The 60948-nt window shown below is 41.4% G+C and overlaps 1 long non-coding RNA gene across 1 annotated transcript; it reads right to left on the reverse strand.

The window, feature by feature from the left end:
* Window positions 1–32312: 32312 nt before the first annotated feature.
* Window positions 32313–59976, reverse strand: LOC118355204 (uncharacterized). Its single transcript, XR_004817214.2, has 2 exons — window positions 59855–59976; window positions 32313–34447 (listed from the first exon to the last, which is right to left on the reverse strand). It is a non-coding gene; the product is annotated as an uncharacterized LOC118355204 (long non-coding RNA).
* Window positions 59977–60948: the final 972 nt, after the last annotated feature.

Raw genomic sequence — 60948 nt, forward strand, 5'->3', positions numbered from 1 at the left:
TCATTCATGGAGGAAGAAGGTGAGGCTTAGGAAAGCTGATCAACATCCCGGTCGGGGTACAACAGGGAAGAGGCGAAGGGACACTCAAGCGGCAGGGCTCAAGAGGCGGAGGGACCTCAACGGCAGGGCTCACATGACTTTGCGAGAAAAAGAGAAATAAGGAAAGACTGAGATACATAGAGGAATAGAAGTTAAGAGAGGAGACTAAAATCAAGAAAAAAAATGGGGGTGAAGGAGAGACCAAAGAGAAAAGAACTCCCATTCATTCTTTTTTTTTTTTTAAGATTTTATTTATTTATTCACGAGAAACACAGATTGAGAGAGAGAGAGAGAGAGAGAAGGAGGCTCCATGCAGGGAGCCTGATGTGGGACTCGATCCTGGGACCCCAGAATCATGCCCTGGGCCAAAGGCAGACACTCAACCACTGAGCCACTCAGGGATCCCCCAAGAACCCCTATTTATTCTGAGGAGAGGCTACAAAACCTTCGGCCAAAGTTTTGGCAGGAAGATCCCCAGATCTGATATATAGGAAGCAGAAAGTTGTTCCTCAGGTGAATGTTCTCCCTGAAAAAGGTGCTAGGGAATGTGAGAGTACTCCGAGGGCCACACCAAATCTCGGAGGTACTGCTGCTGTTACTCGGGCACATGCACAGGGTTGAGGAGAGCAAAGAGACGGGGTACCCAGCACAGTTCTCCAGACACTGATTGTGCAAAGCTGCCTGCAGGGACTAACTCCAGTGAGGGAAAGGTGTGCTTTACTGAATGCCTCCAGTGCACTGGGTATTATTCTGGTTGTAGGAGTGTGTGGAGATGACACAACCTCTCTCTGCCCTCACGCTCGTGGAGTGAATGCATTCATACCAAATGTAGGTACACAACCCCCTCCTCACTGACTGTGCATACCATTTGAGACACCAGGGCTACAAGGTGCTCTACGTGAAATACAGTCCGTGCGCAAGTCTGCCTGGGAAACAGTACTGTCAGCTTAAGACAACGGTAAGAAGAAAGTTCTCTTCCCTACCTGGCAGGAGGACCTTGGATGCATATTTTAATACTGACTCTTCTGTTGATTTGCCGTATGAGCTTGGACTTCACATGGTCAACTTTATGCTTTCATTTCCAGAGAGCTCTGTTAGCAAGCTTGCGTGTCTGGAACAAACAAGGAACTGCAAATCAGGATTCCCCAAACTTTCGGGGTGCATCAGTATCATCTAGGGAGCTTAAAAAATGTGTATTTCTGAAATAGATGCAACCAGTCCTGCTGGATCCTGGGATCTTTATTGTTCGTGAGCCTGACCAAGGATTCTCATGAGTTGGTCCATAGACACATAGCCACAAAACCTTCCCTAACTTCTCCCACCTTTCCAGAGCCCCCTTTCTTCTGAAATCACTCAGCACTACTAGTCTGTGCTGTATAGGAAGAAGAACTTTCTTAGGCTGGTTTTGGTGTTTTTGTTTTTGTTTTAGGTTTCCAGAACGTCTCTCTCTAGCCTCCTGTGAGCGACCTCAACCAAAACCCAGTCTCATTTCTCTGAACCTCTACACCTTGTGTCTGTGCTTCTTCTTAGACATGTGTACTTGGGAGTTTAGCAGGGTTCATACTCACGCCTCATCACCTCCATTGAGCCATAGACATCTTGAATTATATAGAAGAGTGAAGGGAGCTCGAATTTATGGAGCATCTTGAGTGGATGCTGTGGTGCTCCGCCAAAATCCCACCTTCAGGCAGACGGCTCACACATCCCCCCAGCTGCTGGGGGTACTGCCTGCCAACAGCCTGCAGCTGTGTCCCTCCCCAGGACTTGCCCTTAGCAGATGGAAGCTGCCTCGCCCACACTTACACCTCCTCCCTGGAGACAGGAAGTCAGTTCAAGGCAAAAAAGGACAAAGGCCTGGCACCCGGGACTCAGGATGTCTCCAAAGGGCCATCAGTTCTGGAGCTTCCTATGGGATGGGATGGGCCCTTTGTTGCAGGTCAGCTGCTCCCTCAAGCAACCCTGCCTCCCCCGTAGGACTTCCTCTGAGAGCATTCCCCAGCACAACTCTGCATGCCAATCGCAGAATCTTAGAGTCTGTTTCCTGGAGAGTCTGAGCTCTATACACCTTCTACCTGCCAGGCACCACGCTAGGTACTTGGTATGCATAGACTCATCTAATCCTCACCAAATTCAAAAGGTGAGCCTACTTCTTGAGTATAGATGAAGCTCCTAAGACTCACAGAAGGTGGCTAATATACCAAAAACCACCCAGATGCTAAGTGCAGTGACACAATTAAAATCCAGGCCTGTCTGACCCCAAAGTTCTTTCCATCACACTATGAAAGCAGGACCACAAATCCTTCTTTTTCATTGAGGTGCAACTGATATATAACATTATATTTATTCCACGTATACAATGTAACAATTCAATATTTGTATCACTGCAAAGTGATTAGCATGGCAAGTTTATTTAACATTCCCATATTTACATTTTTTTTTCTTGTGATGAGATCTGTTCTCATAGTAACTGTCAAATATACAATACGATGTTGTTAACCCTAGTTACCAGACTGTTACACTACATCCTCCCCAGGACTTACTTATTCTATAATGGGAATTTTATACCTTTTGAATATGACTTATCTTTCTTTATCATTTCTGCATCTATTATGATACCAAATAAATATTTGCCAAGGAAATAGTTAAAATGGAGATTTGAAAATTCTGGAGGGTAGGAACTATTACTTAAGTATGTGTAACATCTCCCCTATAGCTCAGTGCCATGCTGGGTATCTGGCTCACCCAACACTGCCAAATGCACTGATGACTTCTATAGATCAAAGAAGCATGGGATAGAGTCCTAGAATAGTATTTTAGTCTTTTTTTAAAATACTAACTGTCCTACAGTCTAGTTTCCTTTTATATTTGCTCATTTTATTTTAAGTCAGGGGTCTGTGCTGTAGGCTTTTATCTGGATACCAAGTTAACATGTACTCCTCACCCTTTTCTGTGCTTTAGGGCCAGAGAGCACTTGTTCAAATGTGGACAGCTTGCCAAGATGCTCCACTGTCTTCATCCGTACCCTCCTCCACAGCTCTAAGACCTGTTTTGTTCCTACACACAAGTGCCTTATATACAGAGTTTAAGCACATCTCAGAAGGCAGTATTCAGGAGCACACCTATGGCTGTACCTACTTCTGATTTTCATCCTTGTAGATCAGTTAGCTCATCCTTCCAATTCTCACAGAGGAAGAATCTACACCAAACCTGGATTCTGCTTTCTATATCAAGTTTTATTAGATCACGACTCAATGTGCATGGTGTACACATGTGCAGTGCCTTAAATTATGAAGTGATGTTGGGAGAACATCTTCAATGAAGCTCTGTCTGGGGCCACCTCTACCCCAGGATACTATTAGGTCTGAGGCAGTCTTACCTATATATGTGGGCAATATTAAGTGGCTCTCTAACATGGATGTGTGCATCCACTTTGCCAGCTAATGAGGCAGACAAGAAACTGAAGAATACCTGATAACTCCCAAGGAAGGGACTCATGTACTGCTGACCCCAGGAGTGATAATATGTGATGTGCTGATGTGTTTATTCAAAATAATTCCCCACTAATGTGGGTTCTGCATAACATGAACAGAAAGACAGAGTTTCTCTGGAATCTCAGGTTGTGAGATTTTTTTTTTTTCATCTATCTACAAAATGAACCACACTCCTGTCTTAATGAAAATGCTACTCAATTACTATGATTTTATTAACAAGACAAGTGTAGCTATTTAGTGTGTAACAATGCAAGAGTTATAATTCCAAGGGGATTGTCAGATGCTAATTCTAAATTCAGAATGCAATGCAAAAGTTTTATTCGCCTCTTCCCTGAAAAGAATACTTCTACTCTGTGCTGGAAAAATATTTGGATTTGGTGCCTGGGTGATTAGTCTTAAAGGTTGCTGTAGTCATCAGCACATTATAAACCTCTGAAGAATTCAACAACTGAAGATATTGAAAACTAAACCTTGATCTTGGTTTTTGCCCACATGAAGCAAGTAGATCCAAAAACAGTACATTATGTGCCCGAGACGTTCCTCCCTTCTCCACTTGGGTCATCATATATTAGGATGTAGGATGGGACTTCAACTGTCTCAGAATCTAGGCTTAATTCCCAAAGACGCATTGCAGGTTCCCCCAAACACAGGTTAGGCCTGAGCCAAGGCAAGAGGAGAAATTTTTAACTGGATGTGAAATTAAAATTTCCAACATAACCGAACTGGACTGTTTAATAACTGAAAGTGAATCTTAGTTATCTAAATAGGACTCTTTCTAAACGTGAAAGTGACTTGAGGACACAAGATCTCTCAGAGAACCTACAAAGAAGCAGTGAAAGGGATATTCGCCCAAAGATATCAGGAGGTGAGGTTGAGAAAAAAGCAAGCTATTTCCTGCATGTACCCTGTTAAGTTTAGTGCATATAATGTACAAGTTACAGAAATAAACCAGATCCAGGTCAATATTATAGAAATTTCCTAAGTAAGAAATGTGTGTAGAGCAGAGAGCTAGGCACACAGGGAGGGAATAAAAGGTGAGAAATTCTATCAGTTATAATTAAAAGTGGAAACATATGGAAATATTTAAAAATATAGATTATAGACTCTAGATAGAAAGTCTAGATAAGAAGGGCCACTCACCTGTCCATGTCTCTCAGGGCCCTGGATCTGTCCCTCTTTGCCCCAGGACCAGCATGACCCCACTTGTGCTGGGCACCCATGTGAGGGGGTCATAGTGACCTGAGAGATCTGAACACCAGCCCTGTTCAAAGCCCCTGCTGGCTGGAGCCAGAGACTTGGAGTTCCCAGCTCATGAGTGGATGGATTCACTTGGAGTCACCTCTTCTTTCCACCTTGGTTTGTTTGGAATCTAAGTGACACAGTTTTAAGAGAAGAAAGAAGAAAGAAAAGAAAGAAAGAAGAAAGAAAGAAAGAAAGAAAGAAAGAAAGAAAGAAAGAAAGAAAGAAAGAAAGAATTAAAAGAAAAGAAGAACGGTTTCTTTTGACAAAGTTTTGTTATATTTCTGGCTGAAAGAGGCAGTCTGAGAAGTGTAGATGCCAGAAAACATTGAAATTTTTGTAGGATTCAGTGATTTACAAGACAGTAATAAACATCTTAATCTGTCTAGTTCCTGAAAATCTAGGATGAAACACAAGATAGGAAGAAATAACTGTCATAATAAAAAGACAAAGCAATGTGGGTTCCCAGAAAAGAATTTCAGAAACTTTCAGGAGGGAAAGGCATTTGATCTTGACCTTGAAGGATTTTAGCAAATAGAATAGAGTAGATAGAACAATGAGAAAACTAAGTTTGTAATGGGCTCATTTGTCTTCATAATGACCCGGTTGAATGAAATCCTTATTGTTTATAGCACACAGTCCACGGGATCTATTGACATGTGACTACTCAGTAAATCTCTCTAATACATAGAAAATATCAGTTAAAACTAAAGTCATTGCTGGTATATTTCAGTTTCCCCATTAGATGTTCACTGTGTCTGGGAATTCAGCTTGTTTCCTCCCTGCCACAGAACATTCTGGAATAGGTGTAGCCAAGGATCAGAGCAGCTGGATCTAGGCTCTCAATAGATCTTGGAGAAATTAGATTTGTTTCATCTCATATTTCAAGCCACCACCAAGTCATTTTGCAGTCACTCCTCCCTTCTCTATTCTAATCCTCTGACTTAGATTCCCGCCATTCTTTCCCGAATTCTGCTGTCTTTTTTGGAGACCTTTCTCCTGAAATCTGTGAAACTTATCTGCAGTTACGATGAGTGCCACGAAGGATTTGACAGAGAAATCTAATAAGATTGTAAACTCCTAGAGACAGAGGCCTTTCCTATTTAACTCCAATGCAGAGTTCCTAGTGCGTTGCTGGAACATGTGTTTAACAAAGGTTTTCAAATTAATTAAGATTAAAACTCCACTGCCGAATGGAAATGATTAATTGTGGTAACTAAGAAAAGACTATACAGGATGTATTTCAGCAAAAAGAGCTTGGTACATGCCGAATAATTATTAGGATGATACGAAGTAAGCAGAGACTGTTTTAGGGTCTGCAAAGTTGTGTTGGCCATCCCACAAGGTCAGAGCACCTCATAAAAATGATTGATGCTTTCTGCCTTCCGCTGTGCTGACAGCCCTCATCTCACACTGCAGTTTATGGTTCCTGACCCTGCATTCCGCCGCCGACCTGGAAGGGCCGTGTTTCTGCGAGCCAGCTCCGATAAGCCACCTGAAATCTTCCCTGGGAGGCAGCAGGCAGCGGACAGAAGGGGGCCGCTTGGGCCAGCTGGCCCTCCCCTGCGCCTTCCCCAAACTTCCCCAGATTCGATCATGATGTCTGCGACGGACAACAGCGCTAATCTCTTCAGGAACACCCCAGAACGCAGAGCTCATCTGTGCTTCTAGGCTGGATTTTGCAGAAAATAGGAGATGGCACCCAACCCCCTCTGGCGTGCCAAGAGTGTGGCTGGTCTATGTGATACCCAGGCAGCTGGCACGCACTGGCGCTCTCTGGGGCCACTGCAGAGGCTGTGAATCGGCTTGGTCTCCCCCAGAGTAGCCGGGGGAGTGGAATCTGCATTACAATATGTGCTCTGATGCTGTGGGGAAGGATGTTACACTTTGTACGGGATGCCACTGGGCACGCAGGCCAGCATCTCTAAGATTTGTGGTTCAACATTCACCCCTAGGTCGATAGTCCAGAAACCTGCCTGAAGTCGGGAGCACCAACCACGGGCGGTGCGTCAGAGCTGTGTGATGGTCAGACTTTTCCCTGCCACTAGAGAAGGCCCCAAATGTGCCCAAGGAGTCGTATACCCCATTTGTAAAATGGAAGACACCTTGCTAATTGACAGGCCTGTGATGGTGTGGCACTTTAAATTACCTTGGCATTAATTGCCTGGACAGGTTGTTCACTCAAATTGCCCTGGCTCGCTAATAACCTGAGCGGGCTGGTGTTTTAAATGACCATGGCACTAATGGCCCAGGCTGGCTGCTATTTCACATCGTCCTGGCACTAATGGCCTGGAAAGGGGGCTTGCTTTGCAGATTAACGAGTGTCCTCCAAATGGGAAAGGATTATGGAAAAAGAAAGAAAAACAAGCATTTGCAAGGGAAATAAGAAAGAAGTTTTTACTTCTCCTCTTGCTAAGCATTAGGCATTCTGTGAATAGGTCTGGAGAGCTACGGCTCCTCCGGAAGATTACACCGCCACCTTCCTTTTCACTTCCCAAACCAACCACAGGCCACCATGACTTTAACATTTTAAAATTAAATTTAAAAGATTTATCTACAGTTCACTGAAGAAGAACTAGCACCTCCTCTGCCCTACCCAGAGTTCTCCACTTTAATTTCTGTTCATTCCTACAACCCCTCTCCCACTCATCCCCAAATCACCTGTTCACCAAGCATTGATTGACTAAGCAGTCAGCTTCCATGAACAAGGCCCCTGTGAAGTCTTTGGAGAGAGAAATATGGAACATGGACCCCACTTCTAGGAGCTCCCTTTAAGTCAGGGAAATGGAGAGCTCTTTGCCAATAATTGCATTGCAATGCAATTAGCTCTGTGACAGTGGTGCCTTGGATGCTAAGGGAGCATGGCACTGAGACTGAGAGTCTGCAGCTGAGATGAGCTGGAGAAGCTTCACACAGAGGTGAGTCTGAAGAAGACAATAGGAGATATTCCTCAAGACAAGAAGTGAGGGGAGACATGCCTTGTGAGAAAAGAGAGACAGGCACAAATGCAAAATTCATGAAAAAGCCTAGCTCAAATTGTACGTAGGGCAGGGGCAAGGCTGGAAAGGTGTAGGCTGGAGCAAGCATGCAGAAGCCTCAGGAAAAAAGGGAGGGGTTTGAGAAATATTCCCGAGATGGAGTCTTTTGAAACTGAGCAGTGGCTGCAAATGGGCTTTGAGGAGAAGGAGAGGTGGGAGAGGGCTTCTGGCTCCCAGCATTGATAACTGGGCACGTGATGCTACCCTTCACAGACACGGGTTTGTGGAAAGGAACTGGCTGGGGTGCAGGAGGAGGGATGTTGGAATGAGTTCTTTTTGAAAGATACTGATTCTCTGTTCCTCTCTGTCAACTGCATCTAACCCAACCCACTACTTACAGGTGCAGGAAGTAAACACAATATTGGAGGGGCTGGGAGAGATGCTCTTGTCACAGAGCCTCTCCTTGGGTGTCATCTAGAGGAACTCTCCATTCAGTGGGAGTGGGTCTTCAGGTGAATCAGTTCAGAAGGGTTGGTCCCCACAGTTAACAAGAATCAGACAACATATCCAACAGCAATCCCCTCCCGTCCCCTTTGTGTTCCATTCTAGCTCATTTTCATGGCAATCCGAACTTGCAGTGGCTCTCAGGGGATGGTTTAATGATAGGATTTTTTTCTCTTTCTCTTTTCCCCACAATCAGGTGAGTAATAGAAAGAGGAGTGGTTTTAAGAAGGACAGGGTATCTGTGCAAGATTAACTGTTACTGAAAATCTAAATGCTGCCAATGTGTTTTGACAAGTGAAGCAGAAGTTTAGAAATTCTTTTGCACATCTGCAAGATTGACTGAATAAGTGGAGAGAGTGATTGGATGAAAACAAGTAGCTCCTACAGAGTCAACTGAATTGAATGGAATCGATCTGAATTGAGAACCGACCATTTGCAAAGCCCTATTCTAGGGGCTGGGGGGGGGGTGTACAGAAATGAACAAAGTGTGGCCCCCGCTGTCAAGGAATTTAATGTCCCAGGCTGGGTTACAAGCTCTACGCATTGTATTTAAAGCTGCTTCTAACAGGAGAAAGAGCCCTTCACAATGACCAGCCTCTCCAAAGTGTGACACAAACGTTTCCCTTTGTAGAAAACACAGCTCCTTTTGGAAGAAAAGTTGTTCTTTCATCTGACCATCAATAGACATGGCGTTTGCTAAGTACAGGGTGCCTTGCTGGGCACAGAGGGGGGTTTAAGATGGTCAGCCATGGGTCCTGCCCTCCAAGGTTTTACTTGTGAACATCTAAAGCCCCTTAATGTCAGAGGAAAGGCATAGCAACTTCAATATTTTTGTTAAAATAAACTCTCCTAGGATGACTTTTAATCCAGATAATGATTCTTAACAACAACTTATGTAGTTTAGGAGCTGGCACGGAGCCTAGAAGTCTCCCCTAATCTCACATCCATTTATTAAGAGCAGATCCAGAGAGATTGGTCTGCCCAACAACACACAGGTGGTCAGTGGCAGATCCAGAACCTTGACCTCATCTAGCCCTTGTTCTCTGTAGTTTATCTCTTGTATCGACAGATGCAACAATACAGAAGCAAAATTTAAACACAGACAGAGAGAGACCCAAGAGCACCCTAGGTAATGAGAAATTCTTGGCATCTCTAGGTAGGCTCCTTCCTTCAGGAAAAGAGATTTGCAACACTCTCACTTAAGGACATGTCTTTGCCAAGTTCATTAATAACATTCATAGATACGAAAAGAGAAAGTCTTCCAGCAAAGGTAAGAAGTATGAGACCCTATAAAGTTGCATTAGTGTCAAAACCAAGGAGAAGGCAAATAATTACAACTAGCAGCCACAGATTTTTCTTCCAACACAACTTGGAGATGAAGAATGGATGTGTTTTTCCTTATGAAATCTATAAGGCATGAGCTTTCATTTTACCCCCTTTCACTTTCCCAGCCCTGATGGTCCTTCCAGACCCTGCTCACCTTCAGCTCCTTCAGGACACCTTCCCTGACCCCTCTGGACCTTATCAATGGGCTTAAGAGATGATACAGTTAGATCAGGAAGGAAAAGATTATGATAACGAAGCAAGTTTTCTACTTAAAAAAATTCTCTCACATTTCTTTGAGTCCTTACTGTAGTCCTGAGGTCATTAGAGTAGTGTTATTGTCCCATTTTACAGACAAAGACATTGAGGCTCCATGATAGAGATGGAGTTAAGCCTCAAACCCAGGCATTCTATCTCTAAGTCTGGTGTTCTTTCCTTTGTGTTGCTCTGTCCTCTCCTTCACTCAATTTCTGTGACTTCAGGCATGTCTTCTGCATTGCCTTTTTTTTTCAGTTCTTTGTATTGCTGTAAAATACATATAAAATTTACCATCCTAACCATTTTTAAGTGTATAATTCGATGGTATTAAATACACTCATGATGTGCAACCACCACCACTATCCATCTCCGGAACTCTTTTCATCTTATGAAACTGAAACCCTGTCCCCTTGAAACACTAACTCCTCTTGCCCCAAACCCCTGGCAACCACCATCCTACTTTCTACTTCTGCAATTTTGACTACTCTAAAGTACCTCATAGAAACAGAAATATACAGTATTTGTCTTTTTGTCACTAGCTTTTTTCATTTAGCGTAATGTCCTCAAGCTTCATCCATGTTGTAGCCCATTCAAAATCACCTTCCCATTTAAGGCAGGATAATATTCCAATGTTTGTATGTACCACATTTTGTTTCTAGGAATTTGTGCATTTCTTATCCATTCATCCACCAATGGACTTTTGAGTTGTCTTCACGTTTTAGCTATTATGACTAATGTTTCTATGAACATGGCTATACAATTATCTCTTCAAGACCCTGCTTTCAATCCTTTTAAATATATACCCAGAAGTGGGATTGCTGGATCATATGATAATTCTATTTTTAACTGTTCAAGGAACCTCCATATTGTTTTCCACAGTGTCTGTACCTTTTTTACATTCCCAATAGCACTGCACGAGGGTTCCAGTTTCTCCACATCCTCGCTAATACGTATTTTGTTTGTTTGTTTGTTTTTAATAGTGGCCCTCCAGAAGGGAGGCCTCAGCTCATAGTTTTACTTTGCATTTCCCTGATGATTAGTGATGTAGAGCACCTTTTCATGTATTCATTGCCCATCCCCATATCTTCTTTGGAGAAATGTCCATCCAAATCTTTTACCCATTTTTAAAATCAAGTTGAATGCTTTGCTGCTTTTGAGTTTTAGGACTTTTCTGATAGTCTGGATATTAAGCATTTATTAGACCTGAGATTTGCAAATATTTTCTCCCATTCTGATGGTTGCCTTTTTATTCTGTTGATAATGTCTTTTAAGACACAAAATATTTTGATTTTTATAAAGTGCAGTGTGTCTATTTTTTTCTTTTGTTCCTGTGCTTTGGTGTCATATTTAAAAATATCATTACCAGACCCAATGTTGTGATGCTTTTGCCCCATGTTGACTTCTAAAAGTTCTATTAAGTCTCACATTTAGGTCTCTGACAGATTTTGAGTTAATTTTGGTATATCATGTTAGACAAGGTCCAACTTAATTCTTTTGCATGTGAGTGCAAGAATGAAGGTCCAAATTCATTCTTTTGCATCCCACTATCATTTGTTGAAAAAACTATCCTTTACCCATTGAAGAGTCTTAGCATCCTTGTCAAAAATCATTTGGCCATATACACAAGCATTTATTCTTAGATTCTCTATTCTATTCCATTGGTCTCTATATCAGTTTATGCCAGTACTATACTGTTTGGTTTGTTGTAGCTTTGCAGTAAGTTTTAAAATCTAGAAGTGTGAGTTCTCCAGCTTTTCAGGATCATTTTGGCTGTTCAGGGTCCCTTGAGATTCCAAATGAATTTTGAGATTTTTTTTTTCTATTTCTTGACAAAAAAAAAATCATTGAGATTTTGATAGAGATAGCATTGAATCTGTAGACTGCTTGGGATAGTATTGGCATTTTAACAATATTAAGCTTTATAATCCTTAATGAACATGGGATACATTTATATTTACTTATATCTTCTTTAATTGCTTTCAGCAGTATTTTGAAATTTTCATTGCACAAATCTTTTACCCCCTTGATTAATTTCTAATTATTCTATTCCTTTTAATGCTATTGTAAATGAAATTGTTTTCATAATTTCATTTTCAGATTGTTCATGGTTAATGCTTAGAAATACAACTGATTTTATGGGGTGCCTGGGTGGCTCAATGGGTTAAGCATCTAACTCTTGGTTTTGGCTCAGGTCATGATCTCAGGGTCTTGAGATTGAGCCTGGCACCAAGCTCCATGCTTAGCAGGGAGTCTGCTTGAATTTCTCTCTCTCCCTCTCCCTCCCCCTGTATCCCTCTTCCTACTTGTGCTCACATGTGCTCTCTCTTAACTAAAGAATAAATAAAAATATTTGAAAAAAAAAGAAATACAACTGGTTTTTACTTATTGTCTTTGTATCCTGTTACTTTGCTTGATTTAGTTATTCATTAAAACTTTTTTGTGGACTCTAAGAATTTTTACATATAAGATCATATTATCTGCAAACAGAGGTAATTTTACTCATTTTCTGATTTGGATTTGTTTTATTTTTCTTTCTTGCTTAATTGCTCTGGCTAAAACTTTCAGTGCTCTGTTGAATAAAAGTGACAAAGCAGACATCCTTGCCCTGTTCCCGATCATAGGAAAAACTCCGTCTTTTATCACTGACTGTGAGGTTTACTGTGGGATTTTCATACATGGCTTTCAATATGTTGAGGTAGTTTCCTTTTATTCTTTGTTTTTATCACAGAAAAGTGTAGAATTTTCTCAAATTCTTTTTCTGCATCAGTTAAGATGATCTTTTTATCCCCTTCCATAATGTGGTGTATTATATTGATTGGTTTTTGTATGTTAAATTGTCCTTGCATTCCAGGAATAAATCACACTTGGTCATGGTTTAGAATCCTTTGAATATTCTGCTGAATTCAGTTTGCTAGTATTTTGTTGAGGATTTTTGCATCTGTGCTCATAAGGGATATTAGCCTGTGGTTTTCCTTCCCTGCAGTCTCTTTGTCTGGCTTTAGTATAGGGGTAATGCTGGTCTCATAGAATGAGTTAGAAAGCGTTCCTTTCTCTTCATTTTGTGGAAAATGATTGGTATTAGTTCTTCTTTGAATGTTTAGCAGAATTCACCAGTGAAGTCTTCAAGTCCTTTATTTGCTCTGAGATTTTGGATTCCTTCTTCTTCATTCTCCTATAGGTCTATTCAGATTTCCTATTTCTTCATGATTCCGTCTTGGTAGGTTTTGTTTCTAGGAATTTGTCCATTTCATAAGGTTATTCTTTGTTAGCATATAGTTAGTTGTTCATAGAACACTCCTATAATCATTTTATTCCTATAAAATCTATAGTAATGTCCTACTTTCATTCTTGATTTTAGTTATTTGTGTCTTCTTTCTTTCTTTTTCTTAGTTCATCTGGCTAAAGATTTGTCAATGCTATTAATCTTTTCAAAGAACCAACTTATGGCTCATTGATTTTTTCTATTGTTTTTCATTCTCTATTTAATTTACCTTTTCTCTAATCTTTGTCTTTCCCTTTCTTCTGCTAGCTTTGGATTTAATTTGTTCTTCTCTTTCTAGTTCCTTAAATTATAAAATTAGGCTGTTTATTTGAGATCTTTCTTGCTTTTAATGTAAGCACTTAGAGCTATAAATTTCCCCCTTGGCACTGCTTTTGCCATGTCTCATAAGTTGTGGTATATTACATTTTCATTTTAATTCTTCTATAAGTATTTTCTAACTTCACTGTGATTTCTTCTTTGATCCATTGGGTTTCTTTAAGTGCTCATTGTCCAATTTGTACAATTTTGTGAATTTTCCAGTTTTATTTCTGTTACTGATTCTGAGCTATCTCATTGTGGTTGGAGAAGTTACTTTGTATGATATTTTAATTTATTGAAACTTGTGGCCTAACATATGGTCTATTATGGAAAATGTTCTATATGCATTTGAGAAGAATGTGTATACTGTTCTTAGGTAGAGTGTTTTGTAGATGTCTCTCAGCTCTAGTTGGTGTATTGTAAGTCCCCTATTTTCTTATTTATCATCTGCCTGATTGTTTTATCCATTGTTCAGAGTGGAATAGTGAAGTCTCCAACTATTACTGTGGGACTGTCTGTTTCTCCCTTCAAAGGCTGTCAGTTTTTGCTTCATATATGGTCTATAGTTAGGTGTACAAGTATTTGTAATTCTTATATCTTCTTGCTATATTGAAACTTACTGATACATAATTTCCTCCTTTGTCTCTTGTAACTTTTTTTGACTTAGTCTATTTTGTTTGAATGCATTTTAATTTATTATTATTCTCATGCATCTTCTCTCCAAAATTAAATATGATCTATGAAATGCAGTTTTTTTGTATCACCAATATTTGTCATTGAATGAATAAGTGAACAAAGTACAAATGCAAACAGCTTTACATATAGAAGGCAACAATACATGAAAAAGCAATAGTGGGAAAACATAAGAGTCAGCAAATAGCTCAGAGATCTTGAAATTTAGGACTTGTGATCCTATTTGAATATATCAGTATATCATTTGTGTGAGTAAGCTATTTAACCGCTTTTAAAAATAATCAGTTCTTCAAGACACACAAACAGGCATACTCAATTGAATTTTCCATGTATGACTGTTTGAAGCATCTTCTTCTAAGTAGAAAAGAATGCTTTTGAAACAAAGTATTTCAGAAATTATATAGGCCAGATGGAAGCCATTGAGATGTCAGGCTATCCTTGTCTATTGTGTTCCCCAGTTGGTATTGGTTTGTTAGTGAAATAGTTGTATAACTTTAAAAAGAAAAAAAAAACTTTATAATACTTCTTAGTAATGGGCTCAGCCAGCCCCCAAAGTGACTTCTGGAACATCAAATTAGCTTTTGTGATAAATATTGCCGTGAAACCAGTAATTAGTTTCTAATGATCCTGCATTTTTCATCGGCTGTAAAGCCATAAACAGATGAAGATTTTGGCTCCTTGGCAAACTCTTTTTGACACAGATACCTGGGAAAAGAAAAAAGAAAGATCTTTTGTGGTGCCCCAGGCCATAGAAATCTGGCAAGGAGCTCCTGTGCTTCCCCTCTGGAATGCACAGCAATTTATCCACCAATATTTTTAACTCCCTCCAAAATTGTGACTGTAAGCATTGCAGGTCAAGCTAATGAGTGAGTTTTTTTTTTCTAACTCAGTCCTAAGGAAAAATAAAAAGGAGTGTCAGGCCTGTAGATGATTCTTTGGCCTGCAAAAAAAAAAAAAAAGCTAAAGTGATAAACAGTAAACAGTAAGCCCTATGAAAGCAAGAGAAGAAAGTCTTGTTCCTTACTTAGATTTCATTTGATAAATTGGGATTTATCATAAGGACTTATTTGCTCATCTCATTCAAAAAAAAATTGGAGGATATTTTATATCCTAAACACCAGCCTAGTTGCTAGTATGCAAGCCTGAATCACATACTGTCCTGGCTCTTGCAAAGCTTATAATTTAGTTTTTGAGTGATGAGGTAGGAGAGAGGGATAAATAAAGCAATTGATGCAATATGTCCTGCATCATTATAGAAATTTCTCCAAGCACAGAGACAGAAGGAAAGAGCTACAATCTTTGCTATGAATGTTAGGAAAATTATAATGAGAAAGTGAATTTACCATTGAAATCACCTTAATGGATGAATAGGAATATTTAGGCAACAGAAATTAAGGTGAACAAAAATAAGATTGAAGGACACATTGTGAAACGGAATAGAAGTGCTTCTGGTGGCACGAGCAGGGGATGTCCATAAAAGTGACAGCAGGTAAGTTGCATAATGGGTTTCTGTAGTATCCATCCAGCATAAAGACTGACCAGTTGGTATTCCAGGATAAATATTAATGAGAACTCTATAAGCAGTCTGAGAACCAGTCACTAAGAACAGAGTCAACTCGGGCTTTGCTTTTAACAAGTAGGATATTCCAAATTCCTACTAACATCCCACTCAGAAATCTCTTTTTAGCTTTACATTCTCACCAGCATAAGTCTTGGCAATCCAGGAAAAACCACGAAAAAAAAAAAAAAAACCACTGAATACAAACCAAGGGATGCTAAGTATATTTTTCCTTCTAACCTGTTCTGCTTTTTGACGTGGCATTTAATCTCTCTGAATTGCAAATTCTGCATCTATAATATGAGTGAGACCAACAGTTCTTCTTCTGGATCCCCTGATGAGCTCCAGAGGGTTCGTGGACACCCTGAAATGATATACAAAATCTTATGTGTATATACAGGTGCACGTCTTCCTGGGAGAAAACATGTAGTCTTTATGAGTTTTTCAAAGGCTTGATGACCACAAAAAACAAAACAAACAAACAAAAGACACTGAATTAAATGACCTTTAACTTCAGCTCAAAAGTTCCCTAGTTCTCTGAGCCTGTGTTCCATAGAAACTTAGTTGTAGGCCAGCATATCATCAACTTCTATAAAACAAGTAAACTAGTCATTTTTTAAAATTGTGCCATAACATATGAGAGCCTATCAATCATTTGTGAGGTAATGGGTTCTTAAACCAAATAACTTGCTGAAAACCACACAAAGATAGGCCGATGCTGCAATTTATCATCTGTACCAGTACATTTTTGAGGCGAAAGAGACACTATATGATTGGATTCCAGAGCAATATGCTTACACGATGGATGTCCGAGGCAAACCAAACTGCTCCTTCCCATGCAAAAAGCAAATACAGGCAACCAACCAAGTACTGATCCAACTCAAAATTTAAGTTAGTTCTAGAGCTTCGGATGACTTCCTTCCCAAGATGAAGTTTACATTGGCTGTAATGCTCCCTGAGATTGATCGATTGTGAAACTTATTCCATTTTTGGAACAACCAGAAATTGAAGACCTTTAACAGAAGGACGTGAAGGTGGCAGATAGGAGCTGGAGAGACATCCCCTGGAGAACACTAGCAGGCCTCCATGCTCTATCTCACAGGATGACAGCACTTTCTCCTGATCACCTCAAGCGTTCAGGATTTATCTGTAAGTTTTGGAAATCAGATTCACTACTGGATCCAGAAGTGACTGGCCTCAAGTGCAAAAGTCAAGATTCACAGAAGAAACTCAAAGGGACGATAAATAATATAAGAAAAATTACCCTCATTTGTGATCAGGAAAATGCACATTAAAGCAAAAAGTGATACCACTTTTGCTAATAAGTAGGCAAAACAAAATATTAGTAATAGTTAACACTGGAAAGAGGAGTATAATGTCTTAAATCCATATACCTCTGTATTTTGAAACTAATTATATTACTGCATTTTGTAATTTTAGAAAACTAAGTTAAAAATAAATGCAATGAAACAGAAATTAAGAATAGAGGAAAGCAAAAGAGAAAATAAAGGAAGAAGTAGGGGAAAACAGAGAGAAGGGGCAGAATCTTTGGAAAATATGAGCAGAGAGAAATTGCCAGTGACACAATAGTCATAGAATCCTTATGAACATGAACATATACAATCCAATTTGAAGTATTTTCATGCCTCTGATATAAACCTCTCCTTCAGGAAAGTCTGACACTCACAAAGATTTTGTGCAGTTGTTCTTGAAGCAGTGGGAGTAGGGGGAAAGGAGAAGCTCCAGACTGGGGACTCCAGCAGGATCAAGATTCAGGGAGAGGCAAAAGCTCAGAGCTAGAGTGACCATGAAAACCCAGGCTCCTGGGGATTTACAGAAATCTTGAGGAAAGCTTTGCAATCACCACAGAACATAGGAGAGGACATTTGTGGCAATTTCAAATCTCAAAAACCCAAATGAACCCAACTGATATCTTAGTGACATAGTGATATAAGAACTTCAGGAGTCCCTGTTTCACATTGTCTCTGTCAGGATTTCATTCATCTCTGTTCTAATCCACTATGTATTGAAGTTCTTTTTAATTCTCGGAGGGTGATTTTATTTCCACGCCCTTGGGCTGTGCTTCCCAATTGTCCCAATGCACCAGTCGTAGGCAGGGAATGCAAACGTTTGCCGTAATTAATAGCTCTTATTATCTTGTTTCCTGTAAGGCCAAAATCAATGGCAAATTAATAAAGTCACTTAAGGTACATATCTCACTGGTACCATCAGTTATTATGTGGATCTTTGAATTTTGCAAATAGAAACAATACCTGATGTTAACATAGCATCTCATGGAAGAGTTTGCCATGCACTTCAACATAGTAATTTGGTATATTTCTAAGTTGATATGTGACAGGATTGTACTCCAAGTACAACACAGGATACTAGAAGTATAAAGAGAATGCACCACTGTGAACCTGCTTGAAAGCAGGCAACAATCCACAGCTGGAGAAATAACATCCACCTAGATCAGGGTGTTACAGCACAGTAGATGATCCAAGGGGCCAGGAACACCGCTTAGCGGGGCCAATCTTATTTAGGCTGGGCTGGCTGATGTTCCTTGTCTTGGATACTCTCCACTAGCTCCCATCAGGCCCACTCCTTTCTCCCCTCTTTACTGTACCCCTCTAGGCTAACCCTTACAAACTGTATCACCCAGGCTCACATAATGTCTGGTTCCTGGTAAGGTTCCTATGAGAGGCACACTCAGGATACTGGTGAGAAAGGGAAGGGGGTACAGAGAGGGGCCTGGGTATTTCTTGTCTGTTCCCTCTCTCCTTTGACAGTACAGCCTTGGCAAGGGCTCTATCTCTTCTCTGTGGCTTCTCTCCATGGCTCGACACCATATATCCTCCTATCCCTTCACACCTCAGGGTGGTAAGGGCTTCCAGCCATCTCTAATCTCTGGTGTCTCCACCTGTAATTGGTTCTTTTTTAACTGTGCACATCTAGGTAGTGTTTATACTAACCCTATTCAATCAAGCATCTGAGTAGAAATCTCGACAGACTTTGCTCATCTATGCTGAGACAAAGATCCATTTCTCACCTGTGCTCTCTATCTGTCATGAGTTAGCAGGAAGTAGTGATCAGGGTCTAAGGCTGATGGACACTCTGACTTCTCTGTATGAGGCCTCCATAAATGAGAGGTGGAGCTGAAAGATCTAAAACACCCTGGCCAGGAAGCAACACATGCAGTTTCTCTTTACAGTCCATTCACTACTAAAAGTCATGTTTCTGGCTCCACCTGACTACAGGTAGCTGGAAAATGTGGGAGTGTATATGGGTATTTGGTAAGCAATAAATGTCCCCCAACCCAAGGCCAAAGAAAGGAGTGGGCATTCCCATTCTGGGGAGGGTGCAGTAGTGATTTAAAGCAAATCTTCAGGGATTTGGAGAAATGCGGTTTCAGAAATCTACAATATTGTAACAGTGTTTGTGAGCACATGTTTTCATGTGCTCATAAGAGATATAAGATAACTCCAGCTGTGATATGTCAATAACTGGTAATGATACCTTCTACAAAACCATTTTCCAGACCTGTGGGTTCTGTAGATTTTGAATTTTTGAAGATGATACTAGAAGTTGCTTAATATTGCAGGGAGGCTTTCCGTCTCAAAAATAAACATCCCTTACTTCATAATTTTGCTTGGGAATAGCCCTGATTATATTCTTCCAGTTATTATTCTCACCAACCACTACAACTCTTTGGGGGGTGATAACCCTGGGTAGAGACAGGTATAGTAGGCCTGAGATGACTTTATGTAATGGAGAAACTATCCCCATAGACTCATATCTTCTCTCTAACCCCCAAGGAACCACCTAAAGGAAAAGAATCGAGTTCACTCTGTTTTCCCCAAAACAAGAGATTTTAGTTCAGTTTAGCAATTACAATTACAGATCTCAAATATTCATGCAGTTGTTCAGTAAATATTTATTGAGCTTCTATTAGATGTCAAATGCCAGGCAAAGCTGTAGATACTGAAAATACAGCAGGAAACAGGCAAACACAGTCCTCCTCAACCTGCTCTCCTGGGAAAAACACGGGCATTAAATAATGAATCACGCAGTAAGTTTTTTGTGTCACAGATGTGACAAAACCTATAAGAAGAATTGCAAGAATGGGGCGAGAAACTTAAGAGGGCCGACCCAAGATCAGGAGTTTAGAAAGAGGTTGTGGAATAGGGTACTTGGTGACTGGTGACTACCAGCCTGGAATGAAACCTTGTTGTTCAGTGAGGCTGGGAAGGGGGGGAAGAGGGAGGAGTTGGGGGTGGTCTCATCTCTCCAGGGTTTCTAATGTAGAAAACACACACCTTTGGCGTGAAAAGCCTTGGCCTTGTCGGTTAGCTACTAGAGTTTCCCAAGCTGGAAAAAACCATTCTAGCAACTTCATGGCCAAAGTCTGACTAATAGACCCCTTGACCAGTGTGGGAAGTGGTCCTGCTTGAACTAAAGGGTCCCATCTCCACTTGGGCAGGCCCACCACGCCGGACCAGCCAGCAGGGTGGCCCACTGGAAATTGATTTGCCTGAGAGACCAGGTCCCCAGGCAGCTGAAGAGCCCCAGATGGAAGAGGGGCTCAGACAGACAAGTCCTTTTTTTCTTTTGGCCTGAGAGTAAATCTTCTATTCTTGTAAGAGAGAGGTGAGTACTTAGCAGACAGGAGAATAAGAAATAAAAAGCGAAAGGTTTACTTTCTACCAAAATCCTTAGGGTCCCCATAGACCCATGTATGGCAAAACATCCTACAAAAAGAGAGAGGCCGCATGCCCTTCTAAGGCAGGGAGAGGACACAGCACAGCCGGGGCATCGCGACGACCTGCGGTGGCAGTGCCCAGCAGTCACGGCGGAGCCCACGGCACCGGGGCTCCACCAGGGCAACTCACCTGCTGCTCGAGTCGTTGACAAGGCAGGTCCATACTCCTTGGCAGGCAGCAGAAGTCTCAGCAGCCGATATCAACGAAGGGGGCCAGAGCAGATGAGAAAAAAAATTGATGGACACCACCTGGTAGCTGACAGTAGTTATTCATGAGCACATGAGCGAAACCCCCTGAGAACTCCCAGGAATAATTTGAAGGGACTTTGTGAGGCACTGGATAACCTGCAATAATAAGCAATAGTAAGGGAAGCGAATGCCAGCAAAACACGGGTAATTAGTAGATAAGAGAGTGGATGACAATTTCTTTTGGTAACTTCACAAAGCACCTCTGGGTCAGAACTGTGGAGTGATAGGGTCTCAGCTATCCAAATTCCTCTTACAAGGACAAATTGGCAAGCCAACACTTTCGAATCAATTTTTGGAGGGTGTCGGGGGAAATTTTCTACTGTAGAGGCAGAAAAAGCCCCATGACAGAGAAACCAGTCAAGAATCTAAAAAGAGTGAGTGTGTTGGGGGCCAGGGGAGACTATAGAATCAACCATAAAAAAGGTCAGATGCCAGAATTTAAGGAAAGGAGAAAAGTCAGGGAATAAAGACAATGAACTCTAGGAGACCCGTTTTCAACCTGCTCCTGGGTTTGGTAGGAAGACTGGAAATGGGAAGAAAGGCTGAAAGACAAAGGAATTGGGAGGAGCTGGATGCTCTTCAAGCAGACAGACCTGCAGGCACTGGGATGAGCCAGACCAAGGTGTGAGGAGACCGGAAGATAGCAAGATGCCAAGTTGGCTGAACACAGATCCCTGCAGAGACCTCAGAGGCAAACGGGGCCAGATTGCTACAGAGGAGCTTAAAGAAATAGCAGGATTATATGGAGACAAGGGTTGGGGGGGTGGGGAGAGAGATTTTAAAGAAAACTTCCCAGGAAAGGAGCTTTCCCTGTAAAAGCTCAGCTGAGACCTTTCAAACCTGGCCTGACCCCGAGGGCACGTGAGATAGGGATCCCGGGCCCCTTCCCACCATCCCCAACCCCCTCAGCCCCTGCCTTGCGCACAGCGCTAGGCTCACTGCCCTTCGAGGGTCAGAGTTCTTGCAGGAAGGCAACAGAAACCAACTCAGGCCCAGTTAAGCACAAAGTTGTGGTTTTCAGACACCGGTTAGTGTTCACAGAAACACCGAAACACCTGAAGTCAAACCAGATTTGGGGGACGATGTCCAAACTCCTACCACGGAACACTTCCAAGGGGAGCTCTGCTGGCGCCACCGGGTCCAGACGCTGGGGCAGGTCCCTCCAAGGCTCCAGGCTGCTGGCCACGAGCACCACTGCCCCGACGTCCCAGAACCAGAGAGAGGGTCTCCAAGGCCCCCCTAACTCCAGACTAGGCCATGTCGGTGTCCAACCCCCCGGGGAACCCGGGAGAACCAGTGTTTGGCACTTTCCACTTCCACTGGCTCCTCTGCCTGCCAGGAAGATCCACGAGGTGGTGGCCCCCCAAACAGAGGAGGATCCTTCAGACAGCGAGGGGCCGACTGAGGAGGGCCTGGCCTGTTAGCACCGGGCCTGACCACGAGCAGCCTCGCCGCGACAGGAAAGATCGTGTCCGTCCTGTCATTTAGGGTGGCCCAGCTCCGCACACCTCCTCCCCACCTATTCAGCCCCTGGTGCTGCGCGCTTCTGCTCCTCTTCCCCGCTGCAGGGCTTCGAGGGAGGCCTGAGTAGCAGCTGAGCAGTGCTGCCCACAGTCGCCAGGAGGAAGCAGGAGAGGGCGAGGGAGGGCAAGGGAGGGCGAGGGAGGGCAGGGGGGAAGAAGCTGTCTCTCCTCTGTGCCCAGGAGGGCCTGTGGCTTCTGCCCTCCCTAGCTTGAAGGGGAGGAAACAGGCTCTGTGAACATTCCCCAAAGTACAACTGTCCATCTGTTACACTTGGATGTAATGGGGGTGTTCTTTTTTTTTTTTTCTTTAATCATTTTGCTACATTTTACTGGTAGCTTCCATGCTGTTTAAGCAGGTAATCATCTATTCCTTAAAAACCCTGGCACGATCTATCAGAGTCTGCTTGGCTTTCTAATGAGTGATCATAATAGCTTGTGCTTGCTGGTGGCTCCTTTTTTGTTTTGTTTTGTTTTGTTTTGTTTTCAGATTTACCAAGGTCTGATTTAATTGCCATAAACAAGGAAAAACAAGATCAAATTAACAGATGAAATCATAGGCTTTGGAGCTGATACATATTAATGAGCTCTTACTTTTGTGATCTGGCTAATAATGACCGCACACCTTGATAAAATTAGCCGAAAGGAAAACAAAGATACCAAGGCACTGCGTACTTGGATGCTTCCAGGCTGGGAAGCCCCCCATGCAGAGAGCAGCTTCCTGGGTGAGCCAGAGGGAGCGGGAGCAGGGCCTGCGGGACCTACGGGCACCCTTGTCCCCTCCTGAGCCCGCCGGAAGCGCCGGCGTTGCCCACTCCCCAGGCCGCCCAAGAAGCCGAGCAGACCCCCTTGGCAGTGCCCCAGTCTGAGAAATCAGACACAATATAAGCCACTCCTCGGTGGAATTCTCCTCAGTCCTTTTAACAGGCTTGCAGTATTTTACATCCGTAGGAAACCCACCTTTGAATTAGTGGTTTTGTTCTCTGAATTGTGCTTTGTATCTGCTCTAATCAAATTCCCTCTCACCCAGATAAGCATTAAATGTGGATCACATCAGAGGCGAACACTTGCAACTCCCTGCCCGCTCCTCCCGGAGAGGAGAACTTGCCTTTGTTATGGAAATGTTTCTCCGGAGCGAGCCTTGGCGGGGAGGCCGCACAGCCGCACGCACCCTTTCCGCCCCTGTCTGGCCGCACCGCTTCCAGCCCCGCCACTGCAGCTACAGAAACACACGCCATCGGATTTGTCAGCTAGCACCTGGGGGGTGGCACTGGGAAGCGGTGAAGGATGCCAGCTTGGAGTCTGAGAATTGGGGTCCCCCTCCCTGTCCTACCACCTACAGCTGGGCATCTCAGCTAAGTCCTGCAACGTCACTAAGCCTCACTTTCTCCATCTGTACAATGGAGGTGATCGATATGTTTGCCTTCAAGGGCCGTTGACAACTGGATGAGTTAACATCCCTAAAGCACAGGGAACGGTTCTTAACACATAATAAGTACTTAAAATTTTCTGATTTTTACTGCACATGGTTTTTCTCCATTTTATCATTATCTCTAAATAAGCATTCTTGACATAGGTTTATACATTCAGGTGACGCCGTACAGTGGTGGTTTGCAAGTGGGGTCCTCATACTAGCATCATTAGTGTCTTATTAGAGAACTGGCTAGAAAAACAAATTCTCAGGATGCCTGGGTGGCTCAGTGGTTGAGCTTCTGCCTTCAGCTCAGGGCGTCCGTCATCCCGGAGTCCAGGGGTAGAGTCTCGAATCCAGCTCCCCACATGGAGCCTGCCAACCTCTCTGCATCTCTCCCTGTGTCATTCATGAATAAATAAATAAAATCTTAAAGAAAGAAAGAAGAAAGAAAGAAAAGAAAGAAAGAAAGAAAGAAAGAAAGAAAGAAAGAAAGAAAGAAAGAAAGAAAGAAGAAAGAAAGAAAGAAAAGAAAGAGAAAGAAAGAAAGAGAAAGAAAAGAAAAGAAAAGAAAAGAAAAGAAAAGAAAAGAAAAGAAAAGAAAAGAAAAGAAAAGAAAAGAAAAGAAAGGCAAATTCTCAGGTTCTCCTACTCCAGGGGTTGGGTCCAGAAACCTACATTTTCACAAACTTGTGGGTCACTGGGGCACATACTCTAGTTTGAGAGCCATTAGTACAAGGAGAGTATGGTACAGGGAACTTCACTTAGAGGAAATGTTACCCTATAAATTTCACCAAAGATCTACTTTTTAATTTGTTGGCTATTTCTATTTCTGTTTCTGTTTCTATTCCTATTTATTGGGTTGGCATTTACAGAACTGACTTCAGTTGGCATATAATGAGAATGATAGCAAGCATGAAAATGAAATGAGCCATATTCTACTTCCCTTACATCTGAGCCTTTCCAAAACCAAGTTTCAGAGACAGTTAAAACTGTGCGTTCCATTTTGGTACCAAAGAAGAGAATCACTGAATCACAGCTCCAGCAGACCAGGGAAGTCTTGGGATAAATCAAAAAGACAGGAATCTATCTTCTCTTGACTCTGTTGGGATTTGGAACAGACAAAGAAGAAAAGGCTATGAAAAATGTAAATCTTTTTGTCCCAAAAGTTCCACAATACTAATGATAAACATGGGAGCAACTGCAATTTTTTTATTTTTATTTTTTTAACTGCAATTTTTTAAAATGATAAAACTACATTCTAAGGTCATAGACCTTTTGTGGGGTCTATGTGCACAAAAGATCGGTATTTATAAATTTGCCAGTCAGGGTTCAAAATACAAAAGTTCATGCTTTCTTATTAGGACCCATAATACTTTAGGTTCAACAGAGGAAAATTTGCAAGTTACAGTCATGAGAACTAGCATTTTGCCCTAAGCCATGATTTTGATCTAAATATGCTCTAATTTTAAGAGTCTTTTGTTTTAGAGATTGTGTTATTATTACTGTTAAGATAATAAGTGAAGATTTGTCTTAATAATTAGGCAAAATTAATGCTTTCTTCTATTCCCAGAAAGTGCCATGGAGCCTGAGGCAGCCGGTGCCACTCTGGGGCTATCCGCAGATTTTACATCTTGAATTACTTGTACCCAACACTTGTAGCAAAAGTTCCTTTCAAGGAAGTTTGGCAACAATTATGTTCCCTGGCCAGGGCCTGACATCTGTCAATTCTATTACACTGTATGAGCTGTGACTGCTTTATGGAAGCAAATTGTGGCAACAGGAATGGGTCACATTACCGCATAGTCCCATCTCTTAGATTTAGAAGCCTTTAAAGATTAGAATTTCTCTGGCTTGCAGAACAATGTGCACGAAAACTAGGTAGGAATTACATAAAAGTCATTTTTCCCTCCACCTATATGTTAGCTGAAAGTTGTTTTTTTGTTTTGTTTTGTTTTGTTTTGTTTCCTACTGGTGGTTTCAGCCTGTACCAGGACTATTGTTTGAAATTTAATTTCTCTCTACGTATTTTGGGATTTCTTTTCATTGCAATTTTTAGTATTCTAACGATATTAGCATAGTTAGGGTCCCCAGACAATATCCTGAATACATAAATTAGTTCATGGCTAGGCTCTTAGTAACTGGGAAATCCTGTTGGTTTGGCTTCAGTTATTAAAATAATGACAACGACAAGAGTCAGTGATGGCATAGCCATGAGTCACTGGGTAGCTAGATTCTCTCCTGTCTCTAGGAGGGCAGGGAAATTAGAACAAGGTTCTAGAAGATTGATAGATAGGTCATTTAGGCCTATTTAGGCCTTGATCAAGGACCCAGTTAGTGAAGAACAGTGGAAAGCAAAGCAAGAGTGAACAGTGATGAGACATTAATGATAAACACCAGAATCTCAGGCAGGGCTATAGACTGTGTCCTTCCACAGGTTGATTTAAGAGGTGGGAAAACATGTCACTGGTCTCACAACCTTCCCCTTCCTCCCCGTGTTAGCTGTTTCCTTCTCTTTATTAGACACAAGAAGCAGAAAATGCTGCAGTTATGTATGGGGATGGTGGAATCAGGGAGACATGGATCAAGATCTTGGTTTGTACTGTCATTTATAGTTATGCCACGTTGGGAAAGTCTCTTAACTTCTCCAGGCTTCCATTTGTCATCAGTCCAGGTAAGAATTTGATGAGTGTCATCTTGGCACAGAGTAGGCACTCGGTACCATGCTTCCTCTTCCACCAAGCCCTGCTCTCAGGTTATGAATAAAGTGGGCAACACTAGCAGAGAGGCTGAGCAGAGAGTTGCTGATCGCTTCTTTGTCTCTACCCATAACCTTCTTGTATGCTTTTCTGATTACTTTTGTTTCTCTTCTTTTCTTTCCTGCATCATGATGGTTGGGTTAGGCAGCATAATGCCCCCCCCCCCCAAAAAAATGTCCATGTCCTAATGCCCAAAAGTCTCGAATATGTTACCTTACATGGTGAAAGAAATTTACAGATGTGACTAAACTGAAGATTTTGAGACTGAGACATTATCCCGGGTTATCTGGGTGGGCCCCATGAAATCACAAGTGTCCTTATAAAAGGGAAACGGGAGCGTCAAGGTCAAGGAAGGAGATGTGATAGCAGAAGCAGAGAGAGATTTGAAGATACTATGCTACTGGCTTTGAAAATGCAGGAAGGGACCACATGTCTAAGAATGTGGGAAACCTCTGGAAGGAGGAAGAGGCAAGGGAGTGGATTCTCCCCCGAGAGCCTCCAAAAGGAAGGCAGCCAGGTCAACATCTCACTTTTATCCAAATGAAACCCATTTTGGACTTTTGGCCTCTAAAACCGTAAGATAATAAACTTGGATTGTTTTGAGCCAAAAAGTGTGCAGTAACTTGTTACAGCAGCAATAGGAAACTAATACGATGTATGCTGTTGTATAATTCGACATTGCAGTAAAAAAAGCTACAAAGAGAAACAACTCTCCACCCAGTATAACTGACAGACTGATTTGTTAATTCCAGCAGTTCTGTACACTGCTCCAGTTTGGCCTTCAAAGAAGATGTATTGAAAGGAAATTTTTATTTAAAAGTGAGTGTGATTCACTTGGGAGAAGTAATCATGTATTAGAGGGGAGAACTAATTGCCTGGGATTCATTTTAAATATGGGGGAGGAGGGTTGAGTTGATCTTACATCTTGGTTTTTAAATCATTTTCAACGATTAGATTGTGGTGTTCATGGAGGAATTTACCAGAACATAGTCAACCCCTATCATTCAGCCTTCACACAGTATGCTGGAATGGGTTGAAAAAAGTCCAACAGAGCAAGCAAGCTGAGGAGAATCCTCTGGATTTCAGGCTACCACTTAGTCCCCAAGTTCCCCTGTGATGCTACAGGGTAGCATCACAATGCAACTGCCTAGTTGCTCTATGTTAAGGTTCAATCTCGCTCTCAAGATGTTTTTGCCTCATTTTGAACTCCTCTTTACTCTTCTGCCTGGCTCAGTCACCTGATCTCCACATATTTTCATTATTTACTGATGCTTTCTTTTTCAGTTTTGTTTTTTTTTTTTTTTTTGTGGAGTGGCAGAGGGGAGCCTTGCCAGAGACAGAATCTAGGACCCTCTGACTAGGTCTAAAATATCAAATCCAAAGATTGAAAACTGAGCCCTGAGTAACAGATTTAATCCCTAAATAACTGGCCAGATTTTGTTCTCACCAAAAAAGGGAAAAAATTAACCCACAAACCTCAGAGTTGGAGACCCATTTTCCTCTACCAGAAACAACTACAAGCTACCAATTTATAGCCCATAAAAATACATTATATAGATTACAACCGATCCCACCTATCAGGGTGCCCACTGCCTGGTGGGATCTTGGCCAAAATGGTCGGAGTTTTTGTAAAATCCCCTGCAAAAGCAGTGACTCACAACTTGGACGAAATGGGCTTAGGTCCACTAGCAAACCTCAAGGAAGGGGATGATGTTACACTCCTTTCTTTAACAAATATGCAGTAAGTGCCCATTATGCCTTGTGGGGAGACATTTTGGGGAACAAGTCACATCTGGAGACTCTGTGTCTTGAAAGTCTTCTCCATTCTTGATCCTCATTCCTCAAACTCCCAAGATAAGCAACCTTCCTCACAGTTCACTCCCCTGGCCAATCTTGTCTTGTGTGAGAGCACCTCCCAGTCATTTCACAAACATGTTCCAAGTCCAGGGAAACCTTTCTTCCTCCCAGAGATGAGGGAGCTGAAAGGGCCCCCAGTCCCTAAAGGGAGTGTGAGGAGCCTGAGCCCTTCCACCTGCCCCCCGGGGAGGGCATCTCTCCCAGCACCCATTCTGCTGGTCGTTGCAGCTCCCCTCCACACCCAGCCCACTGCAGGATTCCAAAAACAGATCCACTCGGAGTCTGTGCAGATTCACCCAGTCCTGGAAGAGGTTCTGGGCACGTGGAAGACAGCCTGGCTTCAGAAATGTCTTGCAGACTGTAGCTGTTAGGGCTTTCACATCAAGAAACAAGGGGGGAAGGGAAATTAAAAAAAAAAAAAGGTTGGGGTAGGTGGGGCCTGGATGGGATTTGTTCAAGACCAGATTTAAAACATTCTGCTCTTTTTGAAACAACTTACTTTGTAATCATTGCCTTGGCGTCTGGCCCTCTCTCATTTAACCTCGTCTGCCTGACTTTAAATTCATGGAACAGATTTTCACTGCCTTGGACTCCAAGCAGTTGGCTGGTAGAGTGTTCTTGGATGTTACCAAAAAAAGGCATTTGATACCATTAATCATATTGCCATATGTAATAAATTGGCCGCCTATGGTACATCGCCTAAAATTGTCACATGGTTCCAATCAGAGCTCTGCCAACTGAAAGGGGTTACTGGAAATTCTGACTCTCCCTTTCAAGCACGCCTGCTCTGGGTTCCACGGCCCCTCCTGCTCGCGCCGCACATTAATGACCTGCTGGCTCATCGCATGCACAAAGGCCAGTCCTTAGGAGGACGCACGTGTCCGGGGGTGCCACTCTATGTGGGCAACAACCTGCGTGGTATCCAAGTCACATCCTGACAGTCTGTCTTTGACAGCCAGATGACTTGAAGGTCAATCCGACATCACTTAATTTGCTGTTTTCAATCTGCCTCTACCCCGATTCTTTGTCAACCTTCTTCCCAGGCCTCTCCCCTAACTTTCTGCATCTATTGGATTTAGGGGAGCAGTGTCCCCCCAGCGGGAATGCTGTTGTCCTCATCTTGGCCCACGGGAGGGGTGCCTGCCCCACTGCGGTGGGGATGCTCTAAATCCACTTGGGAACAATGGTTTCAGCACCCGGGAAGAGGAGGTGGACGGACTGGAAAGTGTTGGGAGTATCCTGCAGCCACCACTCGCGGCCTTAATGAGTTACATTTGCCCATTAGGTTTTCCTTTCTTTGTTTTTGCTCCTCTTTTCCCTCTGGCGTCTTCAGGCTGATTTACGGTAAATAATAAGGAACTAAACATTTTCCCCAAAATCAGACCGTTGTTCCCCTTGGTTTTGAAACTTTGAAAGGCCTTTATGAAATGTTTTGGAATTCAACCCCAATTTGGGGTGGGGGGGGGATGGAAAATCCTGTGCGCATGTTTTAGATAAAATTTGTGTGAGTATACAAGATGTTTTGCCTGTGTGCGAGCATACGTGCACATGTGCCCCTTCTTTGTGCACATCTGTATGTGCAGATTCCAGCTGGGGCCAGGTACTGAAATCCTGAAATACAGTTTTTGTCTCATTTCCAGCAGCTCTAAAGCAGGAAGTACAGGAAATCTTAGTCACCACCACCCCCAACCCCCAACTCCTGAAAAAAAGTTCTGTTCTCGTGAAATTTGCAGGCTGATCTTTGCAGACCCCAGAGGTTCAGGCAGTTTGGGTAAGGTTCATATAAACATCCCTGTCACCATCTGAAACCCATAAATAAGGCCATTGTGGGGGGCGGGGGGTGAACCAAGTTTCCTCCCTTTTTCACACCACATCTACATCTTTTATCTTCAGTAAGACATTGTTCAGCGGAGTAGGAGAGCATTTGGGGAGAGGCTGAGCAAAAAGTTAATAGGTGGCCTTAAAAACAAGAGCTCCAAGTGAAACACAGAGCTAGTAGTGTGCTCCTATTCACAGAAACCCAACCCAGGTTCCAAAGTGCCTGTGAGAAAGGGAAGGTCTGGCATCCCCGCTGCTTTGACCAAGTGCCGGCCAGATCAAGACCAAGGCTCTGTTGATCTTGGTCTTTTCCCATATAGGTGGTACAGTGCACATGTAACAAGTTTGACCTCTGCTTCAGAGGAAAACAAACAATAAAAGGGAACTAAATAGCAATTTCTGAAGAGTTAGTGGTTACTTATATATCCCCTGAATTGGCAATACTCTGGGGACACATGAAAATGCAGCAATACACCCAACTGCACAAAGAATCCCCCCAGTCATTGGCTGTAGCAAAAAGTTTAAGTCTAAATATTCATCACTTATATATTCTGGCCTTTGTTACAGATCTCCGGTTTGAAGATACAAAATGACTGGCTTTCTCTATTAATTGGTTGTGTTTTGGACTGACAAGGAGATTCTTGCACAGCCCTAGATGTACTTACACAGAATTAATCAGATTTGGCACTCTATGGTGTCACACTTTACAAGAACTCAAAGCTCTTGCAGACGCCCTTCCCTTCTCCTCACGTAATCAATATTTATTGAGCATGTGGTGAAACCGGGGGTGGGGGATGGAGATGAAATCTTCTCTGCCCTGGAAAATCACTGATAGAGTTTAGTTCAAACACACACACATAGAGTTGCATCCTGTAATTGAATGTGTTTTGTGTGTTTTTACTTGTCCCAAAATTCATTTGAACGTATATTTTGTTTTTAAGTTTACAGTATTGCAGGAGCCATGCGCTTTCTCTGACCTACTCTACAAGCACCTCTCTTGTTGGGGTCATTTGTATCTATGGCCAGTGGGCTACGGTCATTGCTGATGGGACCATTCAGGCTGAACACTTGATGAGAGGGAACAGGAGTATGCATGGCTGAAAGGGAGATGAAAGAGTAGTCAAGGCAATCCACGAGGAGGACCCTCATGGACATCGGTGTCATACGTGGCTAGTGGCTAGCTCTTACCTTTTTCCTCCAACTGTTTGGTGAAGCAGTTGTCAGGAAGCCAAAGAGAATGACACAGCCTTTTTGCCGATTCAAGTGTTAAGTAAGGAAATTGAGTGGGTCATATTAAGTGGCCTATAGCTGAAGCTGGGTGTGCCAGTCATTTGTTCTGGGATCGGAGCAAAAACTGAAAGCTAAGAAAGGCTTTAACAAACCTTAGTGCTAAAGGATCATATCATGATCCAAGAAGAAACCGTAAGCCAAGACAAATTTCAGGAGGACCTGGAAGGAGCACCCTAATAAAGCAAAGGTCGGGAAATGTTTTCTATAAAAGGCAAGATAGCAAATACCGTAGGCTTTGCGACCACTTATGGTCTCTGTCACATAGTGGGGTGTGCGTGTATGTTTTACAGTCTCTTAAAAATATACAAGTCATCTTCAACTTGAGAGTGCTCCAAAGACAGGACACACACTGCATATGGCTGGTAAGCCAGATTTGCCCAGCAGGTAGTAGTATGCCAACCCTGTAAACTTCTATTTAACAAACATTTGTTGTGCACCTATTATGTGTTAGGCATTGCACCAAGAGTAGAACTATCTAGATAAATGGTTTAGCCCTGTCATCAAGAAGCCTTTAATTTTATATGCTTTAGCAATTCAGCAAAGTGTAGAGTTAGCTTCAACTAAAATTCAACTGGCACCGCCATGTAATTAGTTTCTCATCTTAATCATGGTTTAATCATCTTGGTAGCTCTATCACCTGGCACATAGAAGATGCTCAAAAAACATGTTAAAAGTACACCAAATTTTTACCTATAGAAGCTTGCTCTATGCAGTTTTTAACTATAATGCATGGCAATATTATTTAAGAAAGTTTTGTGTTTTTTTATCGAAGAGTTTACTAAAGCATTGTCTCTTCTAAGTTGTTTCTTCCTTTACGTACCTTTTACTTATCCCAGATCTTAAGTCACTAGAATAAACATGCGTTTCCATACGCAACATACCTACACAGACCTAGGTAATAGAGCTTTCCTAAAGTACAAATTTAATATTTTTTTTACCAGTTCCAAACTTTCAATTCACTATTTAGAAGCCTACAAGAAACAAAATTCAGCACGTGATTATTTTTTATTCAATTGCAAGATTGCAAGAATAGACTGTTTCCTTACAAAATATACTCATCATTCACAGATGTAGATGTGAACTTGTTATGCCAAGATGAGACAGATGTGGTTCTATCCACTTGGGGACAGGTGCTTCATTTATTCCTTCTCTGACGTTCTTCTTTTCTTTATATAGATTTCTGTTTCTGACCTATATCACTTTCCTTCCACTGAGGAACTTCTTTTTAACATTTCTTGTAGGACAGACCTACCGGTGATAAATTCCTTTGGTTTTTGTTTGTCAGAGAACATCTTTATTTCTCCTTCAGTTTGAAGGACAACTTTGTGGGATGCAGAGTTCTAGGCCGGTAGTCTGTTCATTTTAACATCTTAAATATTTTATTCCACTGTCTTCTTGAAGGCATGCATGGTTTCTGATGAGAAGTCCACTGTATTTATTATCCTTCTTCCTCTATATGTACAATGCTTTTTCCCCCCTCTCACTTCTTTCAAGATTTTTCTGCCTTTGATTTTTGGAAATCTGAATGATATGCCTAGGTGTAGATTTTTTGGAAAATACTGATTCTTGCTCTCTGAACTGCCTGGATCTATGGTTTGGTGTCTATCATTAATTTTGGAAAGTTCTCATTATCACTGCATATTCTTTTCTATTCTATTCCCTCATGCTTCTCCTTGATATTTTATACCCTTGAAACTTATCTCACAGTTCGTGGATGGTCCATTTGGGTCCCCTCCCCCCATTCCCTTTTCCATTTGCATTTCTTTATCCCCCTGCTCACTGATTCTTGCCTAGGTTGTGTTGAGTCTCCTGATGAACGCTTTGAAGGCATTCTTTATTTCTTTTATAGTATTTCTGATTTCTAACATTTCTTTTTTATTCTATCTTAGCAATTCCATCTCTTTGCTTACATTACCCATCCTTTCTTGTATGTTGCTTACTTTTTTTCCACTAGTGCCCTTAACATATTAATCACAGCTATTTAAATTCCCTGTCTGATAATTTCAACATCTGTGTCATATCTAAATCCAGTTCTGAGGACTGCTCTGTCTCTTCAGGCTATGTTTCCACTTGCTTTTTGGCATGCCTTGTAATTTTCTGTTGAAAGCAGAAAATGTGGTATTAGGTAATAAGAACTGAGGTTGATAAGCCTTCAGTGTGAGGGTCTATTTTAATCAGGCTGGGAGTTAGACTGTTTAGTGCCATAAATGTCAGAAATTCAGATTTCTCTAGTGTCCTTGTTTTGGTCTTTCTTCCAGACTTTGGGCTTCCCTATGTACTCCTTCTCAGAGAGTCTGTATCTTACAGCTTTCTCAACTGCAGGCCACTGTTATTATATTGGAGTCTGTTGGTATGGTGGCAAGGAGTGGAAAGGGGAAACATTCTATAATCTTACAACCAAATCTAAGTGCTTGTGTTTGTGTCTTGGGGCTATGACCTTCACTAGTGACTTTCCAGTGGTGTAACTTCTTTCCACCTGATCTTTTCTCCCTCTCCTGGATGTGCCATCCTCAATCTACCTCCTTGAAACTCTGACATCTGTTGACTCTATTCCTCACTCCCACTCCCTTCGGTAAAACAGGAAGTCTACAGGATGCTGGAATGGGAGGAATGCCCTTTCCTTGACTGGGATAAAATGTTGCTAAAGTCCTTCCCTCTGAAGTATAGGCCTTTATCATGGAGAAATCTCTTGGTGTATGTCTCAATGATTATTTTTCCTCTCCCCATGCCAAAGCCATGAGGGGATCTTTCTCAGATCTTCACCATGGAAATCTGGTGAGGTCCTTAGAGGTGACATTCACAAAAGTGTGGAGTCCCTTAAGACTGAGTCCTCAGGAATTTGTCACTCTCAGGCTAATCTACACTCAGCCTCCTGCAATTCATCAAAATTACTATTTCAGTGTTCTTGACAGTTCATGGTTCCAGCAACTTTGGGAACAAGTCAACAGATCTCAGCTGTATCTCCCTGGAGCTGTGCGTCTTTCCAGGTTTCAGAATGGAGATTTTCTTGCAACCTCATCTTTCTGTTGAGCACAAGAGATGTCATTGCTTTGCAGTGTGGTCCAGCTTTTTTCTTGGTGTCAGGATGGGATTGGCAAATTCCAGGCTCTTCATGTCGCATCTTAAACCAGAAATAACAAAATGTTTTCATGAATAGATGTATGAGCAAATAAATAAAAGTAAAAACCCCATCTTCAAATCAGTCTCAAGGTTTGACTTTTCTATGACAACTACAGACCAGGACTGAAGTACCAGTGCCAACAAATTGCAGGAAATTGTCTAAGAAGCAAGCAACTATAGTCTCAAAATGGCGTAGAGAAATAACAAACTTTTTATACATTTCTTATACTCATCTTTACATATAAGAGGATTCAGTGGGATGATTGCATTGATGTGTGACTTCAACTCCTACATCTACTTAGTTATAATTTTTCTATACTCAGAAAGTACATCATCCTCATCACCAAGCAATTATGAAGAACCTATGATGTTCTAGAGTTATTGGATATTCACAAAAGATGTGATCAGTGAGTCAGGGACTAGAATGTCAGCTAGAGATGAAGAAGGTATGAATAAAGAGATTAAGTAACAGAAATTTGTATAAAAATAATGGATTTTCATGTATTGCTGGAGGATGCACATTGATTCCATGGCATGTGCAATATTTTAAATACTTATATAGTTAATTTATTGAAGTACGACTTTATAATTAAATATTAATTAAAAATAAATAACTCAAGGCACTATGTGTTAAGTACCAAATGAGTGGTAGAGGAAATTGCAGCACAAGATCGAAGGAGCTGTATATATGCAGTAGGTAGCTGGGTACGAGTCATCATCCCCCGTTTGCAGGACCCAAACATAATTTTGTTACATTAACTGGCACTACTTAATCTCAGTTTCAGCTGAGCTCCTCCCCACCAAATATATGTCATATTATAAAGTGAGGTTTGAGACCATCCAAGCAAGACTTTATGTGATCCTTTGCTGATTGCTACTTACAGTTAAGAAAAGAAATTAAAGAGGCCAAGAAAAAATGTGATTAAAAGAACCCCAAACATCCTTATCTTTCCACCAAGAGGAAGGTATAGAAGGTTATCTGGCTTTTACCTGAATAGGTGTTATAATAGGATCTCCAGCAGCTTAATATGTCCATGCAAAGAGTTCAAGGACCTATTGGGATAATGTCTAATTAATGCCTGGAAAATCTAAAGTCTGAAGACTCACAGTTTAGTGTTCTACCAATATGAGATCGTCATATTTTGCAGATTGCCTGCAAAGTTGTAGTGACATCAAGCAGGGGTTAACATGGGATTCCTAGGGCTTAAGGAAAGAACCATAAGCAACTTAGAAAATATGTGTTCCCTACATGAGAGAAACGGAGATAATTCTTAAGAACACCCTATGAATGTGTTCTGATACAAAGGGCCAACTTGAAACATTACCAATTCCAGGGATTGCCTCTGCCACCTCATAACAAGTACATAACTTTGCACTTATTCCTTCCACCTGGGATGCCTCTCCACCAGGTGTCTATTAGCTAACATCCTCATCCTTTTTGGGTCTTTAATCAAAAGACATCCTATCAGTGAGGACTTATAAGGCGACATTGCCTAAAGGTGCTGATACTTTATGTTCCTTTTCCCTACTAGATTTTTCCTGTTAGCCCTTACTAAATGTTGCACTTAGACATTTGTTTTATTGCTTTTCTTGTCCACTAGATTGTAAGCTCTACAAGTGCAAGAATTTTTGTCTATGTTGTTTACTACTATATCTTCAGGACCTAGAATATCACCTAACACACAGTAAGCATTCAATAAATATTTACTGACTGACTGACTGAATGAATGAATGAATGGAGAAGTAAACAAATTGACAAGGTCTATGAGAGACAAAAGTAAATGACTTTCTGAATATTCTCCATGAGTATTCTTTATTTAATATGCTTGATTATGCTAGCTTCTGATAACCTTGTGGTGCTTAGAATGGTATATTCACATAGATCAAAAAGTGTAGGTAACTGGAAATGTCAGGAACACTTCTTGTGGGAGCTGGAATTCAAACTAGGTCTTAATTGATAGGAACTGAGAGACACAAAAAAAGGTCTTTGAACAAGAGTAAAGAATCAAGAATGTCTATGAACTATGAATAGATTCATTTGTCTAAACAGAGGATTGTGTAGAGGAAATAAGCCTTTGGAAGGATACAGAGGGTATGCAGCCACAGATGACAGAAGGCCCTAATGCTATCCTAAACCTATGTGTGGAGCTAGCCTTTGCACGTAGGTATGAACTGGCTTCAAGTTAACAGAACATGTCAGAGATAAATGAGTCGAGGCTGAGGATCAGACTATGGACCAGAGACATTGAGACCTCTTGTAGGATCCTAGCCAATGTGGGGTTGTCTGGTGACCAATGAAGGCATCTGTGAGGTCCATCATGAGATTGGGTAAGGAATTGGAATAAACACACTATATGGTCCTTGCCTCTCCAATATTTTATGACTGTGGTTTTGCTTTCAAGCAGAATCTTTCAGGGCTTGGAGAAAGGTGTTGTCCTGGGAACCCTGCTGCATTCTAACAGCCTTTGAGACTCCCAGCCTTTGACTGGCCAAGGCCAGGGAAGCCAGTCATTGCATTGTTCATAGGAAGAAGAAGGTAAAAGACCTTACCTTCTTTCTGCTTTGGGCCGGCTTACCACTGTGTCTATTTGCATTTGCTTCTGTGACTTTTGCTTAGATGTCAGCTTTACTGTTGACCAATAAGTTCTTTTACACCCTGACTCAAGACAGTTTTCTCAGTTCCAAAGTTTTCTGTAGTCTTTGACCAAGATCATCATTACATTCTGCTCATGTTAGGGTAGGACCACTTAGCTTGACCTTGCATTTTCTTCTCAATCCTTCCTTGACTCATGCATAAATGGACTTTTTGTCCTCATCTTTAATTGACTGCTGCTTATAGTCAAGCTTACCATCATTTTTTTTTAAGATTTTATTTATTTATTTGAGTGAGAGAGCATGCAAGCACAAGCAGGAGGAGAGGCAGAGGGAGAGAGAAAGAGAGAAACAGACTCTCCACTGATCAGGGAGCCCAATGTGGGGTTGGATTCCAGGCCCTTGGGATTATGACCTGAGCCAAAGGCAGATGCTTAACTGACTAAGCCACCCAGGTGCCCTTACCATCATTTCTGATGAGTCTAGGCCTGTCTGAGAATTTTCACTTGTTAAGTGAGACTCATTGTTTTGTTTTCTAAATCTTTTGGCCAAAATCTACATTGACCAGACCCCGTTTATTCTCTTTTCAACAATTATCCTTTATAGGCCTTGTCACAATTATAGATGTTTGTTATAATACAAATATATTTATCTGTATGTGTATTTAATAGCTATGTGTTCCCTAGTCTATAAGTAACATGAGGTCAGAAGAATGGCTCTTTCGTTTACCACTATGTGCTGAGCACCTAGAACAGTGTCTAGACCCTCAAATATTCAATAAAAAAATGTGTTATTGAATATATTCCCTAAAGGATAAATATCCCTTTTACCTCCTTTACCTAAACAGGTTGTTTATTTTATGGCCCTCTTCCTACCTCTGCCAGCCTATTCCTTGCTTATGTACACTCCCACTTCTTAAAATTTGACTACAACACAAAAGGTAAATAATTATAGCATAAATCATAAATAAATGTTTTTTTTAACAGAAAAGGGAAAAATGTAAAAAGTATCATTTTTAACCACCACAGATCCTTCACCACTTTCCAAATATAGTCCATCAAGAGAAGGACCCAGAACATTCCTTGAATAGTGTTCTGAAGCTCACTGAGCGTGGACTGGGATAGCTGGAAAGAAGAGGGGAGGCTCCTAAATCCAGATCCTCTCAGAAAAAAGGCACTGGGGCATCTGGGCGGCTCAGTGGTTGTGTCTGCCTTTGGCTCAGGTCATGATCCTGGATTCCTGGGATCGAGCCCCACATCGCTTCCCCTTAGGGAGCCTGCTTCTCCCCTGCCTATGTCTCTGCCTCTCTCTGTCTCTCATGAATAAATAAATAAAATCTTTTTAAAAAGGAAAAGAAAAGAAAAAGGCACAGCCCTTGATGGTCTTTCCCTCTGGGATCTTCAGACCACCAAAAAAGAGGGCTCTTCTTTCTGCCTGGAGTTGTTATATATTTAATAATTGTCTTAGGGGTCTGAGGAATTCATAACTCATCTTGAATCTCATGTCCTAGCACATGGTTGGTGTGGAAATTCATTTCTCCTGTGGACACATGAATTACTTCAAGGCCCCTGAAGTTGGCAATCTGTCTATAATCTCTTTAAATCCCTTTCCTGCTTTATCAGAAATGGGTAAGAACTGTATGTGTGTCACCTTCTTTCTGACTGAATAGTTCTTAGTTCCCGCAACTAGCAGTATTTCTCAGCTGCCTGGGCACTAACAGCACATAAACTTGGGCCGAACTAAGACCAGGTCTCCCAGGTTAAGAGATAAACTTCTCACACCTTCGGAATGTCTGATTCTGACTCATGTAGGGGCTCTGTTCATTCTTCTCAGTTTGAGAGCAACATACCTACAGCTCTTTCATGTAACGTTCTGTATTTTTTTTAAAAGATTTTATTTATTCATGAGAGACACAGGCAGAGGCACAGGCAGAGGGAGAAGCAGGCTCACCACGGGGAGCCCAATATGGGACTTGATCCCAGGACCCTGGGATCACAGCCTGAGCCAAAAGCAGGTGCTCAACCACTGAACCAGGCAGGCATCCCTAAAGTTCTGTATTTTTAAGTGCTATTGGATTCCTTCTCATTTCTATGTTGCATGTTTACTGAAAACTTAATAAATTACTGACACAAATTCTAGGGAGGATTTCTTCCTCAGACTGGTGTATGGCAATGACGATTCTGATACCTGTGCCTCTCCACCAGAGTTTCTGATGTAACTGGTGCATAGTCAAGTCCAGGCATCAGAACAGCTTAGAAAGTATCCAGGTGATTCTAACAGAGGAGAGAACTGTTGATCTAGAGAGGGACATCTCAAAATTTAACATATATGAGATTCACCTGGAAATCTTTTGAAACTGCAGCCCCAGTAGGGGTCTTGGGTAGAGCCTGAGGCTCTACATTTCTAACAAGCTTCCAAGTGATGCCAGTATTTCTAATCCACAGACCACATTCAAGTAACATGGTTCATTGAATAAGATATAACTATTTAAATTTAAATATGAAGTTTTATTACTCTATGAAGTAAAATTAAATGAAAGTAAAATTGCAGATCCTCAGTCATATTAGCCACATTTCAAGTGCTCAGCAGCCACATGTAGCTAATGGCTCTTGTCCTGAACAGGGCTGAGTAAAAAAAAAAAAATTCTGTCATAGAAGGGTCTATTGGACAGTGCCACTCTAGCCTCTTCATTTTCTTGTACTTCAGTTTGCAAGAGATTACATTGGCCAAGCCTATGGCTCCTGTGTTTCTGTAGCACCTGAGAGCTTTAGTAGCACATGTATTTTGTATGCATTTTTGCTTTGGACTTTTAAAGGCAAACTTCTTCCCTAAGAGAGTGGGAGGCCCTAGAAAGCTTTGATTTCAAGACCAGCTTTGGGCCTCAGTAGTTGATTTGTAATATGACTGTTTTTGTTGCTGCTGCTGTTTTAGTTAAGGCAAACTTTATTAAAGATTCGAGTGAGTTAATTTACCCTCTCTGGTTATTTTTAAACTCTTTTTAAGGAAGCCTTAAAAAAAGTTTTTTTTTTTTTGACAATTTCTTTTACCAACCTCTTTTACTGACATTGCCTGAAAGCCAACTTTGTCATGGTATCTGTTTATTGTCTGTGCGCTCAGGTATAGCCACCTGCCCACCCTTCCTTTAATCCATTCAACTCTAGCAGGACAGAAGACCTGCAGCCCTGCGCTGCTCAGATGCTTGGGGAGTTACAGAAGAAACAGCCATGGCACTTCCCCCTCACCGAGTTCATAATTGAATAGAGGACCTATGATGAGACAAGTAAAACTCAAAATCTCATTAAGTTGCTAGCAGTGGCTAGCGAGTGGTAACACATTAAAACATTAAACCAGATTAGTTTCTCATATTAGCCACCTATCACTGAGCAAAGGGCAGCGGCCAATAAAATGGTACACGGGAGAGGTAGAATTAATGGAGGGAGAGGAGGCCACAGTAAGGTCAGGGGCAGGCTGAGACAGGAAAGGGCGGCACACCGACTAGGGTGCGGCCCTTCTGGGGAAACAACTTGGGGAAGGCAGGGGGCCTCAGGGGGGGACAGGACACGGTGGGGGGTGGGGGCATGAAAGAAGCAATGAGGCAAAATGGGAAGCCAATGGAAGCGATTGACAGACTTCAGTTGTTTCAGAATTTTTTTTAAGATTTTATTTATTTATTTTAAAGAGAGAGAGACAGCACGTGGGTTGAGGCAGAGGGAGAGAATCTCAAGCAGACTCCACCCTGAGCACGGAGCCGATCTCACCCCTGAGATCATGACCCTGAACCCAAAGCAGTGGCTGGACGCTTAACCACCGGAGCCACCCCAGTGCCCTAACTGGTTCACAATTCTATAGAAAGCCATAGCCCTATGTTTACTGTACCCTCATCAGGGCAATCATACCCTAGGATGGAGAGGATGTGAGTGTGAGGAAGGAGCCAAGGATGCAGATGGGTCTGAAAGAGTGGTCTTTGTCCTGCTGCCTCCTGAGCCCACTCTGAAAGAAGGATCGGCCTGAACAAGGAAAGTAGTAAGAGAGACTTTAAGTCTCTACAGTGCAGGGCCGACAGGACTGGACTGGAAGGACTGGAGAGTCCATTCTATTTCCAGCGTGACCCGGCGGTCTTGCGGTGTTCGTGGTGCCTGGGCACCACCCCTGTGCCTGCTTCCTACAGAGTGGCTCCATTTCTGTCTGTTTACCTATCAGCTTCCAGATACCACTGATCAACACACTGTATTTGTTAGAATCCTCCCAGCCATTGCCTCAGAGCCTCTCCTAACCCTTAAACCCTTACATTCATCTTAGAAATTAAAAAGTGTGAGAGAGGAGGAGGTGGAGGGAGGGAGGTATGCGGGTGGAGAGAGAGAGCACACACACTATGGCCCACCTGGGGCAGAAGAGGAAGAGACTGGACGTCTCCACTACACCAAGCCACAGAGAGCCCTTTCCCAGAACTCATACTTGTTAATGAGACGGGGTCATGAAGATCACCCACCCAGCTTTGCACAGGAAGCTTATAAAGAAAGTTGATGGATCAAAACTTGTACATCCACATTAGCTATCATTCTGGAAAATGGCCCACATACTTGAATGACATTGACTTTGTTCAGCCACTTTGGTTCCTTAAAATTAGTGCCCCATTAGGTTCCAAGCATAGTTGTCCTGAACCTCCATGAAACTTTGGTTTCCTGAGCAATTGGTGCTCTGCGGCACACACCTCTGGAGTTAATGCCCTGCTGTGGGAAAAAGGTGAGGCATGTTGATTTGAAAGGCAGGTGGGAGCCAATTCATAAGGCTTCAGCTTATGTACCCAGGGTCATCACCTCTGGGAAGGACTAGCCCTCCTGACATATGCCCTTGGCCAGAAGGTCAACACAGAAAACTCTTCACTCTGAAAACAGAGCCCTCCGGCTGAGAGAAATAACCCAACCATGATTTAGAGAGAAGCGTATTTCTCTTTTCAAATTTTCCAACTTGACATGTTGCTGTAGTGCACTTCACATCTGATTACATTAGTCACATCACATTATACCGTATCAGATGTGACATGATGCAAAGGGACTGTGAACTGTGTATAAAGATGTACCAGCAGCCAATAACTTCAACCCATTCCTGATGTGGGAGCTGAGCCGCCTACCTTGCCTCTGTTAATTCAGATAAAGCATCTGATTCTTTTGTCAAAGGGCGGGGGCCATAATCCTCACCTGCGTTATCCGTTAGAATAGAAATGCTTCTACATCTCTTGCTTAAATCAGGGCTGTTTTTCCCATCCTAGGACCAAATCTAGAATTTCATCTCTTCTAAAGTTCCCAAAATGATCTCCTATGCATCTCACACATTCCAATTTGCAAGAGACTTTCAAAATCACCATCATCTCACTGATATTCCATATTCTTAGAAGCCAAAATTTAGTAGACTTTTCCACAGTTGGCTAGGTGATTTAGAGTATTCTGACCAGAATCGCAAGGGTGGAGGATGGGGCAAGATATAGCCCACTATCTGAGACTCCCTCTTTCTGGCACAGAAAAACCAGCTGGCTTTTGCCCCATATGGCCTGTGTTGTCATGACAGGCTGCATTTGGTGCTTGCATTTGGTGTTTAAATTCATTTAGTTTTATTTTAATCTAAATATTTATTTAAAGGAAACTACTGGAGACATATTACAACCCTGGTAAACCAACTTCAAGATGAAAATTAAAATATTACCCTGGTTTCCCCAGAAGGAAGAGCAAAGAAAATGACACATAAGTCTGACCAGCCACAGTATGGTGAGAACTAACGTAATCCAAGAGTTGAACTTGACTCTTAGCACAGGTTGTCTTTCTTTCCTCATTCTCAAAGAGGCAAAAGAGAACTCTCTGTTTCAGAAAGGGTGGTTTGGGCTACAAGCATCAGAATCTGTAATAGATAGCCTTAAAAAAAAAAAATAAGGAAATGTAACAAAAGAAGAAGTCCCAGAAGTGGAACAGCTCCAGAATCAATTTCTTCTGTTGGTGAATCTTGTCATAAAGAACCCAATAGTGTGGCTCTAACTTCAGCCTCAGGCCATGGAAACACTGTTACTAGAGCTCCAGACTTGATATCCCGATACAATGACTTCAGAGGAACAATATAGGCTCTGTCTTCCTTTCTTAGAAGGGGGGAAACTTTTCCAAGAACCACTTTACCCTTACCCTAAAAGACAACCCCTCGAACGCATCGGCCAGGATCATGCCACATATACTTGTTTTTAAATCAACTTTTGGCAAGAGGAACAGGATCACTATAACCAGACAAGGGAAGCAACCACAACTGTCACGATGTTGCAGCTGCTGCCTCAGAAGCAAACACTGAGAAACACCACTTAGACATCAGAAGTGGGAAATAGCAGTGGGATGCGGCCAGCTGGGGAAATGCTCTGGGTGAAATTCAGCCTGGATTTATACTCCGACTCATGGTGGGAGAGTCCAGAACCAGGGGTCCACCATGTAATTACCACATGCCACCAACTACGATGGCCTCTCCCTACCACCCTGCTCTGGCCTGCCTCTATGTCTGGGAGACAGTGAGTGTTCAACTTCCAAGAACAGCATACTCTCTCCCCCACAGGGCAGGTCATCACCAATTCTTATTTGTACGATATAGATGTATTCTGACTTTTACACATCAGATACGTATGTATGTTTGAAAACAGCTGCTGTGACTCTCCTAGGATGATTCTTGTCCAAGCAAAATATCTCCGGTTTCTAAAAACATCCCTGCTATGCATAAGGTAGAACTTCCTCTTGGCTCCACTCACTACAACTCAGGCCTAGGCTGGCTAGCTGCCCTGAGTTGCTAGTCATTGGCACTTTGGGGTGCATTAATTTCATCATATTAAATTTTTCCTGAAGTTTCTGAGAGAGAACCAGGAGACAACGAGGAAAGAAAGCACGACTAGAGTAGGCTGACATTTTTAAGAGACTTCAGAGAAGAATGAAGCATTGAAGGCACACCTTGTGATGACACCAACCTCCCTAAGATGCATGATATTTTTGTGGTGTGTGCCAGCGCAAGAGCAGGCCAGGCAGCCTAGGCAAGCTGGGGTGAGCTGAGATAGGTCCATTTCTCAGAAAATGGGGCTTGCCAGAAAACACTGGAAAGAAGTCCTGAGTAGCAGATAAAATGAATTCATTCATTCACCAAAAGTCTGTTGAATGCCTACGATGGTCCAGGCACTCCACTAAATGTTGGATATGTAGTTTGGAAAGTGCCCAACAATAAACATTTGTTTGTCTAAGGGTATTAATGAGAGGAAGTGGGGGCAGGGGCGGAGGAGGGAAAGGTGCACAACTCAAAGGAATGAGGGTATCTCAATATCCATTTGAAGGGTGGCATGAGGAATAGAAACAGGCACTTATCCAGTCCTACAGGATGTAAGTTATAACGAAGGCTATATGCCTCTTGACTTTGGGTAGAGGATGACAACGGAAGACTTCAGTTCTAAAAGAACAAAGTAGTTCGAGAACCACAAGCAGCAAGACAGGGACCCAGCTACCATGATTAGGACACAAAGAGGAGACTGGATCTTCTGCCCTTGAGAGAAGTACCTTTATGTAAACTGGAGTTCAAGGTCACAGCCAAGTGGGTAGCACGATTGACATAGTGCTGATCCTCAGAGTCAGACCATAAAATCCTCCCAGGCTGAGATCAAGATTGGTCCTGGAGCCTAAGGCCTGGAGCAGAAGTGAACCTATATATAAGGGTCACATAAGGGGATCCCTGGGTGGCGCAGCGGTTTAGCGCGGCCTTCAGCCCAAGGCGTGATCCTGGAGACTCAGGATCGAGTCCCACGTCGGGCTCCCTGCATGGAGCCTGCTTCTCCCTCTGCCTATGTCTCTGCCTCTCTCTCTCTCTCTCTCTCTCTCTCTCTGTGACTATCATAAATAAATAAATAAATAAAAATTAAAAAAAAAAATAAGGGTCACATAATTCCAGAGGTCAACATATCCTCATCATAGGCCACCACTTCCCCTCTCAACTACTCCTCTTCCTTGATATGCCAATCTTCGTTTCTTCAATTTGGGAGCTGTTGTGGCCCATTAGATCAAGCAGAATGGAACAATCTGCTTCCTCGGGGCTCCTTCTCAGTAATACTAAGTTACACTTGAATAAAACATTTTGTTTCTCAGCATTATGGGAACTACTAACCAAGGAGAGGTACAATTACTGTAATCCAAAATTTAAGATGCACACACAATGCCTAAATGGACAGCAGATCACTCAAATCTAAGCAGAACTAAGATAGTCATATAATTTAGTTGGACTTACCTCTGAAAGGTGGAAGGCAATATTCACCCCAAGTATAAGATGTTTGATAACAAAATTCTTTCCTCTTTGATCACCATATTTTTCCTCCCTTGTAAGCATGTCAATAGTTGCAAACTTCAGGCAACTGGAAATTTTCTAGCCACACGACATTCTAGAGTGTTGCATAAAATGCTTAATACTAATCAATTTTAATTAACAGCTTTGGCTCATTTGATTATTAGATTCTTGGAATTTCTCATTTAAATACCAGCCCTTCATTTTTAAGATAGAAGGATATGGTTTCTCTTCTAACCAGAGCAAATTGCTCCATGGTATACAAATAAATTCTCTGCTTCCCAGAACCGATGGCAAATTCACAAAGCTCCATAAAACTCATGCATGACTTGCTGCTGCAGCTGCATAATTAAAAGAAAACTAATATATTGACTAGTTCTCCTCAGAATAGCATTCATAAGTCACTGCTGCTTGAGAAAAGCTTGTCGCTAAAAGGATTATGGCCAATATCAGTTTTATGATTAAAGAGAAAGCATGACTGTGGTCTGTCTTGTCCAATCTTCTCCCAGATATCCAAAATGCTCCACTGGCTGATTTTTTATGTAAGTCTTGAACCATCATGACAACCATAAGGAAATAGTTATCCAATGTACAGATTTACCACCAGAGTTATTGCCTTATCCTCGTTACACAGGCCCTCTGCCTCCCAAATCCAATCCATAGAAGGCATATTTTTAGCAGTGACTAAAGGACTCCATGCTCTAATTTATGCACACATATAAAATCAATAATTACTTAGTCGACCTTTTCATTCTTCTAAATTTGGCCTGGCATAATGGAAGCTGCCCACACAGTTCCCATTGAGAATGATAAATAGGAGATAGTGGTGCATCTCTATCTTCTCTCTAAGGGTCAGATGAAATCAGAGGCAGCTCAAACCTCAGGCAGTCCTTGAACGGAGCCACACAAACTTCTGTTTGAAGTAGATTTCATTCTGTTGAGTGTCATGCTACTTTTTGAAGAGGAACTTCCACTACAATCCACTCTGGCTAGATGCAAGACTCATGCCTTAAGTGTGTTGGCCTGATTAATTAATGAGAGCAGCTCTTGCAATGAGTGCCAGTGGATAAGGAGTACAGTGCCCAGAATGGACACAAGGCAAGAGGATGCTCCCACGAAAAGTTAGCTACAGACCCTCTTGTGCAAGATGTGGAATAAAACATCTGTAAGTCCAGATAGACTTCTAGAAACATTTCTCCATACCCAATTCCTTCCAATTCCCCCCTCCCTTGCAGTTTTGGGGGTCTTTTCAATATTGTCCAACACTTCTGTAAGGCTGGCTTCCTACTAAATGAACAGTAATTATACCCTTACTTTGTTTTTAAAGACTGGATTTCTGGCTTAGAGTGTGGCTCTTTTCTTTTTCCTGAACTTGTTCAGAACAAGAAAGTAATTTTCTCATACTAGCATGATTTGGGGCAAAGATTAGGATTACACTCAGTAGCAAGCTTAGATTCTAGATTGGACTTCCCTGTTATCAGGGCAGAGTGGAGACCTCCATGCCTGTGACTGGAACTCCATGCCATTGTTCTCATTGGGTGGAGTATTTGGACATCTTTACCACACAGCTGGACCACACAAAACAAGGAGCTCTCCCTCCACCTCGCCCCCTACAAACTGGACCCCAGTAAGCCTAGAACTTACACTGGGACTTTCAGACTGTTCCCTGTATTTACCAGTTGATGACCTCGTCTAGATCCACTGAAGTAATTAAGTTATAGAGAGGCACTGGTGAATTGGTAAGGTGCCAAATAATTATGATCGTAACAATGTTGGTATTGTGACTACCCTTTAGTTTTATTTATTTATTTATTTATTGATTGATTGATTGATTTTAAGATTTTTTTAAAATTTATTTATTCATCAGAGAGAGAGGCAGAGGCACAGGCAGAGGGAGAAGCAGGCTCCATGCAGGGAGCCCATCGTGGGACTGGAACCCGGGTCTCCAGGATCAGGCCCTGGGCTGGAGGCGGCACTAAACTACTGAGCCACTCCGCAGCCTTATTTATATTTTTTTAGTGTAACTACCCTTTATTGAACATTTATTACGCACTTATCATTTGATAGGCGCTTAAAGTTCTTTATATGTATTGATTCCTTCAATGTTTATCACAACCCGAGTGCAAGAACAAGTAGTGTTTCCATTTTGTTGATGAAACTACTGAGGTACAGAGAGGACAGGTGACCTTGCCTAAAGCCACAGAGATTAGTAAGTGGTAGAACTGGGCTTTAAACCTAAGCAGTCTTATTCCAGGGTTCAAGTTCATCCATGGAGCTCTCACTCGTTTAGAATTCTGCATGAGTTACCTGACCTAAGCCTCATAAGAGACTCTGCTCTCCCATCCCTGTTTTTGAGCCGATACGCTATAGTGCCTCTTTGTATTTTCTGCCTGGTAATATGGGACTTGTTCAGAAGGTTGGAACAAAGGCTCAGCTAGGACGGCCTACTAAGTACCAGACATTCTCTGTCACCACTCCTTGTGTTTATCAACCACTTTTTAGGAAAGTTCAATATTCCTCGGCACGGATGCCTGGCATGGAAAAAGCACAGAGCGCATCCAGCAAATGCCGACACAAGGGAGTGGTGGAGAAAAGATCACACAGCCTAGAAGCCAGGAGGGGAGGGAAAAGAAGGCAGAGAAGAGGCTTTGGAACACAAAAGCCCCAGACTCTCAGGGGCTTGGTGGCCAGCTGCTCACATCTTTGCATAAAACATGGGCACAGGGCTGTCAGGGGACACAGTAAGTATGGCTCCCAGGGGCAGCCAGCAAATCAGAGAATGTGCCTTGGTGAAGAGAGGAGTTCAGGAAAAAGGGTAAAAAGAGGCTTTCCTCTTGCCTATGCCTAAGAAATGTATATTTTGCAGAGCTAAAGGGAAAATCAGAACAATTCAAGTGCTAAGGCACTGCCTATGTTGCTTTAAATTCTCCTGGCAACATCTAACATCCTCACCAACACAGAGGGGAATCTAGCCACCTGTCAACCCCAAGACGCACTACCGACTGTTCGGGGAGATATTCTAGACAGGAAGGAGCCTGCCACAATAATTACAGCACATCGCGATGGCCTCAAACAGTACCACACTCAGTGCATTATGTAAGACCCTTTGTCAGCCCCTCTGAAAGCCATCAGCTAACTGGGCATGCTTTATTGGCCAAAGAAACTGATGTTTGGCTTTGGGTGATTTGTGGAATCTGAATTCTCATTATTCTAAAAGTATTACAGTCCACAATTGAAAACCTCCAAGGAAGGCATGCCAGGTGCCAGAAATGACAGAGAAATCTAGGGACACTAAGATTGTTTAATTACACACACAGGATTTTGTTTTAATGGATTCATTCCACTCGAGGCTTGTGCAAGTATTTTAAATTTTTAAATTAAAAATAAAACCTTAAATACTTTTATTCAGTGAGAGAAGAAAGCTTAAGAACTTGACAATTATTTACAGTATAATTAAAATAGAACCAATGAGTGAAAAAGAAGTCTGCAAGTTTATGAAATGAACATTCTGGATTAGATGACTGGCTGGAAATGAGGGGACATAGGTCCTATTCTCAGGAAAACAAGGCTAGAAGAAAAATGTCCTGTTCCAGCTTTCTTCATTCTTATGCAGAGAGAAGACAAGCTATTCCAACCAGGATGACTGGGAAGTTCAAGAAGTTGACCTACGGGGGTACATTAAAATAATTAAATATATACAGCATGGTTAAGTGATGACTGGCGGGGGATATGACATGTCTGTTAAATTTTGAAGGTATGAACACTAAGAATATAAGGAATTGTTTACTCTAATTCAGGAGAACAAATTATTAGGAGTAAGGAAATCTAAAGATTGAAAACAGTCTGGAAGTGGAGTAATCCTTCATGATGGGGCCTGGCTAATTTATGATTAATCTCCCAGAGGAAAGTGGTGGAGATGTATCAGTTGAGACTCTTAAATGAGGCTTGTCAGAATGCTCTCAAGTCACATCAGTGGTCCAAACCCTGAATGCACACCAGAATAAAGATGGACGCTCTAGCATCACTTTGGAGATTCTGAATCAGTAAGTTTTGGTAGGGTGTTAGAATCTATTTAAAAAGCTCTTTAGGATTTCAACAAATCATAAGTAACAAGTATCACACTTACCTAATCATTATCATCAACTATAAAACTAGACAATTCAGACATTTTACAACATAACAGAGAATGGGAAAAGCAAAAAGGTGAGCTCCAGATTCACCTCAGGTTTCTGCCTTGGGGCACTTTTTAAATCAGCCAGGGAAAATGGATCCTAATCACAGGTCTTATTGGGATGAGTGTCATGACCATTTAAGTGAGATAATCCATGTAAAAGAGTCAGCACAGTGACTAATATATACTAAAATTTCATATTGTAGTTATTTTTAGAATTCCTCTGCAAATTAATGTTTTTCCCAAAAAGAGCATTGACATCTTGCAGACTTCAGAAAAAAAAAAAACTATTATTAAAGAGACAGAAATGATATTTGAGTTTTTATAAGTATAGAATTATAATTCATTTTGTTTTAATTGTTATATTGCCACTTATTTAGGGTATCTTTTATTTCCAAGTTCAGTTAGAGTCTGAGGTTGCAGAGACAGTTGGAATTTGTCGGGTGGAAAGCAGGAGAGGAGGTAACTGTACAGAGAAGGACCCCTTCCAAATAGAGATTCCCTCACATCTTTGATCAAACATTAATGTGCACATAATGTGCCAACAGAATTAGATTCTGTGACACCCAGGAGAGAACAGCTACTGGGGAGTTGTGGGCAGAATGGACATTTTGAAAGACTGGGAGCTGTTGAAGTTCTGACCAGTCAGAGTGGAAAGAAATCTCTAAAAACCCCAGGCATTCAATTAGGACTCCAAAAGGTGACACCTAAGTAGCAGGATTATTCTAGACATCTCTAACAGGGCCTGAAACCAAGCATCAACAGGACCATGCTGCATGGGAGAACAAAACTAAGCTTTCCTTACAGAAAGCCAAAAAGATATATTTTCAATAATATCATATTCACAATGTCTAATACAATATAAAACTATTTGATATCAATAAAGCAGGAAAATATACCCATACCCAAGAGAACAACCAATTAAAAACAGACCCAGAGATAATACAGATATTTATTGGAGCTAACAGAGGATTAACCCTTACACAACTATTATAAACATATATAATAATTTTTTAATTTTTATTTATTTATGATAGTCACAGAGAGAGAGAGAGAGAGAGAGAGAGAGGCAGAGACACAGGCAGAGGGAGAAGCAGGCTCCATGCACCAGGAGCCCGACGTGGGATTTGATTCCGGGTCTCCAGGATCACGCCCTGGGCCAAAGGCAGGTGCCAAACCACTGCGCCACCCAGGGATCCCACATATATAATAATTTAACAGAAAAAAATGGACATATGAGTAAATAGATAGGGATTCTTAGGATAGTAATGGGAACTATTTTAAAAGAACAAAGTGGAAATTCCAGAATTAGCACAGTATCTGAAATTTAAAGCATCAGTAGGTGAGCCTGAGAATGCATTAGACACTGAAGAAGAAATGCTCAGCATATTTAGGACAGGCAAATAGAACTTTACAAACCAAAATACTAGAAGAAAACGTCATGAAAAAAATAAATCTCAGTGACCTAATAGACAATGTTAAATAAGCTAACGTATGTGTAATTAGAGTGCCAGAATAAAAGGAGAGAGAGTGGGGCATATTGGGAAATACTGGGTCAGAAAAAACCATATTTCAAGAAATAATAACCAAATATATTCCAAATATGATGTCAACCCACAGATGCAGGAAGTCATAATAGACTCCAAGCAGGATAAATATAAAGAAAAACCTATGTAAGCATAGCATAGCAATGTTACTGAATACCAAATATAATGAAAAAATCTTAAAAGTAGTCCAGAGAATAAAAGACATGTTACAATGAGGGTAACAATGATAAGAATGAAAGGTGATTTCTTTTTAGAAATAATACAAGGCAGGGACTCCTGGGTGGCTCAGCGGTTGAGCATCTGCCTTTAGCTCAGGTTGCGATCCTGGGTCCTGGGATCGAGTCCCACATCAGGCTCCCTGCATGGAGCCTGCTTCTCCCTCGGCCTATGGCTTTGCTCCTCTCTCTGTGTTTCTCATGAACAAATAAATAAAATCTTAAGAAAAGAAAAGAAAAGAAAAGAAAAGAAAAGAAAAGAAAAGAAAAGAAAAGAAAAGAAACACAAGGCAGAAGTGATATCTTTAAAATGCTAAGAGGAAAAGAAATAAATAAAATAAAATAAAATAAAATAAAATAAAATAAAATAAAATAAAATGCTAAGAGGAAAATAGCTATTAACCTAGAGTTCTATATCCAGCTAAATCAGCCTTCAAAAATGAAAGAAAAAGACATTTCTCAATAAACATAGGCAGACAAAATTCATCAAGAAAAGACGTGCACCACAAAAAAACAGTAGAGAAATTCTTCAGACTGAAAGGAAATGATACCAGAGTTCAGTCTTACATGAAAAAAATGAAAAGTGCTAGCAACAATAAATATGTGGGTAAACAAAGTTTGGCTTCCTGTGATTTTCATTTCTTTAGTAGACAGTTCATTTTTTTTAAGCAAAAATATTAACAATATATTTTAGAATTCAAACACACATAAGAGAAAGTATATGCTAATAAAGGCAAAAGGAAGTATATCATTGTAAAGTTCTTATATGTGAAATGGTAAAATAAGGAATTCAAGGTAGGCTCTGATAAGTTAAGGACACATATTATAATTCAGAACAATCACAGACTTGAAGAAGGACCCAACCACATGAAAAGAGATGGATTTTTTAAATACAGAGACAAACCCTGCACCAGGCAGGGGGCAGAGCAGCTCCCCCAAGTGCTAACACCTGAGAATCAGCACAACAGGCCCCTCCCCCAGAAGACCAGCTAGAAGGACAAGTTCCAGGGGAAGTCAAGGGACTTAAAGTATACAGAATCAGAAGATACTCCCCCGTGTTTGTTTGTTTGTTTGTTTGCTTTTTGATTTCTGTTTGCTTCCCCCACCCTTTTTTCCCTTTCTTTTTCTTTCTCTTTTTCTTCTCTTTTTTCTTTTTTTCTTCCTTTTTTCTTTTTCTCTTTTCTTTCCTTCTTTCTCTCTCTTTTTCTCCTTTTCCCAATACAACTTGTTTTTGGCCATTCTGCACTGAGCAAAATGACTAGAAGGAAAATCTCACCTCAAAAGAAAGAAACAGAAACAGTCCTCTCTCCCACAGAGTTACAAAATCTGGATTACAATTCAATGTCAGAAAGCCAATTCAGAAGCACTATTATACAGCTACTAGTGGCTCTAGAAAAAAGCATAAAGGACTCAAGAGACTTCATGACTGCAGAATTTAGATCCAATCAGGCAGAAATTAAAAATCAATTGAATGAGATGCAATCCAAACTAGAAGTCCTAACGACGAGGGTTAAGAGGTGGAAGAACGAGTGAGTGACATAGAAGACAAGTTGATGGCAAAGAGGGAAACTGAGGAGAAAAGAGACAAACAATTAAAAGACCATGAGGTTAGATTAAGGGAAATAAATGACAGCCTGAGGAAGAAAAATCTACGTTTAATTGGGGTTCCCAAGGGCACCGAAAGGGACAGAGGGCCAGAATATGTATTTGAACAAATCCTAGCTGAAAACTTTCCTAATCTGGGAAGGGAAACAGGCATTCAGATCCAGGAAATAGAGAGATCCCCCCTAAAATCAATAAAAACCGTTCAACACCTCGACATCTAATAGTTAAGCTTGCAAATTCCAAAGATAAAGAGAAGATCCTTAAAGCAGCAAGAGACAAGAAATCCCTGACTTTTATGGGGAGGAGTATTAGGGTAACTGCAGACCTCTCCACAGAGACGTGGCAGGCCAGAAAGGGCTCGCAGGATATATTCAGGGTCGTAAATGAGAAGAACATGCAACCAAGAATACTTTATCCAGCAAGGCTCTCATTCAAAATGGAAGGAGAGATAAAGAGCTTTCAAGACAGGCAGGAACTGAAAGAATATGTGACCTCTAAACCAGCTCTGCAAGAAATGTTAAGGGGGACTCTTAAAATTCCCCTTTAAGAAGAAGTTCAGTGGAACAATCCACAAAAACAAGGACTGAATAGATACCATGATGACACTAAACTCATATCTTTCAATAGTAACTCTGAACGTGAACGGGCTTAATGACCCCCATCAAAAGGCGCAGGGTTTCAGACTGGATAAAAAAAGCAGGACCCATCTATTTGCTGTCTACGAGAGACTCATTTTAGACAGAAGGACACCTACAGCCTGAAAATAAAAGGTTGGAGAACCATTTACCATTCAAATGGTCCTCAAAAGAAAGCAGGGGTAGCCATCCTTATATCAGATAAACTAAAATTTACCCCGAAGACTGTAGTGGGAGATGAAGAGGGGCACTATATCATACTTAAAGGATCTATCCAACAAGAGGACTTAACAATCCTCAATATATATGCCCCGAATGTGGGAACTGCCAGATATATAAATCAATTAATAACCAAAGTGAAGAAATACTTAGATAATAATACACTTATACTTGGTGACTTCCATGTAGCTCTTTCTATACTCGATAGGTCTTCTAAGCACATCTCCAAAGAAACGAGAGCTTTAAATGATACACTGGACCAGACGGATTTCACAGATATCTACAGAACTTTACATCCAAACTCAACTGAATACACATTCTTCTCAAGTGCACATGGAACTTTCTCCAAAATAGACCACATACTGGGTCACAAATCGGGTCTGAACCGATACCAAAAGATTGGGATCGTCCCCTGAATATTCTCAGACCATAATGCCTTGAAATTAGAACTAAATCACAACAAGAAGTTTGGAAGGACTTCAAACACATGGAGGTTAAGGACCATCCTGCTAAAAGATGAAAGGGTCAACCAGGAAATTAAGGAAGAATTAAAAAGATTCATGGAAACTAATGAGAATGAAGATACAACCATTCAAAATCTTTGGGACGCAGCAAAAGCAGTCCTAAGGGGGAAGTACATCGCAATACAAGCATCCATTCAAAAACTGGAAAGAACTCAAATACGAAAGCTAACCTTACACATAAAGGAGCTAGAGAAAAAAACAGCAGACGATCCTACACCCAGCAGAAGAGACTTAATTAAGATTCGAGCAGAACTCAACGAAATCGAGACCAGAAGAACTGTGGAACAGATCAACAGAACCAGGAGTTGGTTCTTTGAAAGAATTAATAAGATAGATAAACCATTAGCCAACCTTATTAAAAAGAAGAGAGAGAAGACTCAAATTAATAAAATCATGAATGAGAAAGGAGAGATCACTACCAACACCAAGGAAATACAAACGATTTTAAAAACATATTATGAACAGCTATACGCCAATAAATTAGGCAATCTAGAAGAAATGGACGCATTCCTGGAAAGCCACAAACTACCAAAACTGAAACAGGAAGAAATAGAAAACCTGAACAGGTCAATAACCAGGGAGGAAATTGAAGCAGTCATCAAAAACCTCCCAAGACACAAGAGTCCAGGGCCAGATGGCTTCCCAGGGGAATTCTATCAAACGTTTAAAGAAGAAACCATACCTATCCAACTAAAGCTGTTTGGAAAGATAGAAAGAGATGGAGTACTTCCAAATTCGTTCTATGAGGCCAGCATCACCTTAATTCCAAAACCAGACAAAGACCCCACCAAAAAGGAGAATTACAGACCAATATCCCTGATGAACATGGATGCAAAAATTCTCAACAAGATACTAGCCAATCGGATCCAACAATACATTAAGAAAATTATTCACCATGACCAAGTAGGATTTATCCCTGGGACACAAGGCTGGTTCAACACTCGTAAAACAATCAATGTGATTCATCATTTCAGCAAGAGAAAAAACAAGAATCATATGATCCTCTCGTTAGATGCAGAGAAAGCATTTGACAAAATACAGCATCCATTCCTGATCAAAACTCTTCAGAGTGTAGGGATAGAGGGAACATTCCTCAACATCTTAAAAGCCATCTATGAAATGCCCAGAGCAAATATCATTCTCAATGGGGAAGCACTGGGAGCCTTTCCCCTAAGATCAGGAGCAAGACAGGGATGTCCACTCTCACCACTGCTATTCAACATAGTACTGGAAGTCCTAGCCTCAGCAATCAGACAACAAAAAGACATTAAAGGCATTCAAATTGGCAAAGAAGAAGTCAAACTCTCCCTCTTCGCAGATGACATGATACTCTACCTAGAAAACCCAAAAGCCTCCACCCCAAGATTGCTAGAACTCATACAGCAATTTGGCAGCGTGGCAGGATACAAAATCAATTCCTAGAAATCAGTGGCATTTCTATACAGTAACAATGAGACTGAAGAAAGAGAAATTAAGGAGTCAATCCCATTTACAATTGCACCCAAAAGCATAAGATACCTAGGAATAAACCTAACCAAAGAGGTAAAGGATCTATACCCTAAAAACTATAGAACACTTCTGAAAGAAATTGAGGAAGACACAAAGAGATGGAAAAATATTCCATGTTCATGGATTGGCAGAATTAATATTGTGAAAATGTCAATGTTACCCAGGGCAATTTACACGTTTAATGCAATCCCTATCAAAATACCATGGACTTTCTTCAGAGAGTTAGAACAAATTATTTTAAGATTTGTGTGGAATCAGAAAAGACCCCGAATAGCCAGGGGAATTTTAAAAAAGAAAACCATATCTGGGGGCATCACAATGCCAGATTTCAGGTTGTACTACAAAGCTGTGGTCATCAAGACAGTGTGGTACTGACACAAAAACAGACACATAGATCAATGGAACAGAATAGAGAACCCAGAAGTAGACCCTGAACTTTATGGTCAACTAATATTCGATAAAGGAGGAAAGACTATCCACTGGAAGAAAGACAGTCTCTTCAATAAATGGTGCTGGGAAAATTGGACATCCACATGCAGAAGAATGAAACTAGACCACTCCCTTTCACCATACACAAAGACAAACTCAAAATGGATGAAAGATCTAAATGTGAGACAAGATTCCATCAAAATTCTAGAGAACACAGGCAACACCCTTTTTGAACTCAGCCACAGTAACTTCTTTCAAGATACATCCATGAAGGCAAAAGAAACAAAAGCAAAAATGAACTATTGGGACTTCGTCAAGATAAGAAGCTTTTGCACAGCAAAGGATACAGCCAACAAAACTAAAAGACAACCTACGGAATGGGAGAAGATTTTTGCAAATGACGTATCAGATAAAGGGCTAGTTTCCAAGATCTATAAAGAACTTCTTAAACTCAACACCAAAGAAACAAACAATCCAATCATGAACTGGGCAAAAGACATGAACAGAAATCTCACAGAGGAAGACATAGACATGGCCAACATGCACATGAGAAAATACTCTGCATCACTTGCCATCAGGGAAATACAAATCAAAACCACAATGAGATACCACCTCACACCAGTCAGAATGGGGAACATTAACAAGGCAGGAAACCACAAGTATTGGAGAGGATGCGGAGAAAAGGGAACCCTCTTACACTGTTGGTGGGAATGTGAACTGGTGCAGCCACTCTGGAAAACTGTGTGGAGGTTCCTCAAAGAGTTAAAAATAGACCTGCCCTGCGACCCAGCAATTGCACTGTTGGCGATTTACCCCAAAGATTCAGATGTAATGAAACGCCGGGACACCTGCACCCCGATGTTTCTAGCAGCAATGTCCACAATAGCCAAACTGTGGAAGGAGCCTCGGTGTCCATCGAAAGATGAATGGATAAAGAGGATGTGGTTTATGTATACAGTGGAATATTACTCAGCCATTAGAAAAGACAAATACCCAGCATTTGCTTCAACGTGGATGGAACTGGAGGGTGTTATGCTGAGTGAAGTAAGTCAATCGGAGAAGGACAGACATTATATGTTCTCATTCATTTGGGGAATATAAATAATAGTGAAAGGGAATAGAAGGGAAGGGAGAAGAAGTGTGTGGGAAATATCAGAAAGGGAGACAGAACAAAGAGACTCCTAACTCTGGGAAACGAACTAGGGGTGGTGGAAGGGGAGGAGGGCGGGGGATAGGGGTGAATGGGTGACGGGCACTGAGGGGGGCACTTGAGGGGATGAGCACTGGGTGTTATTCTGTATGTTGGCAAAGTGAACACCAATAAAAAATAAATTTATTATAAAAAATAATAAAAAAATAAAAAATAAATAGAGACACATATTGATTAAAGGTTAAAAAAATAGGAAGTATATATTACGCAAACACTAGTCATAAGAAAGCTGGAATGGCCATACAGTTATCAAGGTATGCTTCAAGACAAAATAGAAATAAAGAAGAATGTTTCATAATAATAACAGGATCAATTCATCACACACACACACACAAAAAGCCTAAACGTGTATGTACCAAATCGCAGCTCCAAAATACATGATGCAAAAGTTGTCAGAAATAAGAAAGAAATAGACAAATCCACCTTTATTGCTGGAGATTTTAGCACTCAAGTCATTGATCCAACAAAGGTAGACAAGAAATCAGTAAAGATAGAGATAGGAAAAACATTATAAAACATTCCTGCGTGAATCTAAGGATGCCCATTCCTGGACTTACATTCAATAACCACTGATTTGCTCCATCTCTTTAACTTTTAGCAGAATCATAATAGCAAATTCATTCCAATCAGACAATTCACTAGTTTATTTTTTAATTAGGAGGATAAATCCAGAAACTCTTCAAAGTATTACATCTGGTATCTAACCAGGAAATTCTTTCTTTTTTATAACCTGAAGACACACGATTCTGTTTAAATCCATTCTCTTCCCTGTGGTTTTATAATAGGCTTTTTGAAATGTAGAGATTCTAAAGATCACATAACTCAAATGTTCCATTTTACAGAAAAGAAACACCACTTACTCTTTGTGGCCCAGTTTCATTGCTACATCCCCATTTAAAGATAAGAAAGCAGTGTCTCAGAAAGGATAAGTAACCGGGCCAGGATCAAGTTGCTAAGTGGTAGAGTGTAGACTCTGACCTACACAGTCTAATTCTAAAGCCCATTATCCTCATAACAGACTTGCTAAATGCTTACTGAATTAGGATAACAACTTAAGAAAATCAAGATACCATAAATTCTAATGATGTGACTGCTTCAATATAGATTACTATGGTTGGAGCCAACAGTAAAACCCACATCTTCTGAACCCTAACATCATCTACTTCCCACATTGTTTGAGAGAAGGGAAATTAAAATAAGGCAATTTGTTTTTAAATGTCGTTGATTTCAATCTAATCCCTAGTTTTTCAGCTTAATCTCTTACAACTAAAGTTGTGATTGCTTCCAATCAGATAAATTCACTCTGAAGCACAAGAAAATGTGTGGCATCCCAGTTTTCCATTTTAACCTCATTGTACCTAAAATCTAACCAATGACTTGAAATGAACAAGGGAGTACCTTGCTAAACAATAACACTACTATGGCTTTTCAATGGCAATCAAATACAATTTATGGTTGCCTAGTCTGAACTGTTTTTAAATAAAGCTGTTTTATTTGTTCTCCACCTTGTCAAATCTCCATTTCTAGTCCTCAGTATCCCAGAAAAACCCATAGCTTTCCAGGTCTTTTCAGTTATTAAATACTCATTCCATTATAATCTCTTCTCCACTTTAATATTTAACATTTCCATTTATTTAGGGGCAGCTAGTTAGGCTTAGGACCAAGAGGAGAGATACATAATCTCAATTCTCTTTTTCCCCAGTGTTAGAGTTGAAATCAGGGCAGAGTCTTCTCAGAGATAACTCAAAATCCCCTTCCTTCTGGATATCTCGCCCTTTCAGTGTGCTAAAGCAGGGAACTAGAATAGAAAAGATGTATTGTCTCATACAGTTAGCTGACTTCTGGGGTGGTCTTCCTCTGGCTTGATCTGGTTTCATCTACTGTGCAATGATCCCTGATATGTTGATGGTGTCCATGGTTTTCTTGAAACAGCCCACAATGTACTGAGGACCCCTTCAGAGAGGGAGAAGTCATTTCTTTTTGGGCCCCTGCCACTGCTTGGTGCCCCAAAATCCGTCTCTGGGCAAGCAGGAGGGGCTAAGTCTTGTTAGTTGCCTGAATATTATATGATTCATGTTTCCCTTTTGATTCTACTGGTTCTTCACTTGGGGTCTTTAGAACAAAGAGAATTTTCTATGCCCTTTAAAGTCTTCAGGAAATTTGCACTTGGAAGTCCCCCCCCCCCATTTCCTTAGTACAGTCTCTTTCTGCACTTTATTCCAGCAAGTTTCTTATTTTTGAAGATTAAAGAATTATCAAAATGGGCATTGGTCATCAGGATCATGGGTGCCTATACACTTCAGGAGAAATAGCAAACTGTCGCAAGAAGTTTCTCATCACGCTTGACTCTCCTTCACTGGGAAGCACCAGGTCAGATTCTGGTAGTATCCGGCCAGTGACAGAGATGACAGTTACCTTCTGTTACAGGCACATCAAATCCTCGCAAGTGATTCCCTTAGCACTTCCACCATGTGCATTGGAGGTAAAGAGAGTAAGCATGCCATCCTCTTCTTACTCCTGGGAAGGGAAGAGAAAACCATTGGCCACAAATACTGACCCCTAGTTGATCACCGCCATATTCCCTCACTCATCCACCCAGTGATTTTTCTCATACAGGTTTTTGAGGTGGGATGATTGTGAAGGTAGCAGAGTATGCATGACCACCTTTTCGGAAGGATGCAATTGTTAGATTCTCCTATAAGCTGAATTGTATGCCCCCCTCCCAAATTGTATGTTGAAGTCCTCACCTCCAGTAGCTCAGCATGTGACTGTATTTGGAGATACGATCTTGAGGAGGTAATTAAGGTTAAATGAGATCATCCGGGTGGGCTCCAATCCAATATTACTGGTTTCTTTATAACAAAAGGGATTAGAACAAAGACATATACAAAGGAAAGACACAGTGAGAAGATACCCATCTACAAGCCAAGTAGAGAGACCTCAAAAGAAACCAACCTTGCTAACACCTTGATGTCAGACTTCTAGCCTCCAGACTGAGAAAATATATTTCTGTTGTGTAAGCCACACAGTATGTAGTGTTTTCTTACAGCAGCACTAGCAAAGTAATATAGAACCCTTTAGAAGATGGAGATGATTAATGTCAATTTGTCCTCAGGATTAGAGTCTAGTTCTAATCTAGAGGCCACAAAGAAAGTCCCACTCAATAATCAAGCATAAGAAATGTAAGCTAGCACATCAATGTTGGAGAAATACAGGAAGATGTAGCCAATTGCACAAAAGGAATGGCCAAAAGAAGAATGATAAACTAGAAGAAAGACTGGGCCTAGTTTTAGAAGAATATACCAACAAGACAATGGAAACATGATGGTAATCAAACCACACTCACATAATGAAGCCAATGCATGAGGTGAGACCACTGGTGAAGACTCTGGTTGTGTCAGAATAGAAAAGTCCAGGTAGGGTTGCCGGGCGTCTCAGTCAGTTAAGCATCCTGCCTTTGGCCCAGGTCATGATCCCAGGGTCCTGGAATTGAGCCCCACATTGGGCTC

The sequence above is a fragment of the Canis lupus genome, chromosome 7 (assembly GCF_003254725.2).
Source record: "Canis lupus dingo isolate Sandy chromosome 7, ASM325472v2, whole genome shotgun sequence".
Taxonomy (NCBI): Eukaryota; Metazoa; Chordata; class Mammalia; order Carnivora; family Canidae; genus Canis; species Canis lupus.